Genomic DNA, 72089 nt, shown 5'->3' on the forward strand with positions numbered 1-72089 from the left:
GAAGTTAAGTAGACTGGTGTTTAGTTGTCCTTGTCCTAGATTGTCCTTGGTTCCTTTTTCATAGGGAGGGACTCTATTTGCCCCTTTCTAGTCCTTTAGGATATCTCCCATCCTCCACAAGTTCTCAGAGTTAATTGCTAAGGTCTCAGAGATCTGTAGCCAGTTCTTTAAGTATTCTAGAATTTATTTCATCTGGTCCTGCCATTTTAAAGACATCTAACTTGTCTAAGTACTTAACTTGTTCTTTTCCTATATTAGCTTCAGATCCTACCCCATTTACACTGATGTTCACTATGTTAGTCATCCAATCACTGCTAACTTTTTTGATGAATACTGAAACAAAAGAGGATTTAACACTTTGGCCATTGCTGCATTTGCTGTTATTGTCTTTCCCTCTTAATTGGGTAATGGCCCTACCTAGTTCTTGGCCTTCCTCTGGCTTCTCATATATTTGTACAATGTTTTTTGTTACTCCTTATATTCCTTGCTAGTTTAATCTGATTTTGTGCCTTGGCCTTTCTAATTTTGTCCCTACATGCATGTGTTGTTGTTGTTGTTGTTGTTGTTTTTATAGTCATCTTTTGTAATTTGACCTAGTTTCCACTTCTTGTAGGACTCTTTTTTGAGTTTCAGGTCAGAAGATCTCCTGATTAAGCCAGGGTGGCCTTTTACCACATGTCCCATTTTTCCTTAGCATTGGGATAATTTGTTCTCGTGCCCTTAATAATGTCTCTTAAAAAAGAACTGCCAACTCTTCTGAACTCTTTTCCCCCTTAGACTTGCTTCCCATCTACCAATTCTCTGAGTTTGCTAAAGTCTGCCTTCTTGAAGTCCATTATCTTTTGTCTTTATTCTCCTGCTTTCCCTCCCACCATTCCTTAGAACCATGCACTCTGTGTTTTCATGATTGCTTTTCACCATGTCTTCCACCTTCTACTAGTTCTTCTGCTTTTGTTACTCCACTGACTACCTCCCAGTGCTTTCACCTTAGAAGCCCAGATCCTGCCCTTTTATCAAGGCTCACAACCAGCACCTACTCTACCCATCCCCAAACTGTATTCTTCCTAGCCTCCAACCAGATTTTCCTACTCCAGAGATGATCCCAAGCCCATCTATTCTCCTTAGACTTCCTACTTGAGCTTTGTGATCTCTCTCCACTCTCTAGTGCCAAGAAGACAGTATAGAGTTTTTCCTTCTTTATTTGCAGCTTCTGTGCTCCAGACTTTCCACCGTTATAGCACCTTCCAGCTTCTTCTGAGCTGGTCTTCATCTTTAAGTAGACCTGGCCCACCCTCCAGGTGCAAGTAGGTGGGTTAATTGGTGTCTCAGGTGAACTTTAACCTGTTCAGAGCCAGGATGGGTAATGCATTCCATTATAGTCACTACTGTTTTTCTCTGTGGGAGGCCAGACTGGGACTTAGGTGATTTGAGTTCTATTGCAAGTTATGCCAAAAACTTACTGTTATCATCACCTTGGGCTACTGTAACAGGATGACCTTGCCCTATAAGGTCCAATAGATTTGGGGCTAGTCAACCCTGTTTAATTAATCGCATTCTGCCACACCTGTGCAGAATGGGATTAATTAAACAGAGTTTAATTAAAAAGGAAAGAAGTCCAACAATTAGTGCCCACAAAAGTTTTAGCAGAAACTTTCTGAGGGGTGAGTAATAAGAGAGTGAAGTTTTCTACCAGATTAAAAGACAAGTCACTGATGAGACTCATGATCTATTTGACTGAATAAATGGTTTTGTATGCAGGAACTTGAGAAAGCTATTGATATCAGCAAGAATACATAAGAATGACCATACTGGATCAGACCAAAGGTCCATTTAGTCCAATATCCGACAATAGCCAATGCCAGGTGCCCCAGAGGGAACAGAAACCTCAAATACATCTCCAGGTAAAGATAATATATGGAACATAATGTTTAAATATCTCTCAGAGAGCAGTATGAGGATTCTTTTGTTATTATGTAACACTATATGGGGTTGGGGAAGAAGTGATACAGGTAGGGTGGAAACATGCAGTTATAATTGCAACACAGAAAACAGGCAAACTTTCCAAAATAGTGAATGTCTATAGCCCTATTGCTCCTATGTCCTATCTGAGTAAAATTATGATGAGACTGGTGAATCAAAGAGTAGGTGTTTAGCTGGAAAACAATGTTATTATAAACAAGGCACAGAGTGGTTTTGGGAGAGGATGATGCACTATTGATCAGCTTGTTAAATTAGAAACTGAAATACAAAGAAGAAGAAGTGTGAAGAACAAAGTTTTCATGATAGCTGTCTCTTTAAACAATGAAATGATGTATGACATGATAGAGGGGAAGCTTGTTGTACCACTACATGTGATAGGGGGCAGAATGTACAGGTGAATTAGAATAGAATGTGGTGAGTAAAACGACCACATAGGTCAGTCAGGAATGTTATGCTGAATATAAATAATATTTAAAAAATGGTATACCACAGGGAAATGTTATCAGTCCAACCATAGTTAATATTATGATAAATGATCTCCCAAAACAAATAAGTAATGGGGTATGTGTAACTCTGTTAGCAGATGATTGTGCTCTGTGGGTTGGAAACAGGAATATTGAGATGGCAGAAAAGAGAATCAATAAAGTGTTATGAGAGACCTCTGACTGGAGGAATGCATGGGGTTTTGGTTTCTTCATTGCTAAAACCAAAGGATTGATCTTTACAAAAAGCAAAGTTACAAAGTTATTCAAATAGTATCTTTATGGAAAAAAATAGATATGGTTAAAAGTTTTAAATTATTAGGGGTAAAATAAATTTCTTTGGAAAGATCATATAAACTGTATTAAAGATAAATGTATGGGACAGATTAACCTCCTTAACGGTCTTGCTGGGACTAATTGGGGGTGGATAAGAAAACACTACTGATGGTATACAGATACTTAATAAGAGTATTTATTGACTATGGCTTCCAAGATTTTCGGTCAGCATCAGAATTAGAAATCAATAAAAAATAGATTTAATACAAGCCCAGGCACTATGAATTGTGTGTGATGCATGATACAGATAGATTGTACTGAAAACCCAGTTACACTGTGAATGAAATTAATGGACTTAATGTTCTGGGCCAAAGTTAATGAGAACTACAATGATGACAGTTCCAAACAAATATTTGAGGGAATTTGATATGTGAGATATAGTGCACAATGTTAGAACTTCACATGCCATTCGAATTAAAAGGAGTTGAAAGACAAGGAAAAAGCTGAATGAAATCAAAACTTTTAGTAATGAACAAAAAAGTTATGGATTGAAAGATGCATATCCAAACATGACTTTAAATGTATTCTATAAACTAAATGGTAAAAAAGAGAAAGTAGGTATTAAATAAAGGAGTGTACCAGTATATAGATGAAAAGTGGAATCAGTTTTATCAAATGAGAGATGGGTCCAAATAATAAGTAAATAATAATAATAAAACAGGAAGAGTAGGGATGGCATATTGTATACAAAAATTGGGAATTCATACAGCTAAAAGAATATCTGATTAAGTAGCTGTCATGACAACTGAACTAGTAGAAATAATGCTAGCATTAAATTGGATCTGGGATGTATGCTCAACAGCAGAAGTAATTTTTTTTTAGTTTAATCTCAGGCTTTATGGTGATAAAAGTGTATCTCAGTATGTAGAAATGATTGAATTAATGAAATTATATTTCTAATAACAGAGTTAGTACAGATGGTGATACTTGTAGCATTAAGTTAGCAGGGAATGAAATGGTGGCCAAAGCAGCTAAAAGCCTTATAAGAAATGGAAGGATTGACATAAAAATACCTTTGAGCAAACAGGAATTCAAAAGCCCAGTCCTGAAAGATTTAAAAGAGGAATGGCTAAAAATTAGGATTAATAAAAAAAGAGAGATAATTTTTTTAATTGTGGCCTAGAATTGAGGATAACGACATACTTCAGGTCCTGGATAGGACTAATGAATTACTTTTGTTTAGTGTACTAACTGGCCATTGTAGCTAAAACTTCTCTTTTTTTCAAATAAAGATGCAAATATGGACTATGTGCACTGTATAAGATGGAAAAAACAACTGATCACCTTTTACAGTAATGTAAGGTAAAGAAAAGAAAAAGCTGCCTTGGGAGTTCAAATATCTCCAGGTAACAAAAATTGCACTGTTGTTTAGTAAAAACATTCAGGAAATGGGGTATTATTAAAAAATCACAGTTAAATTACCTGAAAGATGCAGAACAGAGTGAGATTGAGGAATTAAATATTGCGGAATTATAGTTGGTGTGACTATAGACTATAGTCAAGGCTGCTTCACCATAAAAAAATGATAAAAAGAAGAACGGTTGTGCTTGGCTGTGGAGGAGAGCAGCTGAGCTGATTTGTGACTGGAGAGCTGAGCAATGGGAGTGGAAGAGGAGCCAAAGATGGATGAGAGGCTCAACGCTTAATGGAGTGAAAGATGCTTTGGTGCTGTTTAATTTCATTTGCAGTTTTGAGTTCTACTGAGGGGCTCAGGGAGACTGTCTAACATTAAATAGTTTTAAACAATGTTTGGAGTTTGGCATACATAGACCAAAGCCTGCTTAGCACCATGGCAAACACGTTATTAAAAATCACTAACTTTTTATTAACAATAGAGAAAGGAAGGAAAAAACAATGCATATGTAAAATAAAGTATTAAGTGAGGCTTTCATTTAAACAACATCCCTTGTTCCCTTTCCCTTTGGCTGGTGAGAATTTGCAGAAGGAAACACCACTTGCTTGACACTCTCTTAGATGGTGTTAAAGATAGTAATAACTATCCGTTTTTAAGGTTGGGGAAAGAAAAACATTAATTGAGATGCACTGGAACTGATATTGTTTTGAAAGTCTGATCCCAGTTCCTAGAAGACAAAACCAGACAAACACCCACAAAAGGAAAGAGAAATTAGCAGTAAATTTAGGGCTGTCAATTAAGCACAGGTAATGCCTGTGATTAACTGAAAAGAAAATTAACATGTTAATCTCATACCTCTGGGCAGGGAGGGAGACATTGGTGGAAGGGGGCCTGAAGCCCCAGCCCAGAGCTGGTGTGGAGTCTGAAGCCCTAAGCCAGGCTGGAGCCCCAAGCCCCGTGCCCTAAAGGGGACTGGAGGTGGAGTCCTGTGCCCCAAGAGGGACTGAAGTCCCAGGCCCTAAGAGGGGCTGAAGCCCATCCCCACACCCTGAGCCAGGCTAAAGCCCCAAGCCGTGTGTGTGTGTGGAGGGGGGCCTGAAGTGCCAAGCCTATATTTGAAAATATAGAAAACCTCAAAAATATTTAAATAAATGGAATTCTATTATTGTTTAACAGTTCAATAAAACTGATTAATTGCAATTAATTTTTTGAGTTGCTTGATAGCCCTAGTTAAAATAGAAATTTTGCTTCTGTCTCTGGTGTTGATTCTCATTTGCAGCTTCACTGCTGCAAAAACAGAGGCCCAGGGCACAGTTTTATGCCACTCCAAGACTTAGCAAACTGGTGCCAGCATCAGGCTGTTTAGGGCATTTCTTTTAGCTGCCTCTTTCTGGTCACAGGCTTACAGCTAGGGTGACCAGATGTCCTGATTTTATAGGGACAGTCCAAATTTTGGGATATTTTTCTTATATAGGCTCCTATTATCCCCCACTCTCTGTCCTGATTTTTCACGCTTGCTGTCTGGTTGCCCTACTGACAGCAGTGTTGCAAACTATGTAGTCTTGGCCGGCTTAGCCAGACTGTTATTAGACAGAAGGAAAAAAGAAGAGGGATAGGAAAGAGGATAAGAAAAGTGGGAAAGGAAAAAGAACACACCAGATGTGTGGGAAAGAGAGGGGAAACAAAGTCTCAGATAATAGGTGATAATCAGGATTTAGCCAAAGCTAGTGAAGGTGGCAGTGTCATTTGGCTACCTCTGTCTGGCCTGATCTGTTCAGGACATCTATCAGGATGAAAATGAAGAAGGTTTGGGGTCCCAGGAGACAGAGAGCATGGCAGCCATGACAGTGAGGCTTGCTTCTTCCCCTTTTCTCATCTTTTAGCTAATGCTGTGGTAATTCCTTTCAAAATTTTAATTCCCCAAATTATTTTAAGGACCCCAAAAGAGAATCATAGGCGGAATAGTCTCTCCTCTTATTATTTTGTCCACCAATTAGGCCTAATTTAGGATACAAGGATTTTGGTTCATTGATTTTAGGTCCCACACATTTATCAGGTATGGTTTTAACATAAACCTTGAATTATATCAGTAGGCCTTTTTTTGAGTTTAATTTAATCTGTCTTTCCTTATCACTTTTTGCCATCATTATTTATTGTTATAAGGTATTGTGACACTTTATGAATTTTTGTCCACTTTTCCAATGAGGTTTTCTTTGATTTTTGTAAAAGTGTGGGTCCAATTATTACAACATACCCTAAAACAGCAAGTAATTTAGGATTAAATTTAAATTTAAATGTAGGACTCTACGTAAACTCATTTTGAGTACCTCCATTTTTTGGAGTGCAAACTGCGATCCCTCATTTTCAGAGGTGATGAGTATACCATTCCAAATAAAGTAATTGGGACCTGCATCAGTTTCAGTGCCAATATTACAAAACTATCGCAATTTATTGTGTTCTAACGACAAGCACTGTTATGCCCATTTTATTTGTATTCTCTTCTTAGAAAGTAGTGTTCAGGCAATCTGATATTATAACACTGAACGCGTGAAGGATAGCTAGACAGATATTGGCAGCTGTAATTGAAGTTCCTGGAGGAAACAAACATGTTAGTAGGAGCCATTTTGCCTGATACTTTAGCTTTTGAAAAAATACACAAACATACCATGGACATTTATATTTATATTGATATAACTGTGCTCACATAGAACTAGAAATCCCATGCATGTTATTTTTAAAGATCTTCTCTTGTTTCTGTTTCTTTTCAATTTACCTTCAGTTTTTCTTTTCTTATTTGCGATTTGCCTGAGCTGGGAATTCAGATCCAAAGTTGGATCAGAATCCAATCTTCCCCAAACTTTAGTGATGATATAAGATTCATGGTCTACCTCCTCACTTACAGTGAGATATCTGATCCTCATCTTGTGTAGATGTATTCGTTCTAACTCTCATTGATCTAATGCACTAAAAATAGTAGTGTAGTAGAAGTAGCATGGACAGCCATGCGTATGTACTCATGGGGTCCAGGTGGGTTAATACTCATGGCAGCTAGCCCTGGCCACTGCTCACTGCTGCTTATTCTACTGCATGTTCACTACTACTTTTAACATGTTAGCTCAATGAGAGTTAGTGCACGTATATGTAAGCAAGCTGGGTATCACACCCCCAGCATCAAGTTTAGACACAACCACAGTTCCCACTGGACCCTTTATAGAGATAGCATCAATGCAATATGTCTCCAGCTCTGAATTTTATAGCTGCATAGATTATAAGGCCAGAAGAGACCATTGTGATTTACTAGTTTGATCTTCTGTGTAACACAGGCCATAGAATTTAGCACTTCCCCAAAGTTCAGGGGAATGGAGAGTTCTCACAAAGTGTTGGGTTAAAGCTCATTTCTAATTTTAATTCAATTGAATGGTGCTTTTTTAAGAAATGGCAGCTTAATTTCCTTCAATTATGTTTGCTGATTCAGTTCAGTGCAGTAGGTCTTTGGGTCTCAAACTTTTCCTTCCCTGACTATCACATAGTTTGAGGACCTTACCTCCCATCTCACCCTCGTGAAGAGGGGGCAGTTTTGATTGACATGGCTTATCCCTGGAGTAAGTAAAAATATGAGTATTATTAAATATGATTCATGTAAATTAAAGTAAAGAGTTCCTGGGTGAAAATTAGGTTACTGAAGAAGGAGACAATGTGCATCTGATGTGGCTAAATCAGACTAATCTAAATGAAAGGTAGCATCTGTAGTTTTGACATTTAAACTCCAGCATTAGAAACAGAGGAGGCTTCCCAGCGCTCGATTTCTGCATGCAAGTTCTCATTTACTGAAGCTTCCTTTCAAATATGAGCCCAGAGAAAAAGTGTTTTTAAAATGACTCGTGTAGTATTATACCCAAATCACTTACAGTTGGCAGACTGTAACTTGTGTAATTTTTGTATGCATTATTGTTCTTATTAAGAAGAAGGAAAAACAAATAAATGTGAAAAGGTACAAGTAAGAACTTATCTCAAATTCAACAAACAGTTGTTACATTATCTGCTTTTATGGAATTTATGTTCACCTTCAGGAACAATAGAAAAAAATTATGGAGTCATATCTTCTTCTATGGGACACATCAACTGCAGTAGCTTTGATTTGGTGTCAACACTTGGAACTATAATGAAGACTGATGTTGACTAAATGTCAACCAGAAAACACATCAGGAAAATAGAAGTGATCAAAAAATGTCTTCCATTGCCACATAAGGTGCTTCTGTGCTTTACAGCCTCTCCTGTGGATCTTCAGTGTTATCAGTGTGCTGAGCTGCATGTTTATACTGTATGGGCCAAGTTATGTCCTCAGTCAATGGGAGAATTGTGTGGGATTCAGTGCAGCATTTGATGTTATATCTTCAGCATTATAAGCTACACCTACAGTTAACCACATGGCAAGGTGTTTGAATCTCAAGGAAATGAATAGAAACTGATGAGTTCATGGATATTTGAAGACACATAATTAAAAAGAAAAACATTCTACACTGACTACCTGTGGAGTGAGACAGAGCAATCATTTTTTTAAAAAAAATATATTTATGAACAGTAATATTCCAAATGTGTTGATCTTCCCAGAGTTAATACAGATCTCATATCAATTTTATCCTTGATTTCCATGCAGAAAAATAGGTAGTGTGTAGGGAGTCAGGTCATGGAGAGAGAGTCTTCTGCTCTTCCAATTTCTCTCTGAAGCATCAAACCACAAAGCCTACAAAGACTTGTAGTGGTCCCCAGTGGGATGGCACTGACTTCTGGGGAAGAAATTAATGTCATAAATTTCTGTACATTCTCACCCCACAGTATTTTTGTGAGCATCTCATTTAGTTCCTCATTTACTCTCTCTAAAGAATTGTTCACCATTGCTCAGCATATGCACACTGCACATTATTTGTGGCTTGCTCATTCAGAATATTTTGCTTCTGTGGAAATAGCTTCCTCCTCAGATCACTCTTATTAATTGTATTTGAATCCAGCTTCAGGATACTGGTGCAAATTTTGAAATAACATGTAAAAACCAGGAATCTGAGCAGGAAGCCACCTAAACTAGACAATAGGAAATGCAGAGGAGAAGGGTGCAGGGAGTAGGCATTTGAACCCACATCTCCCATCCAAAGGAGTTATGGGATGAGGATCTCTCAGTCTCTCCTGCTGAAGCCTTTCCTCTGCAAATAAATAATTTAAATACTTATTGGGAACAGTGACTGGAACTTGGGTCTTGCACATCTCAGGTAATTCCTCTAATAACTGGTCTTAAAATTATAAGGGCTGACCGGGGGGAAGCACTGCATTAGCTGTGTTTTATATGGGGCCCAATCTGTTCAGTAGCTTGTGAACATGGCTAATGGATGATAGCATGCAGGCAACATAGGTTGGAAAATATCTAGTTGGAGGACTCTGCTGGGGCTTAGATGTGAGATATGTACTCAGTCATCACAACTGAGGTGGCTGTGCTGCAGATTTTAGGCACCTAAGGGACTTTATTAAGTGAGAACTTCAGCACTCAAACTCCCCAGGTGCCTTCAGGGTTAGGTGGCAGCTGAGTGGGGATTTTAACAGTCTAAATTTTTGAATGTATGTACTTAAAGTGGCAGTTAGGATTCTAAATCCCTTTCTTGGAGCTAGCCCTTAGTCTCTCTGTGCCTCAGTTCCCCATCTGAAAAAAATGAGATAATAATACTTCCCTGCCTCAGAGGCATATTGTCAGGATAAATGCATTAAAGATTGTGAGGTATTGAATTCTGTAATAATACACTAACTCAGATCCCTCTACATTCAGTTGTATTCATTGCATTCAGTTAGGCTTTCCTAGGCATATTTATACCTGCTCTACCCTTTTGCAAAATAGGCCTTGTCTACACTTGCGGTGGTGGCATGTAGGGTACATGTCATAGTGAAAGGCAGTCTAACTCTTCACTATGGTGTGTAGCTACATGCAGTAGTGAAAGGCTCTGGAAGTGGGGAGGGAGTGGGGAAACACTCTGGCAGTGGGGAAACACTCCAGAACTTGCCCCGTTGCTGGGACCCTTCCTTGTGGCAGGGAAAGGCTCTGTCAGTGGGGAACTCTGACTTTTCCCCCTGCCTTCCCTCCTTTCACAGATTTTCCTCACTACCAGATGCTTTCCCTATGACAGGGAAAGGCATTGATATGAGGGAGGCAGTGGGACAACAGGGAGGCAGTGGGAAAATACACTGCTAAAAATATCAGAGTAAACATCGGAGGCATTGCTTGGCCGTATAGAGAGACCTGTGGGCTATAATCCCCAAGGGTTCTGGCATGTCTCTATTCACTTAAGCCGTGCCTCACCATCTTTACTGCTACTTAAACCCATGCGGCGTGCAGCATCTAAACATTATATGCTGCCATAAATGAAGATGTATCTATAGGCTGTGTATGCCGTAACGTACACCTTTTACCACCATCTTCTAGCTCCTCAGTGTACCACTCTTACCAACTCAGATGCTCTTACACATGGCTAGGTGAGTGTATGTCAGTCTAGGGGAGTCTGAGTACAAAGGAGGTGTGCGGTGTCTATGCTCTTGTAAGAGTAGTAAGGGATTAATTTACACCACTTTATACATCACTGCTTAATTTGATCCATCATCTGTAACACTAACTTTGATTTATTTTATTTGGCTTTTATATACTTAGTGTAATTTTCATTTGGCAAAGAACTCAAAAAATTCACATTATTAGCACAATTATGCATAGAATGGATTGATTTCTAATTAGCAAATAAAAATGTATGATAAAAATGTCTGCCTGCCAAATCTATTCTTCCTTGATGACTGGAAACAGTTACATTTGAGAGTCTTCAGAGTAGCAGCCGTCTTAGTCTGTATTCACAAAAAGAAAAGGAGTACTTGTACTCCGCAAGTACTCCTTTTCTACTTGAGAGTCTGTTGGATAAGGAAAACATTTATGGATCAATGGGAAAATAGAGTCAATATTGTATGGCATGGATGTCAGTGATGTTCAAAGATGTTTGTTATTGCCATTATATAATGTCATCTCATAGAGTGAACAGTAATAATGTAGATTATTTCCTTTGTTGATATGCAGTGCATGGTGTTAAGACAGGTCTATGAGTTATTTATTTTTTGACCAGACAGAAGATGAACAGGATTATTTTATTCTCTAATGTACAGGTGCCTTGCAAAAAAGGAATTGTGATGGGATAGTCTGCCTCTAAAGGCAGTAGTGGCTACTGGTCAGCCCACTGTGCTACGTGAGATGGCCCTTTTAGTGTTTGAAGGGTCCAATATAAGGACATAAGGCAGATGTGAAGGGAGAGAAAAGAGTCCTGGCAATGAATGGTGCTTGCAAGGAAATCCTGCCACTTTAACGACCTGGGGTCAAGAGTCTTGCCCTCTCTGCAAGTATTAATACACTAACAAAATTATGACAATTAGCATTACAGAGACTTGGTGGGATATATTGCATGACTAAAATGTTAGTATCAATGACTATTGTTTGTTTAGGGAAGATAGGCAGGGGAAAAGGGGGGTGAGTGATTGCACTATATAATGAAGAATTTATACAGAAGTGACATGCATTTCTGTTGAAAGTCTCTGAGTGAAGATAAAAGTAGAAAAATAAAACAGGGGCAATGTCATTGTAGGGGTCACAATAGGCCAGCAAATCAAAAGCAGGAGGTGTAAGTATTTTTAGAATAAATGACAGGTATCTAAAGCATGGGTTGTGGTGGTAAGTGGGACTTAAACCAAATATCTGTTGCAAAAACAACACAGTAAGACACAGATTGTCCAACAAGTTGAAGAAGGTGTTGCGGGCAAAAAGGTGGAGAAAGGAATGGAATAGGGGCATCTATTTTAGGTCTAAATCTGAATAATGGGGAGGAATTGAAGGTGGAAGGCAACCTGGTTGAAAGTGATCATTGAAACAACAAAGTTTTTGATTCTGAGGAAAGAAAGGAGTGAGAGGAGCAGAATAAAGACAATGGGCTACAAAAAAAAGCAGACAAACTCAGGCAATGGTTCTAGGGGAAGGAAATCTATGGGGAAATAGGAGTGCAGGAGATCTGGCAGTTTCTAAAATAGACAATATTCAAGCACAACAACTAATTATCCACATGAAAAAGAAAGATATGAAGAATAGTAAGAGACCATATGGTTGCAACTGGAACTCTTTAATGATATGGAAAATGAAAAGGAATTGTACCAAAAAAGTGGAAACAAGGACAAATTGCTGAGGATGAGTATAAAAGAATAGCACAAACCTGTAGATACAAAAATCAGAAAGGTAAAAAATAACTTAGAACTAGAATGAGACACAAAAGGCAATAAGAAGTCCTAATATTAGGAGTAAGAGAAGGATGAAGGAAAGGAAGTAGAGGACATAACACAGATGATTGCTCTGTTTTTATCCTTTTTTTCCTTCAGTTTTCACTGAAAAAGATCATTTTGACCAGATGCTTAATAAAATTAACAACAAGGGAGAAGGATTTGGGACCAAACTAGAGAAAGAAGAAGTTAAATAATATTTAGAAAAGTTAAATGCATTCAAGTCAGCAGGACTTGATGAACTTCACCCTAGCATACTTAAGGAACTAAACAAAGTAATCTCTGAACTATTAGTGATTATCTTCAAGAACTCAAGGAGGACAGGTGATATCCCAGAAGACTGTAGAAGGGAAAACATAGTACTTACATTCATAAAGGGAGAAAAAGGAGGATGTGGGGAATTATAGACCAGTCAGCCTAACTTTGATCCCAGAAAGATGCTGGAAGAAATTATTAATCAATTTGTCAGAAACTACAGGATAGTAAGGTGATAAGTAATAGCCATCATGGATTTGTCAAGAATAAATCGTGCCAAATCAACCAAATTTATTTCTTGGAGAGTGTGACTGGCCTAGTGGATAGGGGAATGCATTAGACATGATATATCTGGACTTTAGCAACATTTTTGACAAAGTCCCACATGATATCCTCATAAGAAAACTAGGAAATATGGTCTAGATGAAATTATTATAGGGGAGTACACAACTAGTTGAAAGACCATACTCAAGAGTAATTATTTACAGTTTGCTGTCAAACTGGGAGGTCATATCTAGTGGAGTCATACAGGGAGTCTGTCCTTGGACCAGTACTGTTCAATATTGCCAACAACTTGGATGATGGAATGGAGAACAAGCTTATACAATTTTCATACAACACCTAGCTGGTAGGTGTTGCAAGCACTTTAGAGGAAAGGGTTAGAATTTGAAATTATCTTGATAACTTGGAAAACTGGTCAGAAATCATGAAGATGAAATTCAGTAAAAACAAGTGCAAAGCACTACAGTTAGGAAGGAAAAAAATCAAAGGCATAAATAAAAAATTGGGGATAACTTCTTAGTTTCTGCAGAAAAGGATCATAAATTGAATGAGTCAACAGTGTGATGCTGAAGCAAAAAAGGCAATTGCCATTCTGGGATGTAATAGCAGGACTGTTATATGTAAAAGACAGAGGTCATTCTTACATGACTGAGCACTACTCAGCACTGAGGAAACCGTAGCTGAAGTACTGTGTCCTGTTTTGGGAGCCACACTTAAAGAAAGATGTGAACAAATTGGAGAGAGTCCAAAGGAAAGCAACAAAAATGACAAGTGCTTTGGAAAACATGATCTCTGAGGAAGGGTTCAAAGAATTGGGCATGTTTATTCTACGGAAGAGAAGGCTGTGGGGAACATGGTAGCTTATTCAAATATGTAAAAGTTGGATGGTGAAAAGAGGATGGTGATTAATTGTTCTCCATGTCAACCAGGGGTAGGATAAGACTTAATCTGCTTATTTTCCAACAAGGATATTAGGGTTATATATTAGGGGGAAAATTCATAACTCTAAGGATAGCTAAGCACTAGAATGGATTACCTAGGGAGGTTGTGAAATCCTCATCACTGAAGATTTTTAAGAACAAGTTTCACAAACACCTGTCAGGAATGGTCAAGATCAGTAGTACTCAGACAGGCTCGCAACCCGCAAGTGACTCTTTAATGTGTCTCTGTGATTCTTGAAACACATGGTATTAAAACACTGTGTGATTTAATTATTAACCAGTCAGGATGACTTTACTATGTTGTTAAACAGATGAAGTAGATAAGATAATAATAATACTTTGGTCAGTTATTTTTCTATGAGAATAATATATAAATGAAACAAAGAGTTCATACTACTGTGAATAATAGTATATGAACCAACTACTCTGGCTCTTTTGGGTAATGTTGATCCCAAATGGGATGTTATTTTAATGCACATTATGGTGAAAACATCAGCTCTGTGTGTGTGTGTATGTATGTGTGTATGTATACATATGTGCACATAGCTCTTCTAGCATACTTCATAAATTGAATCAGTTTTAATTATAGGATATTGCTGATGTGACACATTAGAGAAGCAAACTTTTGATTTCTCCTCCCAGTAGGAAACTGCCATTGTAGCCCAGTCATCTTAGATGTATCAAGTCAGATGGTTTTCAGCACTGTAGCTCAGTTCCTTGTCAAGCTAACAGTTGAAAAAATGGACCTTAGGGAAAGCAAACTTATCACCAGCTTTCTTGTTCTACTGTGAAAACACTGATGACTGTATAATTGGGGTGACATTGGCAAAAAGCTTATGTAATTCCTTAGCTAAGCCAGTTCTCTTTTCCAACTAGGATTCTTCTGAGACTTCTTGATATGTCAAAAAGAGATTTTTCTGGGTGGGGGAACAAGCGGGTAAGGAAAGACTATGGAATACTATTAATAGAACAGTAGTGAATACTGATTGGACATAATATTTAACAAGAAATTTAACTATTTAAACAATAATTAATCCAAATCCCTAATTTCTTGTTTTATTAAACTTGCCTATGATACAGTAATAACAAAATTCCAAACTGAATGACAAGGAAACTGAAACTATTACCATGACGTCTCAGGTAAATGTTAGAAATAAAAAAGATTAAGTCAGCAGTTAACCCTTTAAATGTTCTTTGGTTGCTGTGGTTGTTTTTGCTCTAAAAAATCACATGTACAGTTTTAAAAAAATCAGTATACTGAAAAGTGAAGAATCCATATTAAGGCTGCAAGTCTTTCATGAAGGTCATGGAAGTCATGTATTCCATGACTTCCCGGGAACTCCGTGACTTCCGCAGCTGCAGCAGCCAGTGTGGCTGACCCCAGGGCAGCCTGAGCAGTTGGGGCAGCTCTTGGGCCAGCCGCACTGGCCACTGCTCCAGCAGCCCCAGGCAACTGGTTCCAGGCACTGCTCAGGAGCAGTGGTTAGGGAACAGCAGCGGTGCCCCAGGCTGCCCCCACCCGGAGGAGCAGAGGCAGCAGCGGCGGGGTTCCAGGTCACCCTCTGCCCAGAGGAGTGGTGGCAGCAGTGGGGCTAGAGGCTGCCCCCCCTGCCCAGGGTGGTGGTGGTGGGTCCACGGGCCACCCCATACCTGGAGGAGCAGTGGTGGCAGCAGGGTCATGGGCCATTCCCCCCACCCTGAGGACTGGTAGTGGTGGGGCTATGGGCTGGCCCCCGACCAGAGGAGCACTTATGGCAGTGGAGTCCCAGGTGGTCCCCCCCACAGGAGGAACAGCAGCGGCAGGAGCAACCCCCATCCCAGAAGCAGCATCCCCTGGAGCACACCCCTCCTATCAGCACCTAAGATTTAGTCATGGGTATTTTTAGTAAAAGTCATGGAGAGGTCACTGGCCATGACTTTTTGATTATCGTGACCTGTCCGTAACTTTTACTAAAAAATATCCATGCCTAAATTGTAGCCTTAACCATAGTACATCACTACGGTTCATTTATTTTTATTTTGTACTGAGTATAAAGATGCTCCCTGCCTTTCCTGCAATAATGATGTCTTTTAAATTTGCATTAGTATGGTTTTTCTAAGTTTAGTTTTCCAAACACTTGGCCTTTATAGTCCAAGAAGTTCTCAAATCTTTCAATGATTTTCCTTTTTTATTGTATAAGCATTTGGGTAAAATCTATACAAATATGTGTAGATACCTATACTCGTTGACATGAAATGTAATTGGAACTAGTATTATATTTTTTCATCCAATTTAAGAGCAGAATTCTGCTTCCAGATCCACAGGGCAGATCTGATATGAAAACAAAATTGTCTTCCTAAAAATGGAAGATGAAACTTGACCCTGATGGACTTCAATGAGAGTTTTATCATTGACTACACCGGTGCCAAGATTTCACTCATGGACTCTAGAGTAAAAGCTGAGCACTACAGTAAAGGTGAAAAGGTAAAGGACAGAACACTCCTAAGGGTGATAATGTATATGCCAACAAAGTTTCATGTTTTCAGTAAAATGATACTACTAGATGAAAATGGGGGGACATGGGAAGAAGTGTGTTCTCAGCAAGGAAAAAGATTTATAAAAATGTAGGTCTGAAAGAGACCTCTAGAAGTCATCTTGTCTACCCCCCGCTAGTAAGGCAGAATTAAGTATATCTACACCAGTGATACTCAGACTTCTGTAGTTCAGAATCCAAATTTAGTGATCAACAGTACCCAAAAGAGCCACTGCTTGTGTCATTTACTATTTTATATACACTTCTTGAGATCCTCAGTACTGTTATAATGGTAGAACATTACTGAAATGATTATGAGATTGATAGTTGTCTCAATGTGAAAGATGTGACCTGACCATATTTCACTTCCTTCATGTCTCAAATATTAGAGGTCCTCATTTCTCAATGTCTCCTAGATGCCATGCAGGTACTAATTTATGTCATTCAGGTATACAGGTTCTCTGGGGTGGTGGGAAGGTGCCTTATTTGAAGGAAGTAATAATGTTCTACCACTGCATTTATCAGCCACCTATCCTGCTTATCAAGTGCTAGAACTGCTTTATCAACATTAGTAGACTCACGTGTAGCATCTAGTACTGAAGGCTTGTTATAAACCAGCCTGTGTCCTTCTGATTCCAAATAATACAGAAATACACATTAATAGTGTTAAGATACCTTGGTAATAGAATAATTAACTTGCAAACAATTCAAGAAATATAACTTACACTGTTGTCATGCAATAGCTGGCTTTCCAATTTGTGGTTGGAAGAATGAATCTTAGTGATTTTTCAGCAGACTGCAAAATGGGGAATCTAAAAACAGAAGCAAAAGCCTAATTATATTTTAGATCAAGCAAGCAAGCAATTTATAAGATGTAAATGGATCCTTAATTTAAGTGTACCTCCCCAAGTTTAGAGTTTGTCAGCTGCTGGATTGCCAGGCTGAGCCTCCTGAAGGGGATTAACCCATGAGATTACACCTGTAATGGCTACCAGAGCCCTCTCACACATTTCTCAACCTGCCTGAAGTCAGAGGGAGGACAAGAATGGGCTGGAAACCCCTGCTTAAGCCAACAGGGAAGCTTCTGCATGGGGTGATTTGGATAAGCAGTTGCTGAGCCATTGAGGAACCATGGCTGCTCAGATGCCTCAGTGGGAGGGGAACAGCCTGACTCAGAGATAAAGAGACAAGATTTAGTTTGAGTTTGGGAGCTGTGTGTGAGAGAAGCAGAACAGCTCAGAAAATCTCTGATTAACTCCTGAATTGCTATGGGAAAGTTTCAGTTGTCAGGCATTTTGGCCCTGTGGAGGTCAGCATTCAGAGTGGCAGAGATCTGACCCAGAGGCAGTTCCCGAGAGCCAGCCAAGACCTCCACAAGATTCCAGGTGACAGAGCCAGTGAACATGATAGGAGTTAGGAGAGGACACTGCCCTGCCCAGGGGTGAAGACACTGGAAAATGATCCCTTGTTTTGTTTAAACCAGAATTCACAGGGCTGGAGCAGTCATCTGTGGACTTATCCTCAGCGTACCGGCTGCCTGGGGCAGTGTTAGGGAGAGAGCTGGGAAGATTTGTGGTGGGAAAGTTTTTGATTTGTTGATGTTTAGTACTTATTAGTTAACCCTCTCCATTTCTTTTCCCAGATACTATTTTCTTGCTCCCATTAAGAGCCTCCTTTGTTATTTTGGGGTGTGCCATTTCTTTGCTGGAGTTTGTTTTGAGTTTTTTATAGTTTCTTGTGTACTGGGTCTTGATACTCCTTGCCTGTTAATAGCTTTATTTTCAAGGGACAGTATCCTTTGTGTCTCAGGCACAGTGAGGAATCAACTTGGGTGGAGGCAACAAGTGTCAGAAAAACAAGTCAGGACCCAGGCCCTTGTGAAAAGAGGAGAGAAACTGCTCCAACTAGCAAGCACTAGGGAGTGGGATTGAACCAGATCTCAGGGGAAGGGCTACATAAGCAAACTCAGTCTGTAAGTCCCTTCCACAATGTTGTCTTTCTCCTCTGTTTCTACAGATTGCTCTTGTAATTTTCCCCTGGTGTTCTTCAGAATGTGTTGCATTCCCTCATCCCTGCTTGATTAAATTAGTATTAGAGGAAACAGTAAAATTTAATTCCCATAAGGTAGCACTACAGGTGCAGATAAATGAATATGAGCAAAATCTGTTTGTGAAGATCTGACTAACCAGTTTCCTCCTTCTTTCAAAGAGGTAAATGTTACTGTGGTGTTGATTCAACTAAGTACATTGAAAATGCTTTAATATATTTCATGTGAGACTCTTCTCCCGCTCTTTTTGAAGAACTTTTCAGATTTAAGAATAGAATACAATCTAGTATCAGAAGATTAACGATATATCAACTTTCAATCACAGTTCAGCATGACATTAATCTGACCTTGAACTCTACAAGACAAAAATATAAACTGAACTGTGTATAACTTAAGGTAATGAAGAACAACACAACAAAAGCCACAACAAGAATTGGTAGAAACTAGATGACTCACTAAACTATTTTTTCTCTCTATTTTTCAGTAATATTCTGTTTCAGATAAAATAATCTCTTAATCATTGGAGAGAACACAACCACCTATATAAATATATATCTACTAATATTTTTAAAGGACCATTCTGAAAGAATTTAAAACAAATATGGAAGGTAACTATCCACTCAAGGCTTAAATTTAATATGAATAGGAACACCAAAGCCAAAACTATAATATTTTGTAAATAATTAAAAAGCACCATCAGTGAACTGGTACTTTACAACAGTACAAGACAAGGGCCCAGATTTTTCAAGATTGTGTTGCTGCTGAGCTCATTTTCAAAAAGGATTAGGAAAGGACTAGGAGCCTAAATCCCATTGACTGTTCAATAAGTCTCCTATGTTCCTAAATCCCTTTGAAATGAGACTAGGGCCTAAATCAGTTTGTCATTCCAAAGCTGAGTGCAGCAGTGCCTACATACCTTTAAAAATCAGGGCCAATATAAACACCCCAAGCACTTGCAATCTATAGACAAATGTGTTACAAGAGGAAACAGTTCCAACACAAAGGGGTACAGGCTTCATTAAAATGTAAAGCCTGCTATTAAAAACTATGAAACATGTCTTCCCAAATGTTTCAGGCAGAACAAGGATGCTGCATGTCAAATATTAATTTAATTAAGCCAGCCACTTTAGTCTAATCTAAGCAAACCGTGGCCTTCTAGTCCTAGCAATCAAAATGGGCTTCTGTATATTATAAATGGGACTGCTAATCAAACAAATCAGCCATCACTTAAAGGAAGAATAGCAGGAGAACTATCTTAAGATCTTATGCAAATAACGAAAACATAATCCTCCACCCATAGCCCAGCAACCCGCCAAAGTAGTTGGGCCCTCGGCACATAACCTAGTGAGGGCCTAAAGGAAGGGTTCCTTTCCCCAGTTGTGAAGCAACTGTGGAACCATTTGCAGTGGATAATAGAGTCTGGGATCTGGCATAGTTTCCACAGGCCCCTACAGATGTAAGACCTTTGGATAGGATGGCATACTGAAGTCACAGATAATCATCTAGTCCACTCCCACCATCCGCTCTTCCCCTCCCCCCCCGCCACACACACACTTCCAATCTGCCCAAGGTTCCCATTTCCAGCTTTATGAACTGTCATGCAAGGAGGTTCCTATACCATATATATCCATCTACCATACAGCCTTCACACCTTGTGGGGAACAACCACACCTTTTTTGCTGACAACAGACTCTCTGCAGCTGCAGAGAAAGATGCTGGATTTGATCCTTAAAGTGCTCTGTAATCCTTAAAAAAGAAATGGAAGCAACACTATATGTAATATATTTGTGTTTAACACATTTTAATTTTTTGTGTTGTTTACAATTTTAATATATCAAGCTCTCCCCTTTCCTTCCTTCAAAAGAAGAAAACCAACCTAAAGAATGTAACCAACTTGCTAAACCTCACTGTTCTACCTAGTTGTTTAAAGTGCTGCCTGTTGCATCCCACCCATCTTTTTTCACAAGTACGCCTGTTCTTTTTATTGTTTTTACAGAAGTTATTTTGTCTTAATATTTTCCCATCCAGTGGCTATCAGACGATTAATGGTATCTGAATTTGTAAGAAAAACTCTTATAAGCTTTGATAATACAGGTCAGAAGGTAGAAAACATTAATGGCCAGCTCAAAACAGCAATTCAATAGTGTCCAAATAAAAACAGGAACTAGATTCCTGGAAGTTATAGTCAAACAAGAAAAGGAAAAATGCAGTACTTATTATGCTTTTTGATGTCTCCCTGTAACCCCAGAAACTTTCCCAGTGTTGTCCCAACATTATGCACTAACAGTTTCAAGAACAAACAATAAGGGCCCGATTCTGTCCTCTTACTCTCATTGATTAGTATCTTACTCTGTGAGTAGTCTCTCTGAAATCAGTATGAGTCACTATGGCAGAATTTGGTCCTAAAATAGCAAGAGAGACCATCAGGTGAGGTGCTTGTTCTATCCTATCATAGATAACCTTAGATTAAATGGATCCCCAGTGCTGTATTTCAATGAAAAGAAATAAACTGTGGGCAAATGCAACCCTGAGACCCACATTTATCTCAGTTGTTCTCCAGATACGTGTGGAAATTGATTTGAAATATTATTGTGTAAACCACGGGAAAAATACAAGCAACATCTGCAATACGTAGAACATCTCAAAAAATGTAACCCTTTAAGAATAAATCCTGAAAAGCATAGACACTTGAGGGTAGGAGCATTAGGACAAAAGAGATTTGAAAGAAGCCAGAGTTTTCTTCAAATAAGTTATTAAGCTTTAAGGAGATCAGGTAGTACTCAAATATGTAAACCTCTTTGACACATTTAAAGGAGAAATACGGATGAATCTGAAAGGCACAAGTTATTCTATAAGACTTCATCTTAATAATAATGTAGCTTGCTTCTCTGGAAGCTGCATTAATGTGAAGAGCAAAAGAGTCTAAGATTTAGTTAATTTTGGAACAGCTTCCCATAAGAGCTAAGGAGATGGCATGCTCAGCTTGCCCTATGAAATTTGAATGTCATGAATTCCTGGGTTGAAACATAATTTAATAAAGGTCACTTACCAAGGTAGAGAACGGGGGAGATAAGAAAATAAAATCCTAACTGGTACATCTGCTTAGAGTAAACCAGACTGACACAGAGTTATTAATTATCATTGATGCCTTAGGGTTGGAATAAAGTAGTCAACTCAAGAGTAAAATGTTTCCCCAAAGTTACAGTTTTCAAGAAGTACAGTGAAGACTAAAATACCCAATCAGTCCTGTCTCATACCTTTTTCAGCACATTGTGGTAATGATAATGAAAGAGATCTTTTTCTAAAATATATTAATAGAATCTTAATCAAATGGAAAGAGTTTTTTCTCTTAAAATAAACCAGGCCTGGTTGGGATGAAATAACTTTGTAATAGATTTATGAAGGAAATGTGCCTAAAATCACAAGTATGATCTTAATATGCTTTAAATAAATACTTCAATATATATAAAACCCCCTTATCATATCTAGTTACCTCCTCTGATGCAATTCTTCTTGTGAGTTTGGAGGAGAGACTTGCGTTTTCTTGATCCCATCTCTCATCTTTGCTGAGTATTTTCCTTGTCTTATTTGGATACAAATTAGTTGGCAGTGTCTCCACAACCCATGCTCCTTCCAGGAAAAAGTGCCAGGGGCCCTGCTTGGAAGGAAAAAAATTCTCACTAGCATCTAATCTTGTCCCATCTGTTATATGGAGACTCCCAAGAAATAATACAGAGATGTACACTATATCAAACTAGATAACTGTATTAAACAAAAGGTAAACATTAAGTAACAATGGAAAAATATACTCTTAAGGTCATTGGAGCCCAACTCTGTGACTTACTCCAGAGGGGAATAATGTCATGTTGTGTATGTACAATGGTATGTACACTATGCTGAGGCCATAACTGGCTGGTGAGGGTGATCATAGAATCATAGAATATCAGGGTTGGAAGGGACCCCAGAAGGTCATCTAGTCCAACCCCCTGCTCAAAGCAGGACCAAGTCCCAGTTAAATCATCCTAGCCAGGGCTTTGTCAAGCCTGACCTTAAAAACCTCTAAGGAAGGAGATTCTACCACCTCCCTAGGTAACGCATTCCAGTGTTTCACCACCCTCTTAGTGAAAAAGTTTTTCCTAATATCCAATCTAAACCTCCCCCATTGCAACTTGAGACCATTACTCCTCGTTCTGTCATCTGCTACCATTGAGAACAGTCTAGAGCCATCCTCTTTGAAACCCCCTTTCAGGTAGTTGAAAGCAGCTATCAAATCCCCCCTCATTCTTCTCTTCTGCAGACTAAACAATCCCAGCTCCCTCAGCCTCTCCTCAAAGTCATGTGCTCTAGACCCCTAATCATTTTTGTTGCCCTTCGCTGTACTCTTTCCAATTTATCCACATCCTTCTTGTAGTGTGGGGCCCAAAACTGGACACAGTACTCCAGATGAGGCCTCACCAGTGTCGAATAGAGGGGAACGATCACGTCCCTCGATCTGCGCTATGCCCCTACTTATACATCCCAAAATGCCATTGGCCTTCTTGGCAACAAGGGCACACTGCTGACTCATATCCAGCTTCTCGTCCACTGTCACCCCTAGGTCCTTTTCCGCAGAACTGCTGCCGAGCCATTCGGTCCCTAGTCTGTAGCGGTGCATTGGATTCTTCCATCCTAAGTGCAGGACCCTGCACTTATCCTTATTGAACCTCATTAGATTTCTTTTGGCCCAATCTTCCAATTTGTCTAGGTCCTTCTGTATCCTATCCCTCCCCTCCAGCGTATCTACCACTCCTCCCAGTTTAGTATCATCCGCAAATTTGCTGAGAGTGCAATCCACACCATCCTCCAGATCATTTATGAAGATATTGAACAAAACGGGCCCCAGGACCGACCCCTGGGGCACTCCACTTGACACCGGCTGCCAACTAGACATGATGTATGTGGTAGTAGCAGAGATCAATTTATCTCACTGTCTTAGGACACAGTCAGTAGATAAGTATGTTCCAAACAATGTCCCTGACTACCTAAATAAGTGTTGATGCACTCATAAACTCCATGACATGGATGAATCTCATTTTTACATCCTTGCCCACTTCTGAGTGCTCTGGCAGCACCACCTAATGGTGACAATCTGGGATATAACTCCCATTAGTGGAGCTACAAGGGGCTGTTTTACCTAGCAGAAATATCACAAGAGTAGTATTGCCCAGTGGTGAGACCAGGAAGGGTAGGGAAACCCAGGTCCACCCTCTTCCACTGGGTTCTGACCCAGGGCCCTTCAAAACAAGGTACCCTGACACAAAGTTCAGGTCCCAATGCCCCCAAGCATGTTCCCTGGGTTATTTCCTACCGTCATCCCAGTCTTTTCCAGCATAGTTTCTGGGCTTGGACATGGGGTCCCTCGTGCTTCATCTGCAGAAGCTCCTTGCAGGCAACAGTAAGTCATTTCTTCGGTTTCCGCAGTCAACTGTCTTCCTGTGAAGCAGCTAGGAGGCTTGACACCCGACAGCTTGGAGTCCTGGTAGCTTCCTGACAGAAGGCTGCTGCACATAATCATAATCACTCTCCTCCTCAGTCAATCCAGACTGAGTTGACCTAATCCCTCTTGAATGCCTTCTCCACTGGTTAAAGCAGGCAGGAACTTGTGATCCATCAGCAAGAAGTATTTCTTACCATGTGATAACTGCTTTAGCTAGAGAACGAAACGACTAATCTAGTCCTTAACTAGCTGGAAGTCCAGCTTAAACCTATAAATTGAAAGCTGCCATGAACAGGGACCAGAACAAGTTTAGGAATATTCTTGCTAAACACCAAAGTGCAGTTTTCAGGGATGACCCTGCATGCAGGCACGGGACTCCTAAATTTACAAAAAAGCATATCCTCCCTTCAGTGGCTGGCTCCTTTCTCTTTCCCCAGCATGGCTTCTATCTCCTCAAAACATTATTTCTCAGGGAGCTGGCCTATCATGAGAACATTCCTCATTGGTTGGGCTAGCTCACTTCCCTGGGCTTAAACTGTCAGTCATCCTTGCTCTAATTCTCTCTCACCATCCTCCTTTGAGCAGATGTGCTGGTGGCCATCCAGGCACTTGCTGCAATAATTGCCCAAGCTGGCAGAGGTCTCTACTACTCAAATTAGCATCTTCCCTCTCTCTTTTTCTCTCTCTCTCTCTCTCTCTCTCTCTCTCTCTCGTCAGGCAGCCAAGATGCTGAGCCTTTGCCATGCTACATCCTGGGAGCATGCTGATGTAGAAACTACAGGCCCATTGTATGCAAGATCCTAGAACAAATTTTGAATGATAAAGTAATTAAGAACATAGAGGTAAATGGTAATTGGGATAAAGTACAACATTGTTTTACAAAAGGTAGATTGTGCCAGACCAAACTGATCTCATTCTCTGAGAAAGTAACTGACTTTCCAGACAAAGGAAATACAGTAAATCTAAATCTGCATGGATTTTAGTAAAATATTTGATACTGATCCACGTGGGAAATAGTTAAATTGGAGAAGATGTGGTTTAATATGAGAATTGAAAGGTGGGTGAGAAACTGGTTAAATGGGAGGTAACCGTGGGTCATGCTAAAAGGTGAACTCTCAATACGGAGGGACATTATTAGTGGAGTTCCTTAGGGATCGGACCTGGGACCAATGCAAATTCTGCATTTCCATTGATGACCTCAGCACAAAAAGTGGGAGTGTGCTAAATAAAATTTGTGGATGACACAATATTGGGAATATGGATTGTGGATTGCCAGTATGGAGGAATATCATACAGAAAGGTGTGGATGACCTTGAAAATTGGGAGTTATAGAAATGGGATGAAATGTAATAGTGCAAAGTCATGCACTTAGGGATTAACAAGATTTTTTGCTATAAACTGCAGACTTATCAGTTGGAAGCAACAGAGGAAGAGAAAGACCTTGAGGTAAGATGACTATTAGTCACCAATGTGATGTGGCCGTGAAAAAGGCTAATGCAATCATAGGATGCATCAGGTGACATATTTCCATTAGAGATAGGGAAGAGTTATTAACATTATACAAAGCACTTGTGAAACATCATCTGGTTGATCTCTGATGTTTAAGAAAGATTAATTCAAACTGGAATAGGTGCAGAAAATGTTATTAGAATGAACAGAGAATGGAGAACCTACCTTCTTAGAGGAGATTTAAGGAAGGGGATATGATTGCTCTCTCTAAATACATCAGAGGGATGGACACCAAGGAGGGAGAGGAATTATTTAAATTAAGGAGTAATGTTGGCACAAGAATAAATGGATATAAACTGGCCATCAATAAATTTAGGCTAGAAATTAAATTAAGATTTCTAACCATCAGAGGAGTGTAGTTCTGGATCAGACTTCCGAGAGGTGTAGTGGGGGCAAAAAATCTAACTTGTTTCAAGATTGTCTTAATAATTTTATAATGAGATTGCCTATAGGGGCATATGGCTGGAGATGGAATATTGGATGGGGAGAACTCTGAGTTACTACAGAAAAGTTTCACCAAGTGTCTGACTGATGTGTCTTGCCCACATGCTTTGAGTCTAATTGATTGCTATATCCAGGGTTGGAAAGGAATTTCCCCCCAGGTCAGATTGGTAGAGACCTTGGAGGATTTTCCCCTTCCTTTGCAGTGCACGGCACGAGTCACTTGCTGGTTTGATCTAGAGTAAATGGTGGCATTTCTGTAACTTGAAGTATTTAAATCTAGATTTGAGGACTTCAGTAACCCACAAAGGATTATGGATCTATTAGAGGATCAGGTGACTGTGGCCTGTGAAGTAGAGGAGATCAGACTAGATAATCATGATGTTCTTTCTGGCCTTAAAGTCTATGAGTCTATGGAAACACCATGGAAGCCATATGTGTGTGTGTGTGTGTGTGTGTGTGTGTGTATATATATATATATATGTGTGTGTATGTGTGTGTGTGTATATATATATATATGTATTTAAAGAGCCATATGATTCCAAAAAGTGACTATGATTAATGTGTGCCAGAAACTTCAGATGAAATTCATCAAGGTCATAGCTAGGACTCTGGGGTTTTTAACTGTTAGCCCAACAAACTCAGTCTTGAATTCTGCTGCCCATCCCAAGAGGAAGTTTCTAGGACAGCAATTTGGTACTTATTTTTGCCCTTAAAGTGGGCAACTGAATACACATGGGGAGCATGTCAGTGAAGTAGAGAAGTGCTGTTTTTATATAGGGTAGAACTTCACTCTAATACCAAACCAATGGCTTTAATTTCCTTAGGTGATATCTCAGACAAATTCATCTCAGCGATACTGAAAACTCTCCATAAAATGTTGCCCTCATACCTAAAAGTTTTCAGAATCTCCCTCAAATTATTATTAACAAAGACATTACATTTATCATGGCTAGACTTGAAGAATCAAACTGCTACTTCAGTTTCCTCAGTGAAATAATTAACAATAGGACTCCTCTGCTTTATTTGTCAATGTACCTTCTAGGGAGAGTTTGACAAGATAATTTACATAAAAAATTAAAGGATGGAGATGCTGACGCAAAAGCTGTAGCTTTTTAATTGTGGTCTCCAGTTACATTTGTGATTAACTGAAGTTACTTTTATCCCCTTGGTAGTATGAACTATAGTATATATTAATCCACTTATTCCCACTCTGAATTTCAAATAATGAATAAAAGAGGAATGCACACCTGGAATGTATGCCCTGAAAGGGGTCTTGCACCACACTCAACTCTGGGCTGTATTAGTGCACTCCTTTGGGGAGCCCAAAATAGGCAGCTGAGAATTTGTGAATTCTCAGTACTTCTGAAAATAAGGCCATTGATTAGGGTGCCTAAATATGAATTTAAGTGCCTAATTTTAGACACCAAAGTTGGAAAAAATGTTGACTGGGAATTTTCAGCAAGTTGGTTTGAATAATTTACTCAACATTAATTTGACTGGATTCTTTTAGAACAAATGGAATAAATGTGCCTGGTGAAATTTTGCACACCACATTTAGTAATAGAATCAATATGATACCAGTGCATTCTTACTGGCTCTTATCTATATCCAGAGTGTATCTTGTCAGCAGAATTTCCATCTTCCCTTTTATTTTATTTTTTGGTTATTCAGTGATTTTCTATAGAGATATATAAGAAATGTTCTTGTTTGCCTGTCACTGGTTTTACAATATCTAGAAAAGTTAATACAAACTAAGAAAGCATTCGGAAAGGTAATTTTTTGCACTTTTCTTAGCTACAAAACTCCCATTAACATTAGAATTGAAGCTATGTGGTTAAAGCCATATATATATATATCATGACCGTTTATAAAATGGTAATACTACTTCTAAATGGTCTATATCTCTCTATGGTGTGGTATTCACATCATAGTATATTATTTATTACATTTGAAGTGAAACAGTTATATTATTTCAGTACAATAGAATGATATTGCTACTACTTGTAATCTTGATGGATGACATGAAGAAATAAAATGTTGTAAGCCTTTTGGTAATTAGCATAGTTTGGTAGCTGGTAAATGAAAAGTACCAGAGTATGAAATGTCTGTTATAACTCAAGAATGCGTGCTGTGGCCAGACTCATTACTATCAGACTGAAGAGATGAATAAATGAGTGATGAACAATGCTGTGTAATTAGAAGATATTTTTCATTATCTGTAACTGGATCACTAATACTACATAATGCATCATTGAATACTCTATTACTTTTTTTTCCTTTTGCTTTATTACAGTATCAGAAAATGAACATTTCATACTCTTGGCATTCTGATGTACTGGCTTAACTGAGTATGTCTTTATTGGGCCACATTTAGAGGCAATGTTTAAGTGCTATCAGCTACGCTTTGGAAAGTAGGTTTAAGAGATTCTATGGGAGTTGAAGGGAAACTAAATTAGGGTAATATACACAAAGAGGAGGCTGGAAGAAGGTACATATCTTAGCCTCCCTTGGACTTATTTAAACTCTCTTCTGAAATTGATGCATTGCAGTTTTGCCTGATTACATCACTGACAAATTATCTTCTCCATCTGATAATGACAGTGCTAGAAACATAGAGCAGACTTTCACAGAGCTGTTTAATTACTTTTCCCCATATAAAAATATTGCAACATTCTATTAGTTGAAAACATAGTATCTTGCAATAGTGTAACTTCTTTGCTTTTTATGACAACCCTAGCATTTCTACCAGGGGTAGAATATACACACTGTATTTTGATTAACACAATTATAAGATATTAAATAAAATCTGACAAACTGTATACCAAAGCTAGAATATGAAAATTATTAGTAGGGGCAGTAATTACAGTAGTATTTTAAATCACCAGTTAACTCATAAGCAAATGGCATTTTCCAGAGTCCCAACCAAATGAATGCTTAGGAGGACATGTAATAATATAAGAATTATAGCTTACTTTGTGAGCTAAATTTAACAGATCTGTTAACTGAGCGTCTCTTGCTTTCTTAAATTGGAGAACATGGTAATCCGTATGGCAAAGGGATACAGTTGAAAAGGCAATCTAATCCTTTGGTCATTTTTTTGATGGTTGGCTCTTTTATCATCAAGACCACACTAGCTCAAACACACCATTATTTTATAAATGGAATTTAGCAGAGGCACTACAAGTAACCCAATTAAAAACTCAATATATTTATCACCTACCTCAGCAATATACAGTGTGATAGTCTTCTTGCTGTCTCTTGTGAACAAATTAGAAGTGTCATTTCAGACCATTTATAGTACTACTGACAGGTGTTTTTTTAACCATATTAAAACAAACACTGTACAAGTGTGATGTATATTGAAAGCATTTAGAAACAGAATATTCAACATACCCTCACTCCCCCCATTGCTATCTAATTTGTATGCTGTATATTTTCTGGAGAGGTGGGAGAGATTGTCAGTGTCACCAAGATGAATAGGATCTCCTTTTCCTTTTCAGGAATGAAATTAGTATGAACTGGCACAACAAAGGCACAAAATGAAGACTGATGATTTGCAAGTGCATTTAGAACAAGTATAGATATAGATATATGATCAGCACCTTGCAATACTGAATGTCTCAGACAGACCACTGAGGAATTAGAACCTGACAATAGATAAGGAGGAAATGAGGAGTGGGCATGATCAATTCCAGAGATTTTTTTTAATCTATATTCTTTAGGCCTATGAATCCTATTTGCTTCATTTATTATGCATTAATTCTGAATGATTATTAATGAGTAATTATTGTAATGAATTTTTATTATTAATTCTTATTATTATTGTTACATTTATATTGTGATAGCACTTACAGGCCTGCTAAGTTGTGCCCATTGCTCAAGATGGTTTTAACAGCTACAACCTGATTTGTGGGGGATGGCCCCAGTGGCGGTCCCCAGCAATGCCTGAGGCAGAATGTCTGCAGGAGCTCTGAATAGGGTTGTGATGTACTTTGAATGGCTGCAGCATGGACATGCTATTTTAGCACAGCAGTATTGGCTGGGGCAGAATAGCGGTAAGATCTAGGCTCCTCCCTTTGGAGAGGAAGAGGTGTCCAGCACTATTCAACCTAGAATTTTGTGTGCTGGGAGCACAAGGCCTGAGACTGTGGCTATTGCTGGGGCATATGCTCAAGGAGGAGAGGGCTTCTTGAACTCTTTCCTCTCTTCTGTACAGCCATGCAGCACTTGCCCCAATCTAGTCTAAAAAGTACAAACTTTGTTTAGTTCTAAACTGTGGGCCAAAAACTGTCCCCAATTGTCCCCTGTACTTCTTAGCAGACTAGAGCCATTGATCAAACATCAATGTTTATGTTACTTACTCGTGACCATTCTAAGTTTTGAATTCTATAAATTCATAAACTTTAGTCACAGCATGAGATACCCATGAAGTTACTCCAGTTGCAATGGTGGTGCTTTCAAAGTTGTTGCTAAAAGACTGTTTTCTCCATTCATCCTTGCAGCATGTGGTCATGCCATAAGGAAATCATCTAAGTGTGCAGTGTTTTCTCTTTATTATAAGTTCATAGTTAGTTGCTTGAGCCCTTTAAACAATGGGATCCACAGTATTTTTTCTTAATTAGAGGGAAAGCACTGAGAGAAAAATATGTATAATCTTTCATCAGGTTCAAGGGGAGTAGGTTGGCAGTGTAAATCTTTTCTAACTTTTCTGGAAACCAGATTATATTCAACTCAGAAAGAATTAAAGTGTCTCTTTTCTTACTAGCAAAAAGGAAGAATTTAAAGCTGTATTTAGCTCCCAAGCTCACACCCTTTTTCCCCTCACATACATTTTCCTTATGATACTTAATACTTATATAGAACTTTTCATCTTAGAGCACTTCACACACATTAACTAATTAATCTAAATTTACATAGCATCCCTATCAGATTAGCACAAAAAAATGTGATCTCTGTCAGCACTGGGATGACCTCCACCAAGACAATGAAGACTGCAGCCAATAGGTACTGTAATCAATGTATCCTGTAGTCTGTGACAAGCTGGACCAATAATCAATATAAAAACTTAAAGCAAAAATACAGAGCTGGGAAAAATGCAGAGTGTCCTGTGCATAAATGGTGCGTGCTTAGAGTGTGTGCCTTATGGACATTAATGTTCAAAACTTTTCAATCTTTGTCAGTCAATCTCTGATTGAATGACTATGGAAATTGTTAAACAGGATGTTGTCTGAGGCTGCTAAGCATTACAAACTTTTCAATACGATACAAAGCAAGTTCTCTGAGCAACTTAATGTAATCTAATTGCTTCAGATCAATGTTTATACATATTATTGTCTATCTATCAAATCCCGATGTCCTGCAAGCTAGATCTGGATTGCTTGATGTTTTACCCGGACCATCACTCATTCTACATCCTACATCCAACCTGCTGCATGTTCTATACTTAATATCAAAAGAAGTAGCTGAAGCCTGGAGCTTTGTGTTCATTCCAGTGTAATCATGTTCAAATCTGTCTTTATTAGAACATGGTAACAAACACAACTGTAAATTGTAGTGTTAACCAGGAATGAACATTTGTTCTTTGACTTCACTACAATTTACAATTGTTTACCATGTGTTAATGAACATAAGCTACTTCACAATTGGTAATTGTAGGACAGAAGAGGAGGAGATGGGTTTATGCCTGGTTAGACAGAGGAAGATGAGGAGCTTCACCCTACCACAGAGCTGAATGCTAGTTCATGGTATCATCTATTTCTGCTGCTGACAGGGCTTGTCTTCCTGCTGCAGAGCCGAAGTTACCTCAGTGAGGCCTTGCAGCTCCAGAACTAGAGCAGTAACCTCTTAATTGCTGCCACATTCACTGAGCTTCAGTGGACCAGGCTCAAAGAGCTCCTTTCCAGACCTCCTGTCCTCTACATTCATAGCACTTGTTCCTCTGCAAACACCTTGGATTACATTGGCATCTGTAGACTTTCTTGAGGAGAAACTGTGACTTCATTACCAACAACCAAGCACAATAGAACAGTACACTAGACTTGCTATAACTATAACCCACTCCCTGGGTGTCTCCCTGGAAGCAAAAAGAAAAGGAGTACTTGTGGCACCTTAGAGACTAATAAATTTATTTGAGCATAAGCTTTCGTGAGCTACAGCTCACTTCATCAGATGCACTCAGTGGAAAATACAGTGGGGAGATTTATATACACAGAGAACATGAAACAGTGGGTGTTACCATACACACTGTAAAGAGAGTGATCACTTAAGGTGAGCTATTACCAGCAGAAGATCCACGGGGGTGGGGGGGTGGGAGCTTTTTGTAGTGATAATCAAGGTGGGCCACTTCCAGCAGTTGACAAGAACATCTGAGGAACAGTAGGGGGTGGGGGGGGATAAACATGGGGAAATAGTTTTACTTTGTGTAATGACCCATCCACTCTCAGTTTCTATTCAATGCTAAGTTAATTGTATCCAGTTTGCAAATTAATTCCAATTCAGCAGTCTCTCGTTGGAGTCTGTTTCTGAAGTTTTTTTGTTGAAGTATTGCCACTTTCAGGTCTGTTATCGAGTGACCAGAGAGATTGAAGTGTTCTCCAACTGGTTTTTGAATGTTATAATTCTTGACGTCTGATTTGTGTCCATTTATTCTTTTACATAGAGACTGTCCAGTTTGACCAAAGTACATGGCAGAGGGGCATTGCTGGCATCAGTAACATGTCCCTCGGCTCCAAGGCATAGGCACGGGTAGGTGGCTCTCTGCCTCCAACCGCAGGTGCAGCCTCCGCAGCTCCCATTGGTCATGGTTCCCAGCCGGTGCTCAGTGGGTGAGGGGAGAGGCAGTGCACGGAGCCCCCATGGCCACCCCTCCACCTAGGATCTGAGAGACATGTCACCACTTCCGGGAGCCAATCGGACTTTTAACAACCTGGTCAGTGGTGCTGACAGGAGCTGCCAGGGTCCCTTTTCGACTCGGTGTTCCAATAAAAAAACATTTTTTTTAATTAAAAAAGAAGCTTATTTGAAGGTACACACTTTGTGTTTAAGTTTAAATATAAATATAAATAAAAAAATAAAATTCTCTCTGTGTTTTTCTCTCTCTCTACATCTACTTATGGTGTTGTCTGTCTCTCTGTTCACGTCTCAATATTGAAGTGATCCCTTATCTTTTCTGTTATAAAATCCTATCTCTTCCCAATTTTTTTTCCTCTGCATCTGTTGGCATTTTGGGCAGGGGGGAAGACACATGGAGGATTCACATTTAATAGACAGATGTCCTTCAGTTTAAACAACAGATAAGTTAGAATTCCAAGCAATTCAGTTACTGAAGAATATAATTACTATAGTATAGAGAGTTCCTAGATGCCTCTTTAATTCCTTTTCATTGTCTGCATACAAATCTAACGGCTTTGCTTCTTACATGAGGGATGATATTTCTAATGTTCATGGAAAATTAATTAATTCACTAGAGGAAGGTGAGTGACAGTGTGCGGCCAGTAGTCATGACTTCCTATTCTGGTCTGCCATTTAACATGTTATATTTCTTAATAAAATGAAAACTTTTCCTCAGTTTTTGGCAACAGAATCCTCCTAAGAAACGTATTTGTCGGTTTCTGTTTATATAGCAAAGGGTTTTAGAGCTGTAGAAATGATTGTTAACCATGCATAATTTCAAGTGATCAGTTAAACAATAATCATATGCAGGCAATTCTAATATTGCTTCTTACTGTAACACCTTGTATTTTCCTTTATTATACCACTCTCCTTTACATACAGTGCATATTCCTGCGGTCTTGGGAGAGGATGTACGGAGATATATGGATGCAAATTTATATCAAACCATACTCTGAGAGAGAAAGGCACACAAATGAAAATAACTTTTTAAGACAGATATTTTATTTAACCCCCATGATCTTTCATTGCTCTTCACTTGCACAACAGTCCATTATTTCCACCTGAGAAGGTGCAATGACTCACTACACAATGAATACCACCTTCCCAGGCATGTAGCCAACCAAACACAAGGGAGAGTGCTGTAAGGCACTGAAAGAGTTATTTCTAGATCTCCCTAGAGTTGGAAGTAGGGGTGCCTCTGCTAAGTTACGTTTTAAATGAAGCAGTTGCCTCTGGGGGCACCACACATGTCTCTCTGTACTCCTTGCTGCTGCCTACACCACATTGATAATGTGGGGAGTTGTGGGGTAGTGAAATGAATACAATTCAAGGTTCAGGAGCTCTACCATGGTGGCAATTACCAGCAGTTCAGATCAGTGTTTATTAGCTGATGGGTCATGACCGCTTGGGAGGAGTTAAAAATAAGGCATTCAGGGGGTTGCATCACCTTGGGAATTTTATTACAATCTAAAGCAAAGAAAATCTCAGTCTCCTACTGCTTGCACATCCTTACACTGCAAGGTCAAATATTTTCTGTCAACTTCTCAAAGCACATACAGAAATAAATTATATAGGTTTAGCATTGTAATCATTGCTATGCTTTTTACTCTTATTTTTACAGTAATTGCAAGGGTGTTATAGTTCACAGATTCCAAGAGCAGAAGGAACCACTGGTGTCATCTAGTATGACCTCCTGTATAGAAAGTCCCCAAAAGAAGTCCTAATCATATAATTTAGAAAAAAAACCATCCAATCATTATTTAAAAATGATCAGTGATGGAGAATCCAATGATTAATAACTCTCACTGTTAAAAATTTACAACTTATTTCCAGTCTGAATTTGTTTTGCTTCAATTTACAGCCAATGGCTCATGTAATACCTTTATATAGATTGAAAAGTCCATTATTAAATATTTGTTCCCATGTAGGTATTTATAAACTATAATCAAGTCACCCCTTAACTATCTCTTTGTTAAGATAAATAGATTGAGCTCCTTGTGTCTATCATTATATGGTATGTTTTCTAATCCTTCAATCATTCTTCTGGGTCTTCTCTGAACTTTCTCCAATATATCAACATCCCTCTGGAACTGAGGGCACCAGAACTGAACAAAGTATTCCAGCAGTGGTGACACCAGTGTCAAATACAGAGGTCATCCTGTTTACACTTTAAAATATTCATACAACATTAGCTTTCTTCCAGTCTTATGAAACTACCCTGATGTTCCAAGCCTTGTTGAAAATCAACCTTAATGGTGCAGCAAACTCCTTAGCCAGCTGTTTTATAACTCTTGGATGCATGTTTTCTGGGCCTGCAGATTTAGAAATATCTAATTGTTTTAAGAAAAGGAGTACTTGTGGCACTTTAGAGACTAACAAATTTATTAGAGCATAAGCTTTCGTGAGCTACAGCTCACTTCATCGGATACATCCGATGAAGTGAGCTGTAGCTCACGAAAGCTTATGCTCTAATAAATTTGTTAGTCTCTAAGGTGCCACAAGTACTCCTTTTCTTTTTGCGAATACAGACTAACACGGCTGCTACTCTGAAACCTAATTGTTTTAGTTGCTCTTTCACCTCCTCCCGAGATATTAGTGGAATGGAAAGAGTGTTTCATATGATATGATGACTTCATCTGTTTTTTCTCCCAAAAACAGAGCAGAAATGTTTATTGAAAACTTCTGCCTTTTCTGCATTATTATTGATAATTCTATTATTCCCATCTAGGAATGGATCAATGCAACTGTTAGTATGCTTTTTGTTCCTAATATACTTTCAAAAAACTACTTCTTGAAATAGTTATGAAAATATTTGACTGCAAATAAGAGGTTGCCACCTGAAAAGTTGAGAAAAATTGGTTTATAGGATTAAGATATTGCAAAAAAAACAGAAAGTGCTATAAAAGAAAAGTCTTGCTATGGTTTATAGGAAGTAGAACAACTTCCTTGAATCAAATTATATTTGGTTAAAGGTGGGATTTTTACAAATGCTCAGCATTGACATAATTCTGAGTCCATCAAAGCTATTGGGAGTTGCACCATTGGGAACAAAGTTATGCCAGCAGTGAACACTTAAAACACCAGAAAGTGTGTCACAGAAAACTGCAGGCAAAGGGCCCTGCACTCATATATGCTACATGAATTATGCATAAATGGATATCTCATAGGCAGGGTGTTACAGTCTGTATCCCTATGTTCACCCTTTTCATAAAACTATAATGGATTTTGTACAAACTATGCCTTGTGAGGTATCATTTGAAAACTCATAATTTGCTGATCATTATTGTCCTGGTAAAATATGTGTGGCAAGACTGTATGTAAAGTTATAAAATTCTACTTTATGAAGTTACAAAACATATTCCATATCTGGGAAAGCAGCCATGCACCATATTCTCAAAAAAAAAAAAAAGGCAAACTGACACCTTAGCCAGGTATCAACCAAATTAAATAGACTGTCACCTGGTTAAGTGGCCATTCTTTTTCAGGAAAAAAACTGTGAGTGAGAAATTACAAAATTACAATTTCTTGGCAAAGAAATAGCTGGAGCTTCCCATTTCCACAGACTTTATGTCTTTTGATCCTCAGCTGGAGATGATTTTCAAAGAAAAAGAGACCTATAAGAAAGAGGAACTGATGCCGCAAAACATCTCTCCCTTCATTTCTTCTCATGGCATCAATAACACTTGAAGGACATAGGAAGCATCACTAGACTGAGGAGGGGTCCTGGCTGATAGGAATTCAGCCAGCAAGAATGCTGAAACGTGGTGAAAGAAACGTTTGCTTTGAAATCTTTTAGCTTGTTAAGTTAGGTATTAGTTGCATTTTCCCTTTTATTTCTTTGTAACCAAATTCTGACTTTTATGCCTCATTACTTGTAATGACTTAAAATCTATCTTTCAGTTGATAATAAAACTTCTTTCCTTGTTTTATCTCAACCAGAGTGCTTGGATGTAAGTGTTTGGGAAACATCATTTGAGATAACAGGATTTTTGCATATCACTTTCTATTAATAAAATGATGGACTGTATGTGAGCTTTTGTGGTCCAGAAGAGAGCTGGGCCATACTAGACACATTTTTTCTGGGGAAAAGTCTGGGACTGGGAATCTGCAGTGTAATTCAAGAGTGGCTGCTGACAGCACTCGGACAACTATAGCCGGGGGTAATTTACGTGGTGGAAGCTATGTGTGAGCAGACCAGAAGTGGATGCTCTCACAGAGAAGCAGTGTAAAACACACGACAGGGATAGATGGGACATGGCTGTTCAATAGTCCAGCTCGCATCCTGTTTAATGTCACACAGGGACAGCAGCAGCTCCATCTCTTTTCAGGTTTGCCAGACACTTCCCATTATAAGACTTTATTTTCAGTTGCTTATAACTTTGCCAAGCCTTTAACCATCTGAGTTGAAATTTTCCATGTGGAATGTATGCTTCAGGCTCAATTATAATTTTTTTTTTTTTTGGAAAAACTGTTCAGCCATTTACAAGAATGAGGCTAGGGAAATACATATTGTTTTGCTCATGGTAAACAATACTGCTGATCTTTTCTTTGGAAAGCTCTTCACCCCTATGCTTTGTAGCAGGGATTTGAAGTTCCTTTTCATTCCCAAGGCAGGTCTATTCTATGCATTGAATGGGGCAGAGATGCTGTGGAAAAAATAGTATCTGATCATATTATTAAAGCCTGTAGCATAATGCGTATGCATAGGGAGGCATTATTTCTGGCATTTTCTAACTTCTGAGAATGACTTGCAACCTTAAAAATGTTATTTTAATGTGTGTGCCTGTGTGTGTAAAATATTCCAAAAGCTTTCACGAATACTACACAGAAAACCCAAGGAATTTACCCTTCATCCAGACACAAGGACACTAGGCTGTCATATATGCCTTGGTTCAATAAACACCGCCCCCACACTCTGCCTGGTCCTACAGCACAATACGTCCTGATATATAAAACAGAGCATACCATAGCACTCAGGCACATTTGTTCTTTGATCTCTGTGGGGGACATTTTCTTTCTTCCCTCACCTTTTCTTTGGTGCTGCAGTGGGTTCTTGAAGGGAGCTCTACCATGGGTTGTTATTTAGTATGTTTCCTCACTGCATGTAGTAAACTGTTGTGGAGTATTCTTATAAAGTAGTCACTGTGTCTCACCTATTATATAACTGAATTTGAATATTAAAAGTTAATCTTCTGCCCAGTGAGTATATGCACATTGTTTTAAGTAGGTTCCTTTAAGATAAAATCTACGACACTGTTAAAGGAAAAACTAAGTGCTGATCTACATAGTCAGTTAGTGCACAACAAGCTGGGGTGCAAATCTACAGCACACTAGCATGCTGCACACTAACTTTCTGTGTGGACTGTGCTACTAATAATAAGTAATAAAAGTTGACATACTCCTCACTTTGCTCTAGGGAACTTTTAGTGTGTGGTAACAGGGTCCACATGGACAGTTAATGTGCAGCAGGCTAGTATGTTGTATATTCACATATTGGCTTGCACACTCCTGGCAAAGGACAGTTCTCTAAGCAGATAAGAGATTGCCAATAATGATCTACTCTGGCCTCTGAGATAGGATGATCAGAATTGTCACAGCGTTAGTCCATCTTCTCCTCGTAGGTTTTTCAGGTGACTCAGTCAACACTTCAGGTAAATTTTATTTTCTGAAACAGGTGTAATTAATGACAAATAGATGAGAGGTAGTAGGATTAAAGTTGCATTTTAATATGATGACTACGCAGCATCAAGACACTGCAGGAAATCTTTCAATAGAGGATAACACTGGAAACCTCAGACCCTTTTCTCTCAGAAAGGGCTTTGACAAATGCTCTGGGTATGCCAGTTTCTCAAACATACATACCTATGAAACATTGTAACAGATGATCGAGTTTTCATGCAGGTAAGGGAGATTAGAGGAGGAAAAGGAGACTGCAGAGGGAGCAATGTGAAATACAGGAAATGCTGGAGATGTGACAAAATCTTCTGGAGGAGAAAGATGGATCCTAATAGTACCTAGGAAGAAAAGCAGTAATGTATCTTAAAACCTGCTGGGGGAAAAAAAACACATTAAATTCTGCATTGGTTAATCAATATATAAGCCATAAAATAGTATGTGTGGTCTGGAAAATCAGCTTTTATTTGACTTGCCCAATTGTCCAGAGAACCTAGTCTATATCCATCTTAAAAGCAGTGTGATGACCTTGGAAAATTTCATTTTCTATTTTATCACAAATATCTTCAATTATCCTTGTCTTCAACCCCATAATCTTACATATCTGCCACTAACAATTTCACTTCTCTCTCCTTTGGCAGTTACATATATTATTGATCATTTTCTCTCTCCATTTCGTAGATATTCATTGTTTACCTTTTTCTCATTATGCTTTCATTACCTTCTGTAAATTCTTAGCTCTGCAGCTCAAAACTCATGAGATACCAAATCTTTCATACTGTATTATGGCTCTCATTTTGCTAAGCCTGCATAAGCACACAACACAAAGCTAGCATTCAGATGATTAGAAGACCGCAAATGGTTTGATCTGTGCCTTAGGAAGAAATGTACACCTAGCCGTATCATTCATTTCACACAGTTCATTATACATTGGACCATGATCTTTAAACAGTTTGGAATGACTCTGGCTTTCATTTTTTCAAGAGTTGCAGATTCAATGTCCCTTAACTAATGCCTTCTCCCTGACAAATACATAGTGTTCTGCTGTCTATAGCTATTGTGAATTCTTAAGTACATTTTCTCTTACTTTAGAGTTTGTATTGCTACTATCAGAGATCTTAGACCCAATCCAGTGAGGTGCTGAGTTTTTCTTATGAGGTGCTAAAGAGTATTCTATCCATACTTATGCCAATGGGTGTGAAGCGTGATCAGTGCTTTAATGGAATGAGCCCATATTCAGCTACTAAACATTTACTGTCCACAGTCATAACCTATACAACATCTGATTAAAGACATACAGTTTAGAGAATTCAGTTAGAAATTATGAAAACATACTATATTGCACCATATCAGCAAAATGGACCATAATGTAATAATGTGCATGTGGAGCGGGAAAGGGGAACCTCAGAAGGCACAAGCAAGTAGAGTAGATAGAGCATAAACAAATGGTAACAAAGTTCTAGAATAAATGAACTACCTTTTATTTTCTAGCAATAAGGCATATCAACATATGATGCTAAACATATTTTTAAAAATACTTCAGGTGACTACAAATGATGTAATTTATTATTATATAGGTCATGACAGCACTAGAGGTTCCAAATGAGTTTCCTTGTGTTAGGTGCTGTACAAACACACAGTAAAAAACATTCCCTGCCCTGAAGAGTTTGCCATCTGAAGTGAACATTATTATCTTCAATGTACAGATCGGGTACTCAAACATACAAAGATTAAGTGAACTTCTGAAGCCATGCTGGAAATGAACATCTGAGCCAGGATGCAAAACAAGTCATCTCATGCCACAGTGGGATTCACAATCCCCCCACCACACACACACACACATACAACATGCACTCTGTAGGTGTGTGTGTGGTGGGATGGGGGGAGGGCAGCATGTGAATCCCATTGTGGCTTGATCTAGGGATTTAGGCACCAAAAATGGAGGCTAGGCATGTGAATCCTTTGGTGAATCCAGCCCTTAGTGTTTATGAAAGCACTTTCTGGGCCATCTCCCCAGTTGTGTAAATCAATGTAGCTCTAATGAAGTCAATGAAGTTATGTTGATGTACAGCAGTGAGGATCTGCCCCTCTATTTTCAGAGTGATGTACAAACAAACCAATGACACCCCGCCGAAGTAGATAAATATTCATATTAAAGCTGGTCAGAAGTTTGCTGACAGTAAAGCCATCTACCAGAAAATATCTTTTCATGGAAATCTGAAGGAATGTGTTGCATGTGATGACATTTTGAAGGACACCGGGCAGGTTTTGGAGGGAAATTCACCTAACTTTCTTACGGCTTGCCTGTATGGCTACCCAGCTTCCTGGCAGTCCACGTGGCAGGCTCTCAGGGAGCCTAGGCTTCTCAGTTTCCCAGGCTCCCCAGCATTTTACCCAATAGGAAAAGGAGTACTTGTGGCACCTTAGAGACTAACAAATTTATTTGAGCATAAGCTTTCGTGAGCTACAGCTCACTTCATCGGATGCATCCGATGAAGAAACTGTAGCTCACGAAAGCTTATGCTCAAATAAATTTGTTAGTCTCTAAGGTACCACAAGTACTCCTTTTCTTTTTGCGAATACAGACTAACACGGCTGCTACTCTGAAACCTGTCATTTTACCCAATGTGTCCCCTGGCAGCCAGAACTCCTAAGCTTTTCTGGATGGAAGAAAGCATATTTAATTTTGGAAAGACTGAAACTTTCTCAGGGCAGGAACATTAGAGTCATTCGAAAACAAATTATGATGGCCTTCCAGTTCCATAATTTTTGAGGTTTTTTATTTCCGTCCTTATTGAAGATGAACATTTTCCCCCAAACACAATATTTTTGGCAGAACTAGATGTCCATTTCCCAGTGAGTTCTAATTAATATATCAATGTTTCAAGAAGGACACATTAAGATGCACACTGGATGTGGCCCGAAGGTTGAAAAAGAGCAAACAGACGCTTTTCATGTTCCTGAGGTGCACACACAGAATGCCCCTGGTGTTAATGCAGCTCAAATATTGGTGTATGCACAAACCTTTTTTCTCACATCCAGCCCAGACTTAAGCACTGGACATTTTGCAAACATCAAATCTGTGTACTGAAAACTTTTTCAAATGTGGGCCTGTGGGTCCTGCTCATAGTAACTAGTTCAGCTGGGATTACAACTACTGAAGTCTGGGCTCTTGTGGATGTGTTCATTCTACTTGACTACACTATTTACCAAATGAAATACAGCTTGATGATCAACAAATTTCACATCCATATGGAAGAGTTGTTTGGGTTTGATTTTCATTTTGATAAAAGAAAGGGAGGCCAACAGGTCTTAACATAATAAGCCTCTGTATGTACAATGTGCATTGATTATGCTGGCTGGAGTTTTAACTTACCACTGTACTCCAGAAATGGAAAACTCCATTGCAAGAGAAGAGTCAGGAACTGTGTGCAATGGAACAACCACCACTGGAATAATGACAATCAATTATGGATCTGTCGCTCAAATTAGCTGTTAATACTGTTTTTTTTCATAAAAACAAGAAGAAAACAAAGAAAAAAAATGTAGCTGTAGGGATTAAGACTGCAGCCACTCTTTTCCTTTGTCCTGATGTCCAGTTATCCGTTCCAATCTCTTTTCAATAGGCTCCGTGGATACTGGGAAGGTGCTAAGTACAAAGTGTAACTGTTTTCCATTCCTGCTTTCCTAGCTACCTGTTAGAATGTTCTTCCAAACCACATTGTTATAAAAAACAGTGATCAAATGGAAAGAAACCCCTCCCCAGCCATGACACACACAATTTCCTCAGGAACATGTTTTATGTAACTTAGTTGAGAGGTACTATCATCAACGGCTCTATCCCGCAAACCCTACTTGCAAAGGGCTTCATCCAGCTCCCATTTAAGCCAATGGCAAAATCAATTGACCTCCATGCAGTGGGATCATACCCACAAACACACCCATTGAAGTCAGTTGGACCATTTGACTTGTATATGATTTATTCACATGATTAAGGATTTGAAGGCTTTCCTGGGGAGAGCTCTCTCTTTTGTTATATCCTTCAGGATTCTGAAGCAAGTTAGTGATACTTAATTTACTCTTACATAACATCCTTGTTAGCTCTGTTGACTTCTATAATTTCCCATCCTTTAATTTCTTGGTAGTTACCATTAATAATTGGCTTTTGGTTCTTCATCACATTCTTAAGCATTCCATTCTTGGTAGCTATCTATATAATTACAATACATGAAACAGTACAACAATGTTATCATCTTACCATTATTAATAAAATATGAATGGAGTGTTTTAATGAGCATGAACTGAAATCAGCCATACACTTAAGAACAAAGCTATAAATATTTCATTTTTAAAGATTTCTAACTATCATGCCATATGCATTATTTTAAACTCAAGATTAAAAAAACTAGCACAGTTTTAAAAGAGCTACAGTATGTATGTATCTACACACTACAAGAAACTACTGAATGTTGAAGTTGAAGATAGGGCTGAAAAAATTGTAAGTATTTTTTGTGAAATTTTTTTATTTTATTCAAAGACATTTTGGTTGAAAAAAATGATTAAAATATTTTGACTATTTTTAATTACAGATATAATCATTAAAAAGTAAGGAAATGCAAAAGTTATGGTTTGCACATTTGGTTAACTTGCTCAAATTGAAGTGAGGACATCTGCTGAAAAATGACTTTGGATAATGTTTTGTTTTAATTAAAAATTAAAAAAAAACAAAACAGAATTTGTAATAAAGTATTGTTGTAATAAAGATGTTGTTAAAATGTATACATCTGAGGATGCCATTGTGGAGATCCTATAGGACAAGGACAAGACTGACGTCTTGCTTCTGGGCTCTTGGTGCCTTCCTGATCCATCGTATTTCATTCCTCCTGAGAGGATCTGCTGTGGCAAAGATACCTCTCAACAAGGTGGACAACATCATAAGGCAGTTGGTGAAGTGTATGTACCTCCCTCAGAGGGCTGATAATGAACTGTTGTACATCTCACAAACATAGGATGGTACCAAAGTCCCTCGAATGGGAGCTCTGTGTGACACTGTGGATATCACTGTCTTTTGATATGATTCTGTCTTTTGACATGCCTTGATGCTATGGTGAAGAACATCATGGTGAGAGTTTGACATAATCAGGAAGCAAATCACTGGAACCTCTTCAAGCCAAGATATTGCCACCTACCTGAGCAGCTCCCTGAAGGTGAATTTGGAAGAGATGGGTGAGACTTTGTTTCACTTTGGACTCATGCCTCCAACACCATGTAATAGCTGGAAAGGTGTATTGTCTGCCAATGGATGTGGTCTGAAGAATGTCAGGAGCTAGGAGTCCTGTTGGCACAGGTCAAGAACACTGAGCACACAATCATTACTCCAAGAGCTAGGACCATACTCAAGAGTACTGTGAAAGATGCTTTCCATTGGCAATTGTGGAAAACCTGAAACGGAAGTGTGACCAGGGCAGGGCTTTTGAGGTGACATGCAAATGTGATGCCCACTTCCTCTCCAGGCACATCTTATAATTTAAGCATTATACCCAGGTGAATAGAAACTTTTTCATTAAACCATGTTTTTGATAATTTTAACATTATGCTTTAATATAATTTCATAAAAATATTGCACTGCTGCTGCAATGCTGCTTTTCAGCAAGAGGTATAAATTTATTTTTAAGCAAAAAATTAGATATTGCTGGGTAACCAGGTTGGCATCTGATGCAAAAAAAGGATCCAGGGACTTGCCAAAGGTCACACAAGAAGTCTATAGCTGAGCCATAAATCAAACTCAGATTGTCTGACTTTTAGTTCAGTAACGTAACAACAAAATCATTCTTCTCTTCCTTCACTATTTATAGTAAGTGGCACAGTACATTAGTTCAGAGGTTCTCAAACAGGGCTGGGTGGGCCCACTGAGGGGGGTACGGAATGTATTCCCTGAGGGGGGAGTGGAATGTATTCTGAGGGGGAGCTTGAGAAGCTTTAGGGGGAAAAATGTTCTGTGCACATTTTACCCGAGCAATGAATAACTAGCAAAGCTGATTCTGCAGACATATCAGGTCCTGAGATGGTGCTGTGCATTTTGACAGATTTTTGTTAAGCTTGCATAGCATTATTCAAAGTTATAGAATCATAGGGCTGGAAGGGACCTCAAGAGGTCATCTAGTCTAGTCCCCTGCACTCATGGTAGAACTAAGTATTTTCTAGACCATTCCTGACAGGTGTTTGTCTAACTTGCTCTTAAAACTATCCAATGATTCCATAACCTCCATAGGCAATTTATTCCAGTGCTCCTAACCACCCTGACAGGAAGTTTTTCCTGATGTTCAAGCTAAACCTCCCTTGCTACAATTTAAGCCCATTGCTTCTTGTCCTATTCTCAGATGTTAAGGAGAACAATTTTTCTCCCTCCTCCTTCTAACAACCTTTTATGTATTTCAAGCATGTTATGTCCCCTCTCAGTCTTCTCTTTTCCAGACTAAACAAACCCATGTTTTTCAATCTTCCATCATAGGTCATGTTTTCTAGATCTTTAATCATTTTTGTTGCTCTTCTTTGGGTTTTCTCCAATTTGTTCACAGCTTTCCTGAAATGTGGCACACAGAACTGGACACAATACTCCAGTTGGGGCCTAATCAGCTTGGAATAGAGTGGAAGAATTACTTCTCATGTCTTGCTTACAACACTCCTGCTAATACATCCCAGAATGATGTTTGGTTTTTTTTTGCAACAATGTTACACTGTTGACTCATATTTAGCTTGTGGTTCACTATGACCCCCAGATCCCTTTCCACAGTACTCCTTCCTAGGCAGTCATTTCCCATTTTGTATGTGTGCAACTGATCGATCCTTCCTAAGTGAAATACTTTGCATTTATCTTTATTGAATTTCATCCTATTTACTTCTGACTATTTCTCCAGTTCATGCAGATCATTTTGAATTTTAATTCTATCTTCCAAAGCCCTTGCAGCCCTGCCCAGCATGGTATCATCCACAATCTTTATAAGTGTACTCTCTATGCCATTATCTAAATCATTGATGCAGATATTGAACTTTGAGTCACACTCAGAACTGATCTCTGCAGGATCCCACTCAATATGCCTTTCCAGCCTGACTGTGAACCAGTGATAACTACTCTGTGGAAACAATTTTCCAACCAGTTATGTACCCGTATTATAGTAGTTTCATCTAGGTTGTATTTCCCTAGTTTGTATATGAGAAGGTCATTTCCCAACAGATGTCTGAGTAGCTGAAGTCCCACATCACCACCAAGTCCTGTGCTTTGGCTGATTTTGTTAATTGTTTAAAAAAAGCCTCATCCACCCCTTCTTCCTAGTTAGATGGTCTCTAGAAGACCCATTACATGACATCACCCTTGTTTTTTACCCAGTTTATCCTTACCCAGAGACATTCAACAAGTCTGTTTCCTATGTCCATCTCAACCTCCATCCAAGGGTATACACTTTTAATATATAAGGCAATACCTCCTCTCTTTTCTCCCTTCCTGAGCAAGCAGTACCTTCTATACCAATATTCCAGTTATGCATATTATCCCACCAAGTCTCTGTGATGCCAACTATATCATAGTTGTTTATTTACTAGCATTTTAAGTTCTTCCTGCTTATTCCCCATACTTCTCACATTAGAATACAGACATCTAAGATACTGATTTGATTCCCCCACCCCCATTTCTGTCTTGTATCTCATTTATCCATGCTATAACAGCCCATGCTCCCCTCAAATTCTGACCCTTCTCCCAGGTCTCCATGTTTTTGACTTACCTGTGGACTTTGGTCACCTGCTGCCTTCATTGCCATCTGTACATTAATCCGTTTGCTACGATGAGTTGTGCACATTTAATTTTAAACATGGACCACAATCACAGGTTTGCTTTTGCTCTTATTACAATGGATAGTTGACTATTTGTGCAATAGAAAAAACAACAATAACAAAAACAACAACTTAGTTGAAAACAAAGAAGAGGAAACTGATTCAAGTGAAGCACTAACCCCACATCTACATATACCTGTATTTGTGTGCAAGGAGGGAAATCATAAACTACTACAGACACAAAGAAAGGGGGTGCAATCAAATAAGTTTGAGACTCACTGCACCAGTTTACAATTAGCTGGATTATAGAGTGGAAAGTGAGAAAAGAGATGGGTGGGTGATCAAGCTTTCTAATTCATTGCCTTTTTATTGTTTGAGTAACCATTTCTACTGGCAACAATTCAAAGTGAAGAGATAATTCAGACAAGAGATATATGCACAGACTCTTCTTGTTGAACAGCTTAGTTGTGATGGGCATTTGTATATTGTGGTAAATCAGTGTCAGTGCCACCAGACATAGGAAAACGTCTGGCCAGCTCTGGCATACTAACCATAAAACTCCCATTATTATACTCTTTTCCATGCTGCCTCAGAATACATAGCACTTACTCACTGGAGCAATTTCATCTAGGTTAATGGGACTACTTATGTGAGAAAGTGTCACTTAGTGTAAGGGCTGCAAAATAGAGTCTTGTGAAAGTAAAGGTTTTCTTGTTATCAGGCAGCTGATCATGTTTGTCAGGAGTAGCAATGACAGCTAATGGCCTGTTCCATTAACCATGAGGCATGTTCTCCTCCGGTTACCCTAGACTCTATTTTTAAGGCTTTAAGAAAGTTGGGATTTTTTGGTTCAAAAATTTGTAGCCACAGTTTGCAGTTTCTTAAAGTCGTTCAAGTTCAAGTTCTACAAATACACAAACACACACACACACACAATAGAAACAGGTGTCAGACATCAGTATGGCAGTAGGCAGACACTCCCATGGGTGTCTAGTCTGAGGCTTCCCCTCAACCTGTTTCCTGAGGGATGAGAATCCCCCTTGAGTACCCCACAAAGAGCACCAGCCTTGGGTACTTCAGTATGTCTTTCCAAGGCATGCAGCCTATCTTCCAAAAAGCAAGGCAGCAGCACAGAAGAGATGTTGTGTGTCCAGGCCAAATCTTAGAGAATGCTATTGTGATCTGGCCAATGGGGTTGCACTGTGACTCAAAACTGCATCAATTCAAAGCACACCAAAGTCAATGCAAAGACTTCTGTTGCTTTCAGTGGGTTTGGGATCAGCCCCTGGGTGATGAAAGTATCTGGGTCAACATACTTTTCCTTAGGCAGAAACTAGAGAATTAGTTTCCTATCCCAAAACCGTGCCCCAGAATGAGGAGTATGGAACAAAAACAACCCCGTGAAATAGGGTTCGAAAAGGGATCTCATGGTTTGTTGGCTGCTTTTGCTGGAAAGAGAGTGAAAAATAATAAATTTTAGAGGTGTTCCCTAGTATAGCAATATGTTAGGTTTATTTTATGCTGGGACAAATGAGTAATCAATAAAAGAGCTGGTATGTTCTGACAAAGTAGGTTATATCTAATCATGTTAACCAATACAGAAAGTTATTTAAACACAGGAGTTCTATTTCTATGTAGAAGATCAATACAAGCTATCTTTTAAATGTAATCCAGCTAGGCTCAGTCAAAGTAATAGCATAGTCTAAAATAGATGTAGCAGCAGACTCCGCTAAGAAAAATGTTTTCCCCAGATCTGTTCTGTTTTCTGTTAAAAATGCTTCTAAATGTCTGAAGGTACTAAATATATTGAGCAAACTGAAATTTTATTCCAACAGTGGAAGCATACAAAACGTACAACACTATGTCTTTTCCTTCATCATGCACTTTGCTCTCCTTGACTACATTTTTCTTTCTAATTCCATACATCAAACAATTTCCCAATGAGTTTGCAAGTGTAATATTATTATATCCATGTTATTTTTGCTGTTTCTCTACAGTGCCAACAAGATTTTTTTTATTGCTGAAAACACATTTGCTGTATATAATTGATATAATAACAGAGTGTGATGGGAAATTTCAATGAGCAAAACTATTTATTCCCCACCTCTGGAGTATAATGAAGGAGACAGCTGACTGACTTTGCTGAGATTGTTTTCTGGATCTCTCATTCTACAGAGTGGTGAAAATTCTAGGCTTCTGTACATTCATTTTACTCTACTACTAATAATGTGATGGGTGAACTCCAAAGCGATAGGGTCAGATTCTCATTCCACTATCAGTGGCACAAAGAATGTAGCCATAAGTGATCACCAGGGAATTTCCCTCATGTAGGGAATAAAGTTAATAGAGGCAGCAGCTGTACTAGCTGCCCTAACTATCCCTGATGGAGAAGGTGTGTCAGGGGTGAGGAGGTAGTGCTAACCACATCTAATATCCACTGATGTAGACTCTATTATAGAACCTATGGCAGTGGCATAAGTAAGAGCAGTCTCTTGATTGCTGTCTCGTTTGCTGTGGTGACACAGACGGGCTATCAGGACCAGGAAATCATAACCTCCCTTGGTCCCACTTTCTTGTCTATCCTAGTCCAAACAGAGAGTTCAGCTGCTGGAGAAACAAGGCCTGTAGAGTTCATGTTTGGTTGAGATAAACATAAAAAGTTCAATGGTTTATATGACTTTCCTGAGTTTGCAAAAGGGAGCTAGAAATCTCACAAGAATAAACATTTTGATAGGATTTTTATATGCATGCGTCCTGCTCTAAGTAACAAGACCTCAGCATATCCCATGTCATCATGGCATGGTATGATATATTGGTGATTCTAGAATGTGCTTTTGGTATGGCACTTACGATGTAAAACACACTGATATTAGACAATCTGGATATTTACACAGTCTTTGCTTGTAATTTTCAACACTCCTGAAAGAGAATTAGTGCTGGACCTTTAACAACTAGGATTTCATCAGGCTGTATTATCCTTCCAGTACTAGCAATATTTGATGAAACTGTGTGAGCTTCATTGCATTCTCAAAGGTCTAGTGATTTCATGGACCTAAGATAGTAGTAATGGGATTGATGGGAGCCATCAACTCATGATGGCATGTGTCTTTGCATTATTTAAATTTTGAGTTACTCCTACATAATTATATATTTCACAATCAAGATGAAACAATGCATTGAATAGATAGATGTCAGACTGTAAATGACAAATATATTTCATAGCAAAATATAGACAGGCTCTTATTCTAAATTATACAGAATATGCCACAACAAGAACTATGCCTGGCATTAATATAGTGGATAATGCTCCATTTGTATGCCATTACTGTGCACATAATAGACAAATAATTATCCCAAATTACTTTCCATCCATAATCTACAGTGTATAGGAGGCTAAATTTGGCATTTCAAAACTTAAATGACCATACAATGACAACTCAAGCTCAAATGCAGTTCCTGCAAATACAGATGCATTCTTTTTTAAAGGGAATTCTGTAGGTTTGTAATACTGTACCACTACCAAGAATACCAGCAAAATGAATAGAAAATTGAATAGAAAAAAACACTGAGTACTGCTCCAGTTCAGGAAAGCATCCCTTTTCAGGAAGGGCACTTGAACTTGGCTTTGAGAGTGTGCTATAGTCCCATTAGGATCGCCGAAGATGATGATGAGTCTCAATGAACTCAATAAGACTTAAGCACATGCTTAATTTTAATCATGTGCTTATGTGCTTTCCTGATTCAGGGAAATGATTCAATTATATAAGAAAATAAGTAGGTTCACCAGATTTGATCAACATTATAGAACATTGAAAACCTATGGTAAATATTTTTTAAAAATGTTATTTATTAAAATATTGGGCTAGATCCTAGGCTGCCAGGAATGAGTATAGTTCCATTTAAGATAATGGAGTGATGCCAATTCACAGCTGCTGAGAATATGGTCTACTGAATGAAAACACTAGGGACAACAGCAAAGGGAGCTGCGCCAATCTAACTGAAGGCAGTATTGGGTATTAGGTATTTATGTTTGAATCTGAGTGAAGATTTCCCTATTTGTGTTTAAAAGAGCTACCCCTGTCAGTTTAAGTCATTTGAAATGTATGTCAGTGCCATTGATAAATATGATATTTGCAATTATACCATTAAAGTACTGACACTGGCCAAGGAGAGGGAGAAATTGCATCATCTCTTGAAAATTCTGGGACACATGATCCCGGAGATTTCAATTGCTGTGCCTCCCCTTAGGAAAATCCAGCATGAGCTCCCCTTCACAGCCAATTATCTCCATTGGATAGTGCAGATGGGGAAAGTGCTATGGTATCACCATCTCCCTTCACTTCTTCCTCTTCCCGTTGGGAGTGTTGTATGCCCCAGAAGGCACTTGAAAAGAAAAAGTCCATTTGATTTCTTTGCCGCTATAGACCACTATAGTTAGTCATTACACTTGGACATGAATATAGGTTTGGATTCCAAGTCCCTCCAAAGTTTTAGAATGTTAAGATTGGATGTATAGTGTTATGTCCACCTCAGTTAGAACGGGGGAGGGGAAATCAACATGCCTGAAAATGAATAATGTTAAATCACTGACAAATATGACATTTCTGTAGAGAAATGATGAGAAAATACAAAGTTACAAAGTTCTGAAAATGTCCTCTCTTAAAATAGCCAGAGGGAAAACTAGACAGGGCACTAACATCATTTTCTTCTCTCTCTGTTGACCCATCTTATTCCTTGTGAGGGCGTGTTCTTTATCTCTCGTGTACTGAAACACAATCAGCATCTCCCATGATGAATCATGCTCTTATAAGTTCATAAGTTTGGTGCAAACATGTTTTGGTTTCACATTCTGCTTTGGAAAGAATGTGAAAAAAATTAAAAGAAAGGAAGGACAAAGTCAATTCCTTTCAGCACCCTTTCCATATAGCCTTTACTCTCAGAAATACTGGACAGGTCTACAATAGAAACTTTTGCCAGTAAAGTGCTGTTGCTTAGGGGTTTATCTTTTATACAATTTTTATATTGCCAAAAGTCCTAGCGTAGGCACAATTATGGCAGCATACAAGAGTTTTAAACCAAGATCTGATATTTTTCTCAAAGATATGCTCTTGGAATTATTTTAGGAAAGGTCTATGGCCAGTGTTATTCAGGATGTCAGGTTATTTAAATACATCCCAATACAGCTCAGCAAATTTGGTTCTGTGTCCTGACACCATTGGTTTTCCCGTAGTTAGCTGCCTTCAAGTGATATACAAGGCTGCAGGACATTTGTCTACAGAAGGGTTTAGATAATCAGTGTCAGAGATGCATTAAGAGGTGTGCATTTCAGTGTCTACATATTCCTGATTCTGACAAGACACCACAGTTGTTGACATTGATAACTGCTGAACCCACAAGTAAGTGTGAATTTTGTCCTGTTGGTGATGGTAATTTATTTCACTTATTTGGACATGACATACTTTCTGTGACCACAACTACTGAGAGCTTTGTATGCCAGCAACTGTCCTTTTATATTTGATCCTAAGGTGAACCTTGCAATTTTGCAATCCTCTTATGCTGCATACCCTTTAGTCCATAAACTGTGCTTGCATGCTTTTTTAATGCATGTTCTGTCTTTGTGTTCTTGATGGATAAGGGAAAATTGGCCCATTATAGTTAAAATTTTCATGTGAATGTGTGACAATGAGAGAGAGGAAGAAGTAATTTTCTGGAAAAAAGATACTTTTCAATATAAGAAATTACTTATTAAATTTAAATTATAAAATATTTAAATAATGAAAGCTAGTTTAAAAATAAATTTTGAAATTATGGCAGCTCCCAGGACTCTCTAGGTCCTAATCTGAGTTGAAACTTAATCACAGACTTCTGAGTCCCATATTTAATAAGAAGTTTGCACTACAGTACATAGTCATTTAAACGGGATGCAGTTTAAAGTAACATTGATAAGATTAGGTCATAGTTTGAAAGAGTTAATCTGATTCCAATGATAAATGAAGCTGCTAGGTTAACCGGTAGAAGCATGGGAAAATCAGTGCTAATAGACATTATTTTAACAAATTGCCTTTTCAAATCACTTTCCTTAGGGTTTTTAGGCAGGCTTGCATCAATTACATTCTTACAGCTCACATTAATGATACACATTTAAAAATTTCCCACATGAATAATTTAGAAAAAAAATTATGAGCGAACTCTTTGTGTGAATTAGCCATCCCTATTGATGGCTATTGATACCAACTTTTATGTAAGTGATGCATCACGTGCAAATATTTTAGAAACTCTCCTTTTGAGGAACAGTCATAAAGAGAAGAGATAAAAAGAAAACCTAACCCTTATTTTTATATATGCTTCTTTATATCCCTTTTTAGTTTCCTCATCGATTAGCACCACTAGATACTTCTCCATGTTACATACCCAGCCTCACTTTAGATGCCTATTATTTTCAAGTAGGCCTTAATTTTCACTCAGATTTTCAATTATGTAGACTGATGCACAAAGTCACTTACTCAAAGTCACACATTTAATCAGTGGTATAAGAATCCTCTGTTCTCCTGTCTTTCAGCCATTTGCTGTAACTAGTTTATGCAGCCTTCCTTTGGCATGATTCTATATTGCCAGAACTTGACTATTCAGTCAAAGGGAAGTTTCATGAAAGGAAGAAAATATTACTGCAGACTAAAAATGATTTGTCAGAACATGTTAAAATTGTCAGGAACAGTTGTGGTCTCTTAAATGTGTTACTAGATTGTAGACGATGCTGCCCTGAGGGAAGAATTGCCTTCAGTTCCGGCAAGAAAGGCTTGTTACCACTTAGGGACAAAAAAATATTCAGGTGACCAAATCTGCACCTGCAAATATGGGAAAACTTGTCTAGTGTTTGGTAGGGCAGCTACCCTCCTTGATGGATGTTGCCAACTCCTTTGTTGCACAAAGAAGATAAGCACACTGAATAGATCAATTAAATATCAGCCAGATCATCAGCTGGTGTAAATCATGTAGTTACATCAAATGGAGCTACATTAATATACATCAGCGGAGGATCTAGCCTATTAATGTTCCCAAGAAAACTGAACCAGCACTCTCAATACAATAGGCATATCACAAACACCTATTGAAGCAAGGGTCCATGAATTTCTCATCGGTACTATACAAGAATTCACATTAGAAGAAATATCCTGGTGCCAAATTTATAGCCACTTACTAGTTTTTCCCTGAAGAAGTCTTTCGTGACAGTCAAATGTATGTATTAACTTCACTTTTCCTGCTCCAGACTGGGAACAGATACATACAAAAGGCTTTTAGCTATAATATATCTGACCTCTTTACTTGAAAGTGATCTATGGTAAGGTCAATATTTGCTGTGAACTCTTTATTGAAATTGAATCTTCAGATAATGAACCTTGCAGCTAAGGAAACATTTAAGGAGTATTAAGAATATGCAGTCTGAAACCTACACACAAAAACATAGTGATAAATGAATGAAGCAGACAGATCTGATCCTGTTGATTTAAAGCTTTCCCTTTAGGAGCCTTTACTAGGAAATGGCATTGGCAGACCATCTGTGTTTTTAAAAGGACATTTATTTTAATTTAAGTTCAATCTATTTTTACGCTAATGCCACTGGCCATTTTATGAACTGTAGCTTAGACTCAAATTATAATACAACTCTATAATGGATCCCTCTGAATTTCTTCTCAGCTGTTGGAACTGGATTGTGACTTGTGACAATAACATGTAGGTTCTCCCAAACTATGTGGCAAAAAATGTTTCCTTAAAAACCACATTTAAATACATTAATTGATCTCCCATTTTAAATCGACAGATCTTGATGCAGACCAAATATGTCAAACTCTGTGGGTGTGATTCTCGACTTTGTTACATTCCAATGTCACTGCATTTATTTCAAGCTCATTTTACTTAATTTTACTTCCACTTCAGCAAAATTAACTAGGAAAATGGAGGAAAACATTCATGGCACATGTTCCACCTGAGTTCAAATTGTTGTTGCAATGACTAGGCTCCTGCATATTTGTAAACCTAAACCCAAAGCCCATCCCATCCCAACAAGATCCATTCCCTCAGGCTTTCAACCCCTTCACTATGTGACCTAATTCCCTACCATGCTGGAGCTCATACCCCATATATATGACTTTATTTTTTAAGTTTTCTTAAAACTTTCTAAACACTTTCTTAAGGGAGATAGTCTTTCAACTAAAGCTGGACAGGGCACCTTTATGTTTTTGTAAAAAGGTTTCATCTTGAATGGGACAAAAAGGCAACCCACCCTTTTTATTTTTCATAAAACTGAAACCCCACAATATTTCTTTTTGGAGACACTGAAATGTAGCATTTCCTAAGTGAAATAGGCTCCCTGGGTCTCCAGACTGACCCACAATTTTATCTGGATTTAAAAATTTCAGCATATCAATTGATTTTATTGTTGACATCTGTGCTGAAATGGGTAAAATTTTGTTGTCTACTCTACAGATTGTCAATGTATTTCCTAGGATATCCTGGGATTTCCTAGGACCAGGATAGAAACTTACATCCCTACCTTCTCCTTCCCCAGGGTATAACAAATACCCTGAATAGTCTCAGGTTTCAGAGTAGCAGCCGTGTTAGTCTGTATTCTCAAAAAGAAAAGGAGTACTTGTGGCACCTTAGAGACTAACAAATTTATTAGAGCATAAGCTTTCGTGAGCTACAGCTCACTTCATCGGATGCATTTGGTGGAAAAAACAGAGTAGAGATTTATATACACACACACAGAGAACATGTTCTCTGTGTGTGTGTATATAAATCTCTACTCTGTTTTTTCCACCAAATGCATCCGATGAAGTGAGCTGTAGCTCACGAAAGCTTATGCTCTAATAAATTTGTTAGTCTCTAAGGTGCCACAAGTACTCCTTTTCTTTTCCTGAATAGTCTGTGTATCATCTAAAATGGGAGAAATTCATCCTTGGTATAACTCCAGGATGAATCCAGCACAAGTGTTGTTCTTCACTAGGCTACAGAGCCAAAGATGGGTCTCCTAGGGGATACTATGATCTATTGACTACCATGTTGAAGCAATCATATCATGATGCATTTATTATGAAGTACTAGAATACAGACTGCTTTGTATCTGAAGTGTCATAAAATTCACAGAGACATAAAACAACAAAATGCTGAAGTATTTAAATTACTTTAAATTTGCAACTGTTCCCACTTGTCAATAATCTTAAATTATTATGACAGTGATTTAAGTGAATAGTTCTAGACAGTGATTAACTATGATGGAACGGTTAATTGTGTCACAGAGGAGAGGTATAAAAGTCTTAGGTGTTGATTAATTTGGGGGAAATGGGTGCCTCACAGAAGAAGGGCTCCACCTTAACCACAGTGGACCCAGGCTGCTGGCATTACAAAATAACAAAGTTTTGGGGGTGCAGAAAAGTTGACAGCTGTAGAACACACAAGTTGGACAAAAACATGTCCAAGAGATAGCTGCAAAAGAAAGGTATCCCTGGGTTCAGCAAAGGATAGTCCTAAAATCATATCTAAATTAGAGGAGGGACAGATTGAGATAACATAAATCATTCTGGACAAGTAAACTACAAATAGACACAGTCTAAAATAAACAAAACTATAAATGCCTATATGGCAAGGTGAGAAACATAAAAACAAAACCAGGCAAACTAGAGTGTCTGATAATGGAAGAGAATTTGAACACATAACAAGCATGGCCAAAGCAGAAGAAGACTACTTCTAATCTGTGCAACAGATTGCACTGCATGGCCTTAACCTCTCTGTCCTGCTGTTTGCCCATTTGCTAACATGGTACAGTGGTATTTATCCTCCTTCCTGGCTGTTGGAACATGTAACTAATGTTTATAAAGCACTTTGAGATTCTCCTCTGGAAGATGCTTTAAGTGCAAGGAAAGCCTACACATGTGTGAGTAAGTGATAATGTGGTAACTTTGAATTTCTTTGTTTTTGTTTGCTTATGTCAAACACAATATTATTGTGGTGAGATCTTTTATATAATATACCAAAAAAGTGTGCAGATCCTGAATTATCTCCTTTTCTGTCCTACTCATAGATCATTCAACATACCTTCTTTTAGCTGATATCTGCTGCTCTGGAAGTGGGTATTTACACATTAGTAGCAGCAATGTGTCACATTCCTGCTCCACTGCATTGCACAGCTTTAAATATCTTAGATCGCATCATCTTGTGTTATGTCAGCTCACATTGGTTTTATTGTGTGACACAACATAACATGATGGGACCTGACAGAAGTAATGTAATGCAATATATGTATCAGAAATTTAAAGGGTATAGAGATTAGACATTTGGTGTCAATTTAGATAGGAGACTTCAAAGCCAAAATGAATCTGGCAGACACTAATGGAGTGAATGTTACAGTGACCATTTTTCACAGTAGCAGCTGTGTTAGTCTGTATCTGCAAAAAGAAAAGGAGGACTTGTGTCACATCCGATGAAATGAGCTGTAGCTCACAAAAGCTTATGCTCAAATAAATTTGTTAGTTTCTAAGGTACCACAAGTCCTCCTTTTCTTTTTACAGTGACCATTGTAACTGTGAAACTCTGGACTCGGAAGTTCATCAAAATTTAGATGGTTCATAAAAATAGACTGAAATATTAGGGAAGGTTCCGTATCTGTGGTTGATATTGATGTGCAACTTGGGGAATATCTAAATGACAGATACTGTAAAATGTTCTTCTCCCCCACTTTTTTGTGGCTGATTATTTGTTTTGTTATATGAACTGTGTACTAGAAAAAAAGTTTATAATGATTGGATAACATTGTTGCACTGGGTTACACCAGATAACCTTGTATTACATGGACTGGCATTAAAGATGTCAATGAAACTGAAGTGCCCACTCTATGTCCCACATACTATTTTAACACTGTTTTTATTTTGGACTCTTTTACTTCTTAATGTTATATGGTATTTAGATGTCAAGATGAGAAGCACCTAAGGAAGGAAGGAAAAAGTACAGAATTCCCTTATTATCTATTACTATTCAAAGATCAGATGATTTCCATTCTTTTGTTAGTGACAGGAAAACTTAAAGTTTTGGAGGTTTGGTTGCTTACACAAACCATCTGCATTCTAGATTATGTTTCCCTAGGCAAGTCTTTTTCCCTGTTCCAACACATTTTCTGGCAGTGAGTTAGCTATTCTAGGAGCAGCCATATGCTACACTTGCTTCTCCATCACAGCTGGTATGTGGCAGAAGAACCCAATAGTCCTCTGACTTGGATTTTAAACTTTAAAGAAACTCTTGGGCTTTGTTATAATCTGTACCCCAGAGTGTAAGGAATTCAAACTAACTGTGCAAAACACTCACCTCCTACACTGAAAGAACCAATAAATCCTGTGTGATCTGGCCCTGAAAGGGAAGCTTGGATAAAGTTAAAGGCACTGGGCTGCTCAGAGCTTCCAAGAGAGGAAAGAGGGCTGGATTTAGGACAGGAGTTATTTAAGGCTATATATGAAATGAAGAAAACCAGAATGCCCTGGGAGTTTGGCAGTGATCCAATGAAGTAGTACAAAGCACTGGAGCAAAGTCTGCCTTTCTCCTGGGAAAGGGATAAAGAATATTTTAGAACAATGTATATGAGGGTCCAATCTATGATGTTACAGGCAGGGTGAATGCACTATAGCTGATAAGGATTAAAGACAGCTTTAATTCCTCTTTTCTTGCTATCTAACTCCTGCTCCTCAACAAAATAAGATTCCTTTGCCGAAAACTGCTGACCTCCCCAATGATTCTTCCCTTTGTGAGCCTTCAAAGCATGAGCTTTCTGTCATTTTTTCACCAACATAAAAGGAAGCGTGTTAACAGTAAGAAAAATGGTTAAGTGGTTTAGCCTACATTTCAAGAGAGATCACAATTGCTTCACTGTGTTGAGAGACAAGAAAATATGCTCTACTGCCAGGTTCACCAAAAGTGAGATTTTTCCCTCCAGGCAGCTCTTGCAGTTATCATTGTTCCCTGTGAAATTATAGTATCACGTAGTTATTTCAAACAGCATGTATTGTTTTATGGGAAATGATTTGTGTAATTGTCATCATCCTAACAGAATCAATAGGATATGTTTTAGAGGATATTGGACCAAGAACTACCGATACATTGTACAGACCAGACTCAGCAGCAGCTCCAACTGGGGACTGGAGGATCCAGCTAACCAACTAACCCTCCTCTTTATTGCACACATCCATGATTCTCTGGAGCAAGGACTTAAGAGGCACATGGCCCTGTGAAGATTTTATTTCCATTCTAGGATCAACATAATTTTCCTGCGGAATGGCCCTTTAAGCAAACCACAGCATCCTCTTAGAAGAAGATGCTCAGAAACAGTGGCCTTCTAACCCCTTGTTCAACTTGGGCTTTGAGGACATGGCCCTAGCAGACACAGAAAGTGGCATCTTTGGCACCTGAGCAGCCCTGATGGTATCTGCAGTTCCAAACTGTGCTGAACTGTGTTATATGGAAATTGACACTTTGGTGTGATAGGTGTAGGAAACGTGGGTAACTGAATAGGAAGTAAGGGTATTGGCAGGCTTTGGCAGCAACTTAAGCACACTGCACTGATACCACAGGAGTGCACTCCTTACTCTGCTGCATTAGCAGCATCAGCGCGTAGGAAAAGTCGGGCGCATGACCCTACGTGAGGCAGGTGCTGCACAGGAGGAAGACTAATATGCACAGCGAGGGCTGTGAAGGACTGGTGAGGAGAGTTCAGGGTATTTTAGAGAAAGTAACAATGCTTTACACAGTGGTGGTTGTGGATAATCTAGACAGAAGAGGAAAACAATAGAGAACTAACAAAAAAGCTAGAGATCATTTCAGCGAGGGCTGAGGTGGGGAACTCTTAAAGGAACACATAGGGCTATGAATTGATAGGGAACTTTTAAAATGATAATTTTAAAGAAGTTAAAGTGATGCAAAACCACAGATTGTGCAGAGCAGAAGTTGTTCAACTGTGTCATTTTTTTTCCTCTTACCTTTATTCTCCCATCTATCCTACTGTTTGTTATACTATCGTCTTGTCTTCAATTCAGCATCAATCTGCAGGCACCTACTCATGTACCTAACTTTGCAAACATGAATAGGCCCATTGAATTCAGTGGAAATACGTGCATAAAATTAAACATACTGATTTGTAAGATTGAAGCCAAAGACTGTAAACTCTTTAGGGAATGGACTGTGCCTTCCTACATGTCTGTAAAGTACCTACCACAACAGGGTCCTGATACTGATTGTATCTTATGGGAGGGTTAGTTTATCATGATCTTAGTGCCGCATAGCCCTCTGACTCTCCAATTAATACATGAACCCTATGTGTTTCAAATTATGTCCCACCTCTTGTGGTCTGGTTTGGTAAGTCACAGCAAGGAATAATCAGGCACTTCCTTTGGCCCTTCCAGAAACAAATGCCTCTTCCCTTAGATTGCAGTTTCACAATTTCTGCTAGCCATCTGGGTTTAGCCCTTTATGCTTCTGGATCCCAGGACTTAGGTGCATAGGTTCCTTCTCTTGTTTTTACCATGGCTTGGCTCTCCATGAATATAAGGCAGCTCTCATCCAGTGTGCCTGGTCTATGCCTTGGCACTCTTTTCACAGGAAACCACCCATTCCAGCTCCTTCCAAACATATAACCACCACAATCCTGGTGAGCTACTTTCACCTGCCAAAGACCCCACTTTTCTGCAGAAAAAACTTTCCAGCAGGTTCCCTCTCTTTGTGAAAGGCAGTCCCTAGAGAGGAGGTGTGGCTTCGAAGCTGCTGTCACATTGCCATTGATCAACTCAAATGCAGGCCAGAGTCTGAGTCTAACTTTTACAAGCTCTGTGGCACATCATTCCCCACCTCATCACAAGAGTGAATGTTAGTGCACTTGACAGCAGCACAGCTCACTGCTAATGCAGGAATAGGATCTGTGCACTTGTATGATGCTACCATCATACAAATAAATTAACAGAGGCATAGTTCTGTTGATTATTAAAGGTATCTTCCATTTCTAATTTCTATTAGTCTATGAGTACTAGAGCTGTGCAAAATAATTCTCATTACTGGGTAAAATAGATACAAATTATTTACTTTTATTGGTATATTAAAACAAACAAGCAACTCATCATTTTTTGTTGTTGTTCTTATCTCCATTTCTGGTGACAGGAAAAGTGGTTTGTGTGGGTGTGTGTGGGGGGGATTTTCATCTTGCTTACAAAGTACCAACTCCTGGTTTCAAAGAACTCTCATGTTAATAGCTAGAATACTCTTTCAGAATTATGGCATGACTATTTGTAGCTTGTGGAACCAAGTGGTAGTGAGTTTCTGTGGCCTCCCATTGCTGTGATATTAAGCGCATTATTCTGAAATGCTAACAAATTTTGGCTGTGGAAGCATAGGAATGGACTATGAAGTGTTTTCAAAAGAACTCTTTTTATATTATTTGGATTTTGTGCATGTGATAGGATTAAAAATGACAGCATCTGCTATTTATTAATTATCAGGCACTTTCTATGTCCTTTGAAAAGATTCTTAAGCAGCCTTTTCTGCCATCTGCCACCAAGTTGGATAGGTTTGTCCACAAACATATCATTTTATACATTCATTGGATGAAGTGGATAATATAAAGTCACCCTTATCACTTGTATTAGGGCATACTGAGTTGTTACTCTAGTATTTCTTACAAATATACTTAATTTACATAATGCCATAGAGTACAACATTTAAGATACAGCTAAAGTGGGTTTTAAATCACTTTTCATTTTCCATTGTGCTGGCCAGTGTGGTTGCCTTAAAGGACTCAGAGCGCTTCAATTATTTTTGATGATAATAATAATTACAGCTTCACAATAGGATATTACTTGCTGTAAGAAGTGTCATGCTAACATTGGAGGTAAATCCTATTCCCAGGTATACCTGTGTAAACTACAAAATAACCCCTAGTGAAGTAATGCGGTTCCTTTAGATTTATGCCAGACTATTTGAAATCAGAATCTGGCCCGCCTCTCTTGATGTGCTTCCAGTGGACTGGGATACAGAAATACTAATTCATGCAAATGGATATTTAAAAGAAATTGTACTGCATTCCAAATAGACCTGACACCATGCTGATGAGTTTTCTATTTATGATGACCAAATAAAATATGCATGCTGATAGCTGAGATGTCCAGAATGGTTGTTTATTTCTGTTGCTTTAGCAACTTGAGACAGTTTTATGAGGTTGCTTCATGTCATAAAAATACAGCTTCTCTAAGTCTTTGAAAACCCTGGAATAATGCAGAAATGAGGGCTGTCACAAACAAAGCAGGACTGAAGGCTTATAAGCAACACAATTCTGGAAAATGTTACCTGTGCTTCCCTGCAGTCTAGAGGAGTCCTACTGACTCTGGCCATTAGGCTGTGCTTCCCTGAAGTCCAGGGGAGTCCTATTAGCTTTAACAGCAGGCCTACCCCACCCTTTCCTTACCCCAGGGGGATGAGGTCTACTGGCCCTGTGACACATGCTTTTCAGTAGATGTGAGCTGGCATATAATAGCTGTCTTAGAAAACTGGAAAAAAAGAAAAGGAGGACTTGTGGCACCTTAGAGACTAACAAATTTATTTGAGCATAAGCTTTCGTGAGCTACACGAAAGCTTATGATCAAATCAGTTTGTTAGTCTAAGGTGCCACAAGTCCTCCTTTGCTTTTTGCGGATACAGACTAACACGGCTGCTACTCTGAAACCTTAGAAAACTGGGACATTCTTAATAAATATGGATGTTGGCCTCTCAATAATGATGACTAGAAAATAAGTGGAAGAAGCCTTATAATAAAGACATACACACACACACAAATAATCAAATCTGGGAAAAAAACTGAGACTAGCTTTTTTTTCCAAAGTTGAATGCTTAAAATTAGGCACATTAACCCATATTAGTCAGCATTTTCTTGTTAAATGTTTGTCACCTTACATTTCATATTTTTTATTTCCCTTAGTTTTTTTTTAGTTTTGCCTACTGCTGTTTTTGCTTTTCTTTCCTCCTTTCATGTTATTCTTTCGAGATATACATTTGTAACAGGAAATGGGTAAATTGGTTTTGACAAAATAAGAACGGCCCTGAACCTGAACTTTATCACAAAATTCACAATTCACAGTCCTTTGATGTGACTAGCCTTTCAAAACTTTCCTAGTCATGATGCTTTGCTCTACTATTTTCTGTCTGGTTCTTAAAATAAACAATGCCATTTGCATTCTGAATTACTTGAGAACTCTTCCAAAAACCTTTAGGATTTTAGTGAAATATTTAATAATCCCCTTATTTTTCCATCTTAATTTATATATTTAGAAATGTAAATACTAAAAACAAAACAAAAGGAAAAAATAAACCAGACTTACCAACCTTTCCACAGCCATCCCATTTATATTGCCAGCTTTTTCTATTTTTTATACAAAATGAGAGAGAGAGAGAGATACCTCATTTTATCAGTGAAAAAGGGTGTTACAATAAAACCCATGCTGTAGTCTGTGTTGGAATGATTTAAAAAGGCAGCAGGAACTAGATTGTGGAATTATTCCACATATAACTAAAGCTGGATGAAATTGTTGGGACAAATAGTTTATTCAAAGAAAAATGCAGTTTTGTTCAAACCAAAACTATTTATGAATATAACATGTTCGTTTTTCAGGCCCAGCAAACTGTGTGTGTCTTTTTATCCCAGTGGTTAGGGCACTTGCCTGGAATGAGAGAGACCCACATTGGAATCCCCACTCGGAAACTGGGACTTGAATTTAGATCTCCCCTCTCGTTGATGAATGTCTGAACCACAAGGCTATAGGATCTTCTAGAGTAGATGAACAACAAAAAAAGATTTCAGGCTTGTCTGCATGGGGAAGTAATGGGGACTGTAAGAGTATGATTTTTAAAGTGCACAAATGTGCTGCGTATTATTTGGTCTGTGTTGACCCTGCTAATGCACACTAAAGGTTCCCTAGTGTGTTTTAATACTATGCTAAATCTCACTAGGGAATCTAGTGTGCTGCAGCAGGGTCTACACAGATCACTTAACATTCATTGTGTTAATCCACTTTAGAAATCACACTTCCATAGTCTCCATTACCTAACTAGATAGAAAAACTCTTATTCACCCACTTCTCTATATAATATCTACTAGAAAAAGGGTCTAATCCTGTGCCCATGGAAATCAATATGATATTTCAATTGACTTTCATGGATTTTGGTTCATTTCCCATAATACTCCAGGTTGTAAATTTCTCTGGATTATAGCTGCCTAAGCAGAATTCTATACATAAAATTTTAAAAAAGAAAAGTAAGTTTTATATGCTGATATTATTAAATGAACGATGGGATCCTTGTCAATGGCTGGTAATACCACAACTAATAGTAATAATAATATCCATTTTACTGTCAACTACATGCCAATCAGCCATAATTTCTAAGAAATAAATAACAGTGAATTTGTTAAATATAACTCATCATTCAACAAGTTTGCTTTGAAAGAGGAATACCAATAGTTCTCGTCTCCTGCTCAGTTAGCTCCAAATCAGTCTACAGATGGAACATTACGTTAGGCACTTGTACATTCATTGCTTGTTTCATTTCTTAGAGGAATATTGTAGCTATGCATCCTTTATGCTTTCTATCATGGGCAGATTTTTAATAATATTGACAGTTCTTGCTGCTATTGTTCAATACTGCACACACTGAACCTGTTCCTACTGAGGAAGACCTTCTGCTTTCAAAGATGCTAAATCTAATCTGTTAGCATTAGGGTTTTATGTAAGCACAGTTGAGTGAACAAATAATTTAGGTGTCCATGGAGTCAAATAAAGGTCAGAAAAAGCTCTCACCATTAAATGATGCCTATTAATTTCATTGTTGTCAACAAGTAAGCCAGCTATGCAAATAGCTATGCAACAGAAATAACTGCTATGTCCTGTAGGGTCGTTAAATTAATATGATATTTTTAAATAACATTAGGGACAGTTAATAGCGGTGATGATTCTTCAGTGTAACAGTATAAAATATATATTGAAGGGAGAAAAACCATGAGTATAAAATAAATAGCAGCTAATTGGATGTAACAGCACATGGAGATCCAGTTCAGGTTGTGCGGTACCAGTGGGATAAGTGCTCTACTACTCATGATACTGAGAAGATGGCCTGTGAGAGTGGTTACCAGTTATATGTTATTTGTGAACTTCTTGTATAAGATGAAAAAAAAAAGAACATTACAATACCCCAGTCTGGAGATGATAAATGAGTCAACTACTATGACTGGTTCTTTGTCAGAAACAAAGGGACTACATAGGGTCCTCTTCCTATCCAGAGGTGGAAGAAGGTGTTTTTAGCAACTGCTGTTATTTGACTATGCAGGCTCAGTGCTGGAGGGTGAACTATGGTGAGGCTTTCCAGTTGATGAAAAGTAGTAAATACTCTGAGAACTTTAGTCTGTCCAGGTTTCAGTGCAATCCACCTGTTCTGTATCCATGGTCCAAAGTCTCTTAAAACACTGTGTCTGCAGAGTGGTGAGACAATTTTGCATGTGCTGGATGAAAAAAAGATACAAATCTGCATGTATCAGCATATTCTCATCACTGCAGCCTTCACCATCTAACTATATTCCCTACAGATATTAGAGAATATGCTATTAGGAACCATCTTGCTGTGGCGGGAAGATAACTAACATAACTTAATAGTTTATTTCCCTCCACCTCCTAGTAACTAACAAAATGACCACATTTATCTTAAAGCTATACTGTAGTATTGATGTGGTTAACTACCTGCAACATTTCTAGTGGTGTAGCATGATATAATATAATAAAATGACAATTATTGAATTAAAATATTGAGCCAGATTGAGATCGGAATATGAAATGTATGAATCTCAGTGTATGAATCTCTGTCTGTGGTGTTTGGGGATTGGAAGGGCACCATCTACGAAGCACTGTCCCATCTCTCCCTAAAGCTCAAAGTGGGCACTGTACAGGGTGGTGGATCTGCTCAATTACATAGAAAGAAGGAGTTAGGTGTTACAGTGCAAATACACAAATACCTCTAGAGAAATATTTTCACACTGGGAAAATGTTTTCTTCAAATAATATTTTGAAAATTGTAAAGGATCACTATTGATTGTGCTTATGTCCTTTAGGAAAGCATTCATCTGATGTGGCATTTCTCGTCAAAATATTCTTTTGTACAAAAATAATTCTAACCCCCCAAATAGTTAAAGAAACAAGTTGAGTGAGGTTCTATCTTCTGTTGGACCAACTTCTGTTGGTGAACTTTTGAGCTTCATGGAGCTCTTGGGCTCTGCAAAGATTGAAAGCTTGTCTCTCTAGCATCCTGGTGCCACACCGAAAACAGCAATACTGCAAACCGAATAGTTAGAAACTTCTAGTCTGATTAAATTGTAGCTAAATAACACAGTGCCATTTGCTGGAAAATGTGGCATTGTTGTTCCATAGGAGAAAGTTTAACATGGCTGTTAAATTATGATAATTCCCAATAAATTAAAGCCTGTTGTGACTTTCCTGTACTTTCTGGGAGACAGAGACATACCACTGCCTTAAGATAGCAGTAAATGGTTTTAAATATATACTTTTTAAAATGTATCTCATGCAAATAATTGTAGTTATTTAGCTTTCTATGTCCTCTTTTGGAGACTCATGCTTGTAATATGAGGAGTGACCCATTAGATGGGAGATGATTTGAGAAAAGTAATTAGTTACCTATATAAACAAAGTCTGTTCTAAACATTTTCCATTTAATTTCCATAAAATTATCACTGCACAACATACACAGAAGAGAAAATAAAAATCTTCTTCCTGGAATTTGGTTTGGACTTAACCTCAGGTTTGATATATTCATTGGAGACTTGGTAAACTCTAAGTTTATAGTAGGTAACAAATTCAGATCTAGTTCTGTTACCGTCAATGGGATTTCATACTCAGAATATAATTTAATTCTTCCTTCATGACCTTAGGAAAAGAGAAGATGCTGATCTCAAAAATATGTTACTTGTATAGTTATTCACTTGCTTTATTAGTGAGAGTAGTGAAATAGTGACTCTCCCACATCTGAAAGAGTCAAACTCTGAAAAAAAAAATAGAATACATTAAGTTAAAATTCTGTTTTCCTTCAATAATTTGATTGACTTTATTCCTACTAGCCAAAATGTATTTGTCAAATAAAGCCCAGGGTGTTACTGTATTTGGAGATATTTATTTTCTTTTTATTCGCTTTGTAATTTTCAATATATTAACATATGCTTGCATTTGCAGATAAGGTTTATTATATTTAAGTTAATTATATTTACTGTTGAGATATTTTACTTGTGTTGGTTTTGCTGCAATAATTAATTATTCCATCATTAGATGTGACCTTGTTCCTTAGCACACAACGGGACACATGTTATTTATCTACAGAAACAGCCTCTTATATCCTAAATTAGATAATACAAGTATTGTTGCATCCTGACAGTATACATTACTATATTTTATCAAATTACTTTTTAAAGTGCAACAAAAGATGAAAAACAGCAGGATAATGTGGAAGAATTTCAGCTCCTGTGTTCAGCTCCTGGCTATTTGATAAACTAGCTTGATGATACAGATTCATGGGCAACCTGATGACATTGGTTTCAAATATCAGTACAAGAGCAGGATATACAGAGGCATATTGGTTTATTAACTTCAGCTTTTATTGTGATAATTTTTGTGCTTGTTTCAACCTAAATTTATGGTGCAATATGCTTAAGGCCAGTGCTTAATTTGTAATGAAAGAGGTGCCAGGGCTTAAGCAATTTTTTTTAGTTTCATAACTGAAATGGCAAACCCAGAGGTGCTGGGGCTATGAACTGCCAACCCTAGAGATGCTGGGGCTCACCCCTATCAAGCCCTGTCACAAATTAAGCTCTTCTTAGGGCTAATTTTTATTTGGATTAATTTTATTTCATAAATCATGTCTAGTAAACAAAGCCTAACTTTATAAGCCATATTTCATGGAACTGAGCAATGGAGCTGTGAGAAGATATGTTTAGTCTTCATAAAACAACTGTTCTTTTCTTCTTGTGTACTTTAATTATACAAGACATATTGGAACAGAAAATTATTCTGTGTGTTATGATTGCAAGATTACTTAACCAAAATTATTGCATGTGACACAATTTTAAATTTCCTTAAGTTCTATATATGCCTTCTTCCCATTACCCATATGTTATAAGAACAAAATAAGAGTAATTTTAATTATGCCAGCTGGAGCTCAGATACTACAGTGATGGCTGATAATATAACAACCTGGATGGACAAAGTCATAAGCAATCAGAACACAGAACAATCATATTGGGTCTAGCCTAGTATCTTGTCTTCCAACAGTGGCTAATACCAGGTGCTTCAGAGGGAATGAACAGAACAGAACAGGCAATCATCAAGTGATCTATCACCTGTTGTCCACTCCCAGCTTCAGGCAATCAGAGGCTAGGAATATTCAGACCATGAAGTTCCATCCCTGACCATTTTGGCTAATAGTCAGTGATAGATCCTCCATGAACTTATGTAGTTCTTTCTGAATAGGCTGTGCACTATGTGAAGTAGTACTTCCTTTTGTTTGTTTTAAACCTGCTATCTATTAATTTTATTGGGTGGACCCTAGTTCTTGTGGTATGTGAAGAAGTAAATGATACTTCCTTATATACTTTTTCCATGCTAGTCACAATTTTACACACCTTTATCATATCCCCTCTTAGTCATAGAATCATAGGACTGGCAGGGACCGCAAGAAGTTATCTATTTCAGCCCTCTGCTCTCATGGCAGCACTAAGTATTATCTAGACCATCCCTGATAGGTATTTGTCTAACCTATTCTTAATTGCGTACATACTCATGCAGCTAGCCCAAGCCGCTGTCTGTGTCACCACAGCCATCCTGCTACTTTTAGGCACTAGCTTGAGTAGAGCATGCACATGTATGCCTACCCGTGCTGGGATTTACACCTGCTAGCTGCTACGTAGCCATACCATTAGGCTGAAAAGAGCCATCTTGCAATCATTTTTAATGAGATTTATCGCTCTAAATATTTCTGTCATACACAACTAATCCTAAGGTATTTAATATAAGTTGCCTGTGAAGTACACTCCATTACCTTTGGATTTGAGGCCTACATCCATCTGATACACATCCCATAGTATGAGAAGGGGACAAGAAAACCAAATCTTACTTTTATGGGAAAAAAAACTCAATGAGATTTGAATATTGATACAGAGGACATTATTTCAGTTAGTATAGTCTCTCCTGAAAGACACAAAATGTAAACTGCATGGATTCCAATTTATCTGGGAGGATAAAGATGTTTAATTGACTTTTAACCCTTAGTTCTGAGAATCAAAGGGGTGGGAATATTTTTTTAACCTGATGCTTTTTAACTACTAAGCCATACCCTTTGGTTTCATTGACCCTAATAATACACAAGATTTGACTGTCAGGACTACATTTTCTAAGGGATTCCATTTTGCATGCTCCCTGGATTTTACATAAGAGCATAACAGCCATACTGTATTGACCAAAGGTCCATCTAGCCCAGTAACTTGTCTTCTGACAGCGGCCAATACCAGGTGCTTTAGAGGGAATGAATGGAATAGGTAATCGTCAAGTGATCCATCCCATGTCACCCATTCCCAGCTTCTGGCAAATAGTAGCTAGGACACCATCCCTGCCCATCCTGGCTAATAGCCATTGGATGATCTATCCTCCATGAACTTACCTTGTTCTTTTTTGAACCCTTTTATAGTCTTGGTCTTCACAACATCCTCTGTCAAGGAGCTCCACAGGTTGACTGTGTATTGTGTGAAGAAATACTTCCTTTTGTTTTAAACCTGCTGCCTATTAATTTCATTTGGTTACCTCTAGTTCTTGTGTTACAAGAAGGAGTAAATAACACTTCCTTATTTACTTTCTCTACACCAGAGATGATTTTATAGACCTCTATCATATCCCCCCTTAGTTGTCTCTTTTTCAAGTTGAAAAGTCCCAGTGTTGTTAATCTCTCCTCATATAGAAGCTGTTCCATACCCCTAATCATTTGTATTGCCCTTTTCTGAACCTTTTCCAATATATATATTTTTGGAATGGGGAGACCAGATCTGAACGCAGTATTCAAGATGTAGGCCTACCATGGATTTATAGAGAAGCAATTTTCATTTGCACCTGTGTCTTCACACAAATCTGAGGTTTGTGGACATAAATCAAGTAGCTAGATACTGGTATCTTACAATATTTATGTATAAAAATGCTGGTTTGGTATCCAGAAACAGGTGCATACACAAATTGCGTATGTATGAAGCAGTATTCCTTTGAAAGTTTGGTCTATGAGAGCCAGACTGCTGTAAGTCAGAGTGGAAAAATAGAACTTGGTGGAAACCTGTTCTCGTAGCAGACAGTGTATTGTGAGTTGTCAGGTATACAGATATGGAATAAAGTAGACAATTTTGGAGGCATAAAAGTAGGAGGAATCAGTATTATTATGGACACCTTTCTTATTCTCTGTATTTTTTTCCCTCCTCATTTAAAGAGCATCCAGAAGAATGAGAAGGAGAAGTACCATACCATGTACAGGCAGAAGACGAAGGGTTGTTTTTGCTGACAAGGCCAACTTCTTGCTTTGAAGTGGAGGTGATCTATGATTCATCTGGGATATGTTCTCAGATATGCAACTATGTCATCAATGTCTAATTTTGAGACAAGTAAGATGCTTGTTCAGTGTACTGAAGGATGCATGAACTCTTTGGTGCTGAAAGACAAGGAAGAGAAATTTCCCTTGAAGCAGTGGAATTGGTAAAGAATGACTGAACTGTATATCCTCTTATTTACCAAAAGTGTAACTTGAATAATTACACATTTAATAAACTTTTAAAGAAATACTTTAAATACTAGGATTGTTTGATATACTTGAAGCATGCCTAACATTTTAGACATAGTATATTACCCTTCCATAAATGTACATGCTATTTGACAGAGTTACAGTAATTCTTATTATTTTAGAATTTCAAGCTAAGTAATGTAGCAAAATTTGCAACAAATTGGTACAAATGATAAGGTCAGGGAGAACTTTCGACTTCTTTATAGTGTAAATGTATATTTTTCATGTAGAACAGAATATACTGTTTTTAAAGATGAATAATTTTTTCCCGTCTCATGTTAGTCAATGATCTTCACTTCTACATTTGCTGAATGTATTAAAAATAAAAAAAGACAGAGGTATACACAGAAAAGAAGTGCAGAACCAATCTCTTAGCTTAAAAGTGGTATGCAAAAAAATCCAATTTAAATGGTACACTATGTTTTTATGAAGTGGGACCAAAGTCGCTGATTGTCTACTGTAACAGAGGCTTGGAAACACAGGAATTCTATAAAATCATTCTTCCATGAATAGGGCTCATTCCCAGCTTATGCTTATGCTCAGATACATTTGTTAGTCTCTAAGGTGCCACAAGTACTCCTGTTCTTATTCCCAGAAAAGATTTTGGAGTTAGAAAAGTTATTTCACATTAATACCATGGGTTTTGATTTTTTTTGTTATATCTGGCCTATAAAAGGTAATCACGGGGTTGAGAAAAAGATCATAATTTTTAAAAATACTGCAATGATGGACAAAATTATTGTAAATTGTGTGAATTTTATATATAGGTATCTTGGTGACATTTCAATGTAGTATTTTCCATTTTCTTGCAGATGCTATCCAAAAAGCATGGTTAGATGAAAGAGGACTGTTAAGCTAGCTGCAGTGGACCAAGAGTGTGAGTACCAACCTCAGGACAGACTGTTAAGATGCAGGGCACAGACTGCAAATAAGTTGTGAGATCTATACTTAGATTTCATCAACCAACCATCAAGTGTTAACTCCTGAAGCAAGATAACTGCCTTAACATGGAGTCATAGATAGCCTTCTTGGGTACTCTGGTCCATCTTGCCACCCAGACATGCTGGCTTTTGTGATAGATTGTCCCTTACACTAAAAAAAAAAAAATCACAATAATATTAAGGTTACTCCGAATCTCAAAGGAATGGTCACTTATCCTAGGTCAAGTGCACTTTAGATCTTACACCAAAGACAACACTTGTAGCCAATCCTGTAATAAGCTTGGTCATATGCCCTGTCTACAAGTAAACTCCCACTGAACCCAATGGGAATGCCACAGGTAAAATTATTACAGGGTTCAGACCCTGAACTTGATGGCTTTATAATAGCCTTTCCTTTATCTTCATCTCAAACCAAGTATCGGCAGTATGCACCTAAATGTTAACCAGCAACATAGGTAATTCTGCAACTGTAATATAGGATTTTTTCAGTCATGAAAACATCTCAGATAATTTCAGTAGTATGCTCCATCTGTTTTGTGCTACTCTAATGATGCAAAGCAGCTGTAAACCTGGCTTAACCAGCCATATAAGCCAGGTTTATGGCTCTATTGCATCACTGGATTGGTGCAAAGGAACCAAAGAGTAATAGTGAATTTAGCAATTATATCAAATGCGCTTACTCACAGGCATATAGTCTTTTTAAGATTATTGGGGTTTCACAATTGCATCATAAATACTTATTACAGAAAATGATTGCTAGATTTAGTTCTATTTTATGAGAAGATAATGTAATAAATGTATTATACAGCACATTAAGAATCCTTAGTGGATGGCAATTATGAAAAGTTGTAATAAAGCATGTTGTCC

This window comes from Dermochelys coriacea, chromosome 1 (genome assembly GCF_009764565.3).
Source record: "Dermochelys coriacea isolate rDerCor1 chromosome 1, rDerCor1.pri.v4, whole genome shotgun sequence".
In the NCBI taxonomy this organism is placed as follows: domain Eukaryota; kingdom Metazoa; phylum Chordata; order Testudines; family Dermochelyidae; genus Dermochelys; species Dermochelys coriacea.